Source organism: Podarcis bocagei (genome assembly GCF_964188305.1).
Source record: "Podarcis bocagei genome assembly, chromosome: 13".
Taxonomy (NCBI): Eukaryota; Metazoa; Chordata; class Lepidosauria; order Squamata; family Lacertidae; genus Podarcis; species Podarcis bocagei.
This window is the reverse complement of record NC_138138.1, coordinates 26457546-26518367: the sequence shown is the minus strand read 5'-3', so window position 1 is coordinate 26518367 and position 60822 is coordinate 26457546. Positions and strand designations below refer to the sequence as shown.

At 44.6% G+C, this 60822-nt stretch overlaps 2 protein-coding genes, 1 long non-coding RNA gene and 1 pseudogene across 4 annotated transcripts; 2 read left to right on the top strand and 2 right to left on the bottom strand.

The window, feature by feature from the left end:
- The first annotated feature begins 1251 nt into the window (after positions 1–1251).
- On the top strand, positions 1252–9303 carry LOC308571664 (tigger transposable element-derived protein 1 pseudogene; annotated as a pseudogene). The gene is made up of 3 exons (XR_014013390.1): positions 1252–1323; positions 1507–2966; positions 9286–9303. The product of XR_014013390.1 is annotated as a tigger transposable element-derived protein 1 pseudogene (transcript).
- Positions 9304–18146: 8843 nt separating this feature from the next.
- LOC308571662 (uncharacterized protein) lies at positions 18147–45245 on the bottom strand. The gene is made up of 16 exons (XM_081167310.1): positions 43591–45245; positions 39938–40733; positions 38823–38905; positions 38144–38300; positions 36760–36921; positions 36524–36649; positions 34539–34759; positions 32577–32711; positions 27861–27867; positions 24640–25167; positions 22726–22808; positions 21249–21405; positions 20410–20571; positions 20165–20290; positions 19444–19664; positions 18147–18708 (listed from the first exon to the last, which is right to left on the bottom strand). The coding sequence occupies exons 2-16, from the start codon at positions 40352–40354 to the stop codon at positions 18396–18398; spliced, it is 2898 nt and encodes a 965-aa protein (XP_081023436.1). The 5' UTR covers positions 40355–40733; positions 43591–45245; the 3' UTR covers positions 18147–18395.
- A 463-nt stretch (positions 45246–45708) lies between these two features.
- LOC308571493 lies at positions 45709–47195 on the top strand. The gene is made up of 2 exons (XR_014001489.1): positions 45709–45853; positions 45974–47195. It is a non-coding gene; the product is annotated as an uncharacterized lncRNA (long non-coding RNA).
- LOC308571130 (keratin, type I cytoskeletal 19-like) lies at positions 46914–56960 on the bottom strand. The gene is made up of 8 exons (XM_081166546.1): positions 56305–56960; positions 52916–52998; positions 52485–52641; positions 51598–51759; positions 51030–51155; positions 50472–50692; positions 48971–48993; positions 46914–47303 (listed from the first exon to the last, which is right to left on the bottom strand). The coding sequence occupies exons 1-8, from the start codon at positions 56878–56880 to the stop codon at positions 47167–47169; spliced, it is 1485 nt and encodes a 494-aa protein (XP_081022672.1). The 5' UTR covers positions 56881–56960; the 3' UTR covers positions 46914–47166.
- Positions 56961–60822: the final 3862 nt, after the last annotated feature.

The window sequence follows — 60822 nt, the reverse complement described above, 5'->3', positions numbered from 1 at the left end:
AGCAACTGTTAGCACGTGGTTTGGTAGCCTTTTATCAGACTTTGCTCACTTTTGAAGATTTTCCAAAACTTTTCCAGAACTTTTCCAGAACTTCTCTTTCATCCATTTGGTAAGTTAAACTTTTATAACTTTTTTGGGGGGTTTTGGATTTTGGGTTGGGGTGTTTGGGATTCAAGGACTTGGTGTTGGGAAGGGGTTTGCGATAATCTGGGGGCTTGTGGGCCTTTTTTGGGAATTTTTATGATTTTCTGTGACCATTGTGCCAGGTTGTTTATTTTTGAAAATTTTTCTGAGTTTGAATTTCTGAGTGCTGGCTGGCTAGGGGAACAGTGGGGGAGGTTTCTGCAGAAATCTGGGACCATTTGGGTTTTTTTTGGAATTTTTATGATTTTCTGTGACCATTGTGCCAGGTTGTTTATTTTTGAAAATTTTTCTGAGTTTGAATTTCTGAGTGCTGGCTGGCTGGGGGAACAGTGGGGGAGGTTTCTGCAGAAATCTGGGACCATTTGTGGTTTTTTTGGAATTTTTATGATTTTCTGTGACCATTGGGCATGGCTGTTTATTTTCAAATTTTTTTTTTCTGAGTTTGAATTTCTGAGTGCTGGCTGGCTGGGGGAACAGTGGGGGAGGTTTCTGCAGAAATCTGGGACCATTTGTGGTTTTTTTGGAATTTTTATGATTTTCTGTGACCATTGGGCATGGCTGTTTATTTTCAAATTTTTTTTTCTGAGTTTGAATTTCTGAGTGCTGGCTGGCTGGGGGAACAGTGGGGGAGGTTTCTGCAGAAATCTGGGACCATTTGGGGTTTTTTTTGGAATTTTTATGATTTTCTGTGACCACTAGGCATGGCTGTTTATTTTCAAATTTTTTTTTCTGAGTTTGAATTTCTGAGTGCTGGCTGGCTGGGGGAACAGTGGGGGAGGTTTCTGCAGAAATCTGGGGGCTTGTGGGGTTTTTTTGGAATTTTTATGATTTTCTGTGACCATTGGGCCAGGTTGTTTTTTTTTGAAAATTTTTCTGAGTTTGAATTTCTGAGTGCTGGCCATGTTGTTATTTTTTGAAATTTTTTTTTGTCTGGGTGGGGAAGCAGTTGGGGAGGGGTTTGCAGCAGTAGGGAAGGGGCTGGGGGAGCAGTTGAGGAGGGGTTTGCAATTTCTGTGTTGTGGGTGGGTTGGTGCGTGTCTGTGGGAGCAGTTGAGGTTTTTGAAGACATTGGTGATTTTTGAAGCTTTTCCTAAACTTTTTTTGCAGCCATTTGAGGTTCCTGAGGACTTCGGTGGTTGATTGTTGAAGCTTTTCCAGAACTTCTCTTTCATCCATTTGGTAAGCTCAACTTTTAAAACTTTTTTGGGGGTTTTGGGATTTTGGATTTGGGGTTGGGGTGCTTGGGATTCAAGGCCTTGGTTCTGGGTTTTAATTTCTGTGTGGTGGGTGGCTGGGTGCTTTTGTATTTTTTGGGTTTGAAGCACATCACTGATTTTTTTTTCTGTTTCTGAGTTTACAAAGGTAGGACCTGTGCTGCCATGGGACCCAAGAAGACTGCTGCTGCGGTGGCCGGCGAGAGGAAGAAGGAGAAGGTGACGCTGGAAATGAAGAAGGACATCATTCGGAAGCACGACGGCGGAATGCGTGTGACGGACATCGCCAGGGAGTACGGCAGGAACCCTTCGACCATCGGGACCATCCTGAAGATGAGGGAGAAGATCATGGCGACTGATGCAGCCAAGGGAGTCACCAGGATTGTGAAGAACCGCCCAGCTGTCCTGGAGGAGGTCGAGAAGTTGCTGCTCATCTGGATAGAAGAGAAGCAGCGTGCAGGGGACACAGTGTCTGAGGCCGTCATTTGTGAGAAGGCCAAGGCCTTGCACGCAGACCTCGTCCGGGAACAGCCAGGAACCTCAGCCGAGCCAGAAGTCTTCAAGGCTAGCAGAGGTTGGTTTGACCGGTTCAAGACAAGATCTGGCATCCACAGCGTGGTCAGGCATGGAGAGGCTGCCAGTTCTGATGTTCCTGCGGCTGAAGACTTTGCAGCGGAGTTCCTGGAGCTTGTGAAGACGGAGGGCTACGTTCCGCAGCAGGTCTTCAACTGCGACGAGACCGGGCTGTTTTGGAAGAGGATGCCCAAAAGGACTTTCATCACTCAGGAGGAGTCCAGGCTGCCTGGCCACAAGCCCATGAAGGACCGTCTGACCCTGCTCTTCTGTGCCAACGCAAGCGGCGACCTGAAGATCAAGCCCCTGCTGGTGTACCACTCGGAGAACCCACGGGCCTTCAAGAGACACAAGATCGACAAGGAGCGGCTGAGTGTCATGTGGCGATCCAACAGCAAGGCTTGGGTCACACGTGTGCTGTTTGTGGACTGGGTCAATCTTGCTTTTGGCCCTGCTGTCAAGCAGTACCTGCTGGACAACGACCTGCCGCTGAAGGCTTTGCTTCTGATGGACAATGCTCCTGCCCATCCTAAAGGCCTTGAGGTGGACTTGTTGGAGGAGTTCAGCTTCATCAACATCATGTTCCTGCCGCCTAACACCACGCCACTGCTCCAGCCAATGGATCAGCATGTCATCGCCAATTTCAAAAAACTCTACACCAAGGAGCTTTTCAGGCGATGCTTTGAGGTGACTGACTGCACCACCATCACCCTGCGGGAATTCTGGAAGGACCACTTCGACATCGTCACCTGCTTGAAGATGGTCAACACGGCCTGGAAAGGGATCAGCCAGAGAAATTTGAATTGCGCTTGGCGCAGCCTGTGGCCGGACTGTGTGGCACCAAGTGACTCTGATGCACCAGAGTCAACAGTGGTGCAGGACATTGTTGCCTTGGGGAGGACCATGGGCCTGGAGGTCACGGAGGAGGACGTCTGCGAGCTGGTGGCGGGGCACGACGACGAGCTGACCACCGTGGAGCTGGTCGAACTGCAGGCAGAGGCTGCGCAGGAGCAGGCCTCACTGGAAGAGGAGGAAGCAACTGAGGAACGGCTGTCCTCCGAAAGACTGAGGGACATTTGCCAGAGGTGGAAGGAGGTGCAGACTTTTGCAGATCTACACCACCATGAGAAGCACGTGGCACATGACGCTGGGAACTTTTATGATACGAGGGTCATGTCGTATTTCAGGGACCTGCTGAAAAGGCGGATAAAGCAGCAGACTATGGACAGGTTCTTGACCAAGAAGCAAAGAGTGGAAGAGGAGCCTTCTTCAAGTGGTCCCCCAGAGTCTTAGAAAATGTAATGTACACTGTACTTTGTTGATTTTTAAATGTTTTTCTGTCATGTTTATAAAGTTAATTTATTTTCCCTTCAATTTTTGAACTGCTCTTTACAGTATGTGTGACTTTAAAGAGCAGTTAATAAACTGTTGTTGTACCAAATTTGGCTTTGTTTGGACTTTTTTTGACCATAGGAACGCATTAATTGATTTTCAATGCATTCCTATGGGATTTCGTGCTTCGCAAGACGAAAAATTCGCTAGACGACAAAAATTGCGGAACGAATTAATTTCGTCTTGCGGGGCACCACTGTAAAGCAAACAGATTACCAAAAAATCCTATGGGAAAGTAAAAACAAAGACAAAAACCCCAACAACACCCTTGTCTTCAATGCATTGTTTTCTGGGCAGATTACAAATACTTAATTTCTATGGGGAGAGAATAAAAAATGCTTGTGTTTTATACATAGTTTTATGGGCAAAACAACAACGGCCACCTACAACCACACTAGCAAAATTTAGAAATAGTCAGTTTCATTCTCTCTCTCTCTCTCTCTCTCTCTCTCTCTCTCTCACACACACACACACACACACACACACACACACACACACACACACGTTGCTGTGTGGAGTGCTGTTCTTCAAGGTTCTAGCCATCCATGCTGAGCTCCATGATACTCAATTTCATTCCTCCTGTTTTTCTATTCCCCCTCCTCCCACCAACAGCCATTAATCATTCTGTGCTCACTGAGCGTGCTCTATTGGAATGCTTTGGGTCTCTCTCCCTTTGGGCTTTCATTCTCCCTAAATATTGTTTTGTCTTCTGCAAACCCTGGAGTCCCCCCAAGACTGCTGCTACCTCCCGCTTTTGAGTGGCTGGGTGATACTATTTTGCCTACATAAGAATCCCTCCTCAGAGAATGGGTTGGCTGCTAGTACAGTGTTTGTGAATGTGGCTCCAGAGAACAACTGCAGGAAACAAACAGGTTTTTCTTGGTGCCTTGGGGCCACTTGACATATTACTGATCTGGAGTGATTGAGACATGCAGAGAGAGATAACAGGTTGAGGGTGGAACAGCACATTATGATAATTTCGGGACAGATGCCAAAATCTAGCAGCCTTGAGTCAAGTTCTGTATCTTCATTACTTGTAATAAAATGTACCTGGTCTTCCTGACATCATGACTTCTCATGTCATTGACTGTGATAACATGTGGTTCCATGCTTATTTTGGGACTGTGTGGCTTCTAGCAACTGGCCTGCAGAAGCATTCTGCTTCCAATGGTGGAGGGAGAACCAAGCCACCGCAACTAGGAGCCATGTTCCCATCAGACAGATAAATTGGTCTAACTGATGGAGGATCATATGGGGCAAAATTTGCTTGGGTACTAAGAGCCTTTTCCAAGGAAATAGGATCCTCCTTACAGAGGGTCCTGGTTGCGCACGGGCCCCGGGAATGACCCCGCAGGATTAAATTGTTAGGGGCGTAGCTAGCCCTGGCCCCCTCAGTCCAGGGATCGCGCCAGGCTGTTTTGGCCAATTGCATGAGGTGGCGTGATCCCTGGGCTCAATATAGGCAGCAGTGCGATGCAATTGGGGGCACTTGCTTCATGCTGCCAGACACCTGCCCTCCCTCCCTCTTATGTTAGGCAGTATTGCATTGGCCTTGCTTTGGATTGGGTCGCCTGTTTTGGAACAGGGGCTGGGTAGGAATTTTTCCATTTGGCATATTGGCTTTGGCCACTTGGTTTTTGCCTACCCCCTCAGCAATCATCACAACTTGTAACGATTTGGCGTTAGGCATTGGCTTTTGGAATGCAGGGGAGGGGAGGTGCGGCCATCACATGCCCCTCCAGGAATAGGGTATTCCGGTAAAGGAATCTGGGGGTCCTGGTTCTCATCCGAAGTCCGCTTGAGGGGCTAGGGCCATGCCAGGACCACAGGAACCCCGGGGTAAGCATCAGTCGGTCTTCATCGATGTTGCTCCCTTGTTTAGTGTTTACCCTTTCCGACTACCAGCCAGAGAGGTAGAGTCAGTTATAGTCTGCTGCCAATGCCTAAGCCAATACCGCCCATCCTTTTGTAATTAATAAAGTTGTGGCCAAAATTTACCCAATAACTTAAATTAAAATATGTGTGTGAAGTTCTTTCGGGGGGAGGTCTTGGGGCCTCGAAGCACAATTATTATACTGCATCGGGAGTTTATATAGTGACATTCGCTCTGTTTCCATTCTGCTGAAACTAATGTCATTAATTACAAGCAACGACCGTTTTAGGCATCCAATTATCATGTGTCCGTGCACACGCGCACTGCGTTAGCCCCAGAAGTGGCCGGAGAAAGGGGCATAATGGGGGTGGGATGAGGGTGGAGAAGTCTTATGTGCACTCTCCTGACATGTTGGGAACTCACCCCCTGCACAAAGTGGTCGTTGCCTCTACGTAATTAATTTCAGTGCATTTCAGTGGGAGGGAAATGCCAAAAACAACGCATAAAATGACGTAATTGTTTATACAGTATATCATTTGCAGGCTAAAACAACAATAGCAAATATTGCTCATAGTCTACCAATCGTACTTGCTTGTGTGGTTCTTGTTCTTGGCCTCGAGCAAACACACAGATTGTGGCAACTTCTGCTCCCATTACCGTTTCCAAAGGAATTCTGAAGCATACCTACTCATCGCCCTCGCCCTTATCGTTGGAACAGCTGAGTAGGAAATGTTTCTTAAGAGGCCTTCTTGACCTTTCCAATCACAACGACTGTGACAATTGACACTTAATAAGGCACTTGCCTTTCGGAAGCCTCCCTTCCTGTTTATAGTCTCACACTATCCCTTGGGCAGTTGTAGCAATTGCTTTCATGGGTGGTTATCAAAAAGGAAGAAACAAACAAAAGAATTTTAATGGGTTGCTTTTCCAGTTTCTTTTAATGAACTTGAGAGCAAGGTGAGTCAGTGTGGTGAAGTGGTTAGAGGACTGGGCTTAGAACAGACGGACCCAGGTTCCAAACCTTGTTTAGCCACAAGGCAATTCTTGGTGACCTTGGTCATGACACTAACTCCTATCCTAACCAACCTCGCAGGATTGTTGTGAAGATAAAGGATTTGTCACTCTGAGCTTGCTCAGGAAAGATGATTTACAACGACACATTTCTGGACCACATGTGAAATGCTGTTTTAATCTCCAGTCTTACATAATCATTTACTGACCTTGAAGACTTATATGAGTTTTATAAAGCTAGATGCAAGTACAGTGTTTGTGGAATGCATACTACTTGTAAAAGTTCATAGATTTTTAGATCATTAGCCAAGGAACTTTTTCAATTTAGCGTTGGTGGTGGGGCCACAATTCATATCTAATTCGTAACATTTGGCAAGAATTTGTAAGGTTCAGAGCAGATTCTTTGTTTGTTTGTTTGTTCATTGTGAATTTATTCCTTTAACCATTAATGTCTATAGTATCTGCATTTTTGTACTTTTTATCATTCTGCATATAAATATTCAACAGTCAAGAAATAACTTTTTTTAAAAAAACATATCCAGTTTTCTTCACTTTCTTCCTAAAATGAAGCTGTTCATTGCTTCAGTTCTGCCCTGCTCCAAAAATAGGAACACCCCGTTTCCATTAGAGCTTTCAGAAATGTCATGATGAGTTTGTTTGACAAGAAGTGCGTTAAGATTTCCCAAATGGGAACTTGATTTTCCCCTTCCTTTTTTTTTTAAAAAAATATCCAATATGGTTAAGAATAAAGCATTTTTACTCCTTCTATAAAGGTAGGGAGACAGAAGCTGATTGTGTTAATTTGAATTAGTTGCCCTTCGTACCCCAAGAGAACAACTTGATAACTCTTGAAGAGGGAAGAGGCATGTGTTTCATGATAAGGTGTTGTCTCTGTACAAGATAAACACAGATAAGCTTAAGGGAGGCTTTGAATCCTTCCCAGCAAGTCCAAACAACCTGCACAGTATATGAATGGAGATAATTCCATAATTACCCTAGAAAAAGAATGAAGTCATGAGAACATCTTATGGGCAGGTGACAGCCAAGGCAGGGGGGTGGGGTGGGGGAGAGGCTGTTAATGTGCTTGCCAGTAGGCACGGATATGAAGCAATTAGTAAAATAAAAACAAAAAAACAAAGGCCTGGTTTGCACTAACACAGATCCATGGCTTAGATCAGGGACTTATTTAGGGAGTGAGAAGAACCTAACAGGATCAAGCCAAAGGTCCATTCAATCTAGAATCCTGTCCTCATAGTGGCCAAACAGATACCCATGGGAAGCTCACAAACAGCAGCTGAGCACAGCACCCACCTGAGCTTCTGTTTACCTTGAGAGTAGGTCGGAAATGGCCTTCTTTGTGGTGGCACCTTTGATTGCGGAACATCCTGAGAACTGTATAGAATGAAGACCCTTTTATTGTTCAGTCTTTCAATTCCATTTGATCTGTTTTGCCCTTTTAATGTGTATTTTTTATTATGATGTTTATTTAGATTTTGCTGCTTTGAGTATATTTTAGTGTACATTCATCTCGGTTTATTGTGCGTTTGATGTTTTGTAACCTGCCCTGGGAATTTTCTGATCAAAGGGCAAGTTATAAAAATCAGGGATATAGAAGCCTGCTGTGCCCCTCCCCCCAAATGTTGTGGGACTCCCATAAGTCCCAGCCAGTAGGGCCCATAATCTGGGATGGTGAAAAGTAGAATCCAGCAACATTTTGGGGTGGGGTGGTGGGTGGTGGTACAGATTCCCTGTCCCTTGTAGAAATCCTCGCAATAAATAAAATAACAACCATATTGTTAAGTTGCGGGCGAACATATCAGATGACACAGCGATTCTTCAAATAGCTCTTCTTTATTCTGAGGCCAGAACTGAACTGAGGAACTCAGTCAGCCTGCTTACATAGAGCTCCACTAGAATGCAACAGTAACCATTTTCTGTAGCTAGCCAGTCACTGAACATCACTTTCGATCCTTCATTTGCATACAAACTATCCAATCACTGAACTTCACTTTCGATCCTTCATTTGCATAGCTATCTACAGTATCCCCTGCTGGCCCAGGGTGAGAACTTCAGTACATAACACCTATAATAAATAGGATAGCCAGAAGAGGATGTTCTGTATCAAAATTAGAATATCATCAACACAAATTCTCTTTCACTTCAGCACACCAGGTGTTTCCACACTTATTTGCAATCAAGGAAAAGGCTTACCAAGAATTATTCTCTGCCTTTGACTCCAATACAGTTTGATGTGTTTCCAGCCTCTCTCAATGTTATCCACACACCGCACCCTGCATAGCTCCTGTAACTGCCTTGCTTATACCTCTGCCTTGGAATTTGAGAGCGTTTACGATATTTAGCTTGCACAATCCTGTCAGACACAATTAAATGACAGGGAGCCTTAGACTTCTTTTCCATTCAGGTTTAATGATTAATTAGTAGAAACAATGCAGCAAATGCTAGGTTACAGGGTTGTTGTTTTTTTTCAGACGGAACACTGAAAGTTCTGGCACCTCACAGGTGGGCGCCATTGCCATTATAAGAGAACAAGGGAGGCGTTCATGGTGAGTACTGGCACCTCTTTTTCTAGATAAATAGCACTGCTAGGTTAGCCTCCCCTGGTACAGACTAAGCCAATCTTTGAGATTTCTGAGGGGATCCTTGTAGTCATTTCATGACCAGAAGATTGCCCCTTGGTGACCATGTGGAAAAAGGTCCTCTCAGCAATAGAGTAGTACCCACCTTTTGGAATGCTCTTCCTCAGGTAATTCATGAGGTGGCAGCATCAATGTCCTTAAAACACCCATTTAAGACTTTTGTGTTTACCTAAGAGTTCCTGGACAGTGAACCTCAGTTTTTATGTTTGTACACTGCTAATTTTGAACTGTGATGCACACCTGTGCGGATTTTTTTTGTCACCCTCCCCCCCATTGAAATTATTAAAAGAGGGTAAAATTAGATAATTACAGTTGCAAGTGTTATTTTCTTGTTTATTTACTTAACATTGTGAGCATAAGCACTTAAAACGCACCCCCAACTTTGTTCTCACACCCCACCTCTCCCCCTGTGCGTTCCAAGGTTTGGGTCCTGAGTTGAGGGAGCTTTCGCTTCTCTCCTCCCCTCCCCCTCCCCTTGTTTGCTTGCCTGCCTCCTTCCCATCCTCCTTCCTGCCCTCTCCCTGCCTGTCTCCTCCAGCAGCCCAGGAACGTGGAGCAACGGCGCGCCGCCTGTCCACGACTCCCAAGCCTCCCCCGAGCTGTCAAAACGAAGAGGGAAGGGGGAAAGGCCACTGGCAAAGTGGCGCAGCTCCCCCTTCCCCCAACGGCTCGGGGTAGGCTTGGAAGTCGCGGGCGGGCATGTCGCCCCCCTCAGTGAATGTCGCCCCCCTCAGCGATGACACCCAGGGCGGTCTGCCCCCACTGTACCCCCTTCCTATGCCTCTGCCCTCCCAAATTTGCCCCAAAGGGTTGAGAGAAACCCCAGAGAAGTGTTTTTTTTTTGGGGGGGTGATGTCTGGGATTATGCAGGGAGGAGAAGGGGAGGAGCAATGTTATTGTGTGAGTGAAAGTCATCCTACTTGTGCAATGACTTCGTGAGATACAACCCTCTGCCTTCTTTTTTTCAAAAATGTATTTTTTTGGAACTTTTAGAGACTTTTATTTTTTTGCCCAAGACCTTTTGTGTAATATTCGTGTACGTATTTGCAGCCTCTGACCCCTCTCCCATGACTACTCTCCTCCACTCTCTGGCTGCCATTCCTCTACAGCTGCTAGCCGTGTTGGCCTGCTCTGCCTCTATGGTCAGAGGCAGCAGTGCTTCTGAATACCACTTGCTGGAAACTACAGTGAGGGGAGAGTGCTGGAGACCTACTTTGGGGCTTCTCATGGGCATGTGATTGGCCTCCATGAGAACAGGAACCTGGACTAGATGGGCCATTGGCCAGATCCTGCAGGCTCCACTTATGTTATGTTAAGGGAATGTGACCCACCTCTCCATTCCAGTAGCTGAAGGCCTCCGGTGAAAAGAGGTGAAACCACACATTGTGTGTCAAATGAAAACAAACCACCCTGAAAGTTGCCTGCACAAAACAACCACCACCAACAACCACCACCATTGTGTAAGAAGGTTGGTTGCTTCTCCTGGCTGCTGGTGTTACACAAATGGGCCGTGCCGTTGTGCAATTTCTATTCATGCAGCTAAAGGTAAGCATCGCTCCTAACGTTTCCAGCTCTCGTCCAAATATGTAAAGGGCTTAACTGTATACAGAATTGTTCAGGAACACCGGAGAGCCAGTGAGTGATTCCATTGTCCTACCTGCCACGGGTTTGAAAAGCACCCAGCGAACTGTGGAACTGTTTTGTCTTAATGGTTTCTCCTCCACCTCCGCCCTTCAGCAAAAGGAGAAGCCAGCTAAACACAAACAGTTTGAAGGGTGGCTGTCAACATCTCAGGTCCGCCTTGGCCATCAGACAAATGCATGTTGCTGATAAAGGCAGTGGCACCTCACGGAGGCGGTGTCTATGAATGGTTATTAGCCACAAACACTATGTTCTCACTTCTACCAACGTTACTGTATGTTTGTGAAACATGGACCACTTATAAATGCCACCTCCAACTCCTTGAAAGATTCCATCAACAGTGTCTCTGAAAAATTTTACACATCACCTGGGAAGACCAGCGAACTAATGTTAGTGTACTGGAAGAAGCAAAGATCACCAGTATTGAAGCAATAATTCTTCAACTTCAACTTCATTGGACTGGTCATGTTGTGCGGATGCCTGATTATCATCTTCCAAAGCAACTACTCTATTCCGAACTTAAAAATGGAAAGCGTAATGCTGGTGGTCAACAAAAGAGGTTCAAAAGCTCTTTCAGTGTAAATCTTTAAAGAAATGTAGTATAAACGCTGACAACTGGGAAACATTGGCCTGCAAGTGCTCCAGTTGGAGAACAGCCTTTACCAAAGATGCCATGGGTTTCAAAGACTCTCGAACTCAGGACGAAAGGGAGAAATGTGCTAAGAGAAAGGCACGCCTGGCAAACCCTCACCGTGATCATTTTCCACCTAGAAACCTATGTCCCCACTGTGGAAGGACATGTGGATCCAGAATTGGCCTCCACAGTCACTTATGGACTCACTTTTAAAACCATGTTTATGGAAGACAATCTTACTCGGCTATGAGTGATCGCCAAAGCATTAGCCACAAAGGCTGTGTTCTCACTTCTCAGCTGAAGAGGAGTATGAATGATTTGAATACTGATTGTTTGGAATCACAAGTAGGCTGTTGTACTTGGGTCTTGCTTGTTGGTTCCCCACAGGCATCTGATTGGCCAACATGAGAAAAGGATTTTGGACTAGATGGGCCACCAGGCTGATCCAGCAGAGCTCTTTGTTATGTTCTCATCCAGCAGCAATTCCACACAAGAGAGACCTCTTAGCACAAAGTGTGGCCCATCCCCTGGCATTGAAGACAAAAGGGCATCCTATTGATGCCAAGCTCTGGATTAGATTGCAAGCTATGCTGGTCATTAAAGTGATTGATTGATTGATTGATTGATTGATTGATTGATTGCAGCCCGCAGTTAATTCTCACAGTGTCTGCACTGGTGCAAATCCAGGAATTCTAGCTAGAGATATATATTTTAATTTCATTTTCATTTATTCTATTTCTATGCTGCTTTTGACTTGCATGAGTCACATACAGTGAATAACAACATAGTAGAACGTTGCAATTACAGCACAAACCATATAAAATAATTAACAAATCATCCATAAAAAAACCACCTCTATAAAACACTGCTAACAAAACAGCTTTGAAAACAGGCTAAACAGTACAACCACAAGAAAAGTCATATTCTAAAAATTCACAAAGCATTGCAGCACTCCTGATCCCCCAAATATATTAACATCATTAACAAACTAACAACCAAAAGCAAAGTAAGCACTCATAGTCTCCCACTCAATTCATTAAAATACACATAAATGTGTGTGCGCGTGCGCTTATTAGAATGTCTGGTGAATTTCCTGGGTTGCCAATTACACATTGCCAAAAAAAGAGGCACATTTTTCCTCAACTGCAATGAAATTAAGGGGAAAAGGCTTAAGGGAACATTGTCTCCAATGCAGCAATTTGGTTTCTTTCATCACTAGGCACGGCTTTGACTTCTGTATCAGGATGTGGCCTCATTCAGGTTTGCTCTACTTCCTGCTAGAGACCTGTTCCTTTCCAGATTCTTCTCAACTTTGTGGAACCAGTCATCCTTGCTGGTGTGGTCCAGTTTCTCAATTTCCTGGAATGTCTCAGAATCCAAATCAGACATCTACTCTATCCTGTTTATCTACACCAGCTGGAAGCTGTTCTGACGCTTTGTAGTTGCTGGTCCAGCAAAGCTTTTCCCTGTGTGCATGAAACATTCAGGGGTTCTCTGAACTGGCTTTTGAGAGATATTTAAGTTGTTCAGGCTTCCTTTACTTGTTCTGTTAGTCCCTAGTTACCACTGGTATCTGCTAGAATTGTTGCTGTTCTGTCCAGCTTGGCTCAGACACTTAAACATGAACTTTCCTCCCACGAGAATAACTTTGTCCCTCTGCCCTTTAGGCAGTGTTGGGAAGTTCAGAGCAAGTGGACAACATTTCACAATGTTTATATCCCACAGGATTGCATTTAAACCCCCTAAGCAATTTACAAGAAATTTTAAGAAGATCAGTACACAGTTAAGAACAATTGAAACATTCAGAAATAATTAAAATTAACAGTATAAAGGAGATTTTAGCACTTCAACATCTATGTGACTGGATAGGTTTGCCTAAACAAAAATGTTTTAAGCAGGTGCTGGAAAAGACTGCGGCAAAGATGACCGACTGATGTGAACAGTTCCCAAGTGTAAGTGCCACCATATTAAAAGATGGCTTTATTGTGACACGGCTGGTGTGGCACCTGTGCAGTGCCAGTTCTGCATGTGGAAGAGGCTGAGGTTACCCATCTCCAGTGCCAGATTTACCTATAAGCGAAACAAGCTATAGCTTAGGGTCCAACTCTCTTGGGGCCCCCCAAAAAAAATTAAAGGAAAAAACCTGGATGTACATTTCCAAAACATAAGATAAAAAACAAATAAAATAAAACCTACATACAGCAACAGTGTTTTGTGTTGTGTAAGCTCCTATGATGTAAATAATGGGCCCCACCTGCTAGCCTGCTCCCTAAAATACCACTGGTTTGCGCATTTCTATATATGGGGTGCCTACATTCTGCATGGACTGGTTGCGTGTCAACATGTGCAAATGGCTTTAGATACCTATTTGGTCCATAAATTACCATATAGCATAAATTAAACACAAAAAACAGTGACAATTTGTTGTTGACAAAGGACAGCTGGACATATAAAGGGCCCCATTACCTTCAGTAGCTTAGGGCCTCATCAAACCTAAATCCGGCCCTGGCCATCTCCGAGTTATTCTGTGCCGACTTTCCTCCATGCTGCCGTGAGCATAGCAGCCATGAGCGACTGATGCTGCTCTCCCTTAGATCATGTCCAGACTTCCTGATTATTTATAATTCATTCTGTTTCGTTTGCACAAAGCTTGGGACTGAAGTTAGGTGATGTTGGCTGGGTTCTGATTCATTCTGATTCGTTGGGGAGACATTGCATAATGTTGTGCCCATCCAATTTTACTCTGCCTGTTCCCAGGAATTTCCCTTCCACTTTCCTAACAGCAAAAAGGCAAGTTCTGGGGAGGTTCTTGTCACGTAAGAACACCAAATCAACTATAGCAATGACAAGCTGAATTTGCCTGCAGCAGATAGAATCACCCACAAAAAGGATAACAGTCCAAAGATTGGCTTTCATCACATGACACATTGCAAGTGCGACTCCTGCATATTTATAGGCACTCAGTTTACTTTGGACATGAAAAAACCTAGAGAAATCCTTTGTGAATTCTTAGAGGATGACTTTTCTTTTGGTTGTACTGTTTAGTCCATTTTTTCAAGTAGTGTTTTTATAGAAGGTGGTTGTTTTTACTCATGCACACCCTTTTGCATGCAATTTCCCCAAACACAATACAGTTTGTACGCTGTGTTCACTATTATTTCATTTCCCCCCTGCATATTCCCCCCTAATAAATACATTTTTAAAAAATACTGTTTGCTTAGCAAACTGCATTGCAAAATTCAGAGAACTGCAAATTTTGAAGGACATCTGTCTTCTGGTTCTCATCTTGTTCTGGAAAGTGCAGAGTTGATAGATTCACCTATAAATAGGAGCCAAATCAAATTCCCCCCCATCCCTAGTGACCAGATGGAAAAGGGGGGAAGCCTGTGGTGGTTTCTTCAAGGAACCCATGACTGCTTGTTAAATCAAAGCTGCTTTAAAAACCTTGAATTCCAGCCTTGGGCAAGAGAATCCCTAGGTTGGATTTCTCATTCAGTTGTCACAATTAGCAGTGGGGTATCCTGTCCCCCCCCCCCAGCTACCCATTCATGGCCCTGACAGCCGTGTCTTCCAGGTGATGGAACCAAATACATGGTTCTCCTACCACCTAGCACAAGCTCCATAGCCCTTTTGCTCCCCCTTGTGGTTACATGTCAGTACTGGATGCTGTCTGGGGGAATTTATTCGTGGAATCCTTATTTTCCTTTGCTACTCCCTCATTCCAAGATATTGTTTCTTTCTGTGGCCGTGTGCATCGGATTACAAAGCAACCTACAAGTCAAACGTGGGTGGGAGGTGATTTGGCTGCAATCGTGCCCGTCATTTTACTGATGCAGCCATGGAAAGCATTGGTTTGGGGACCTTTTGGAGGCAAAGGAAACGGGAACTGCATTCACAGAGTCATAGAAGTGTAGAGTTGGAAGGGACCACGAGGGTCATCTAGTCCAACCCCCTGCAATGCAGGAATCTTTTTGCCCAACATGGGGCTTGTGTTCAACTGGTCCTGAGTCTCGTGTTCAACTGACTGAGCTCTCTCTCTCTCTCTCTCTCTCTCTCTCTCTCTCTCTCTCTCTCTCTCTCTCTGTGTGTGTGTGTGCGTGTGTGTGTGTGTGTGAGAGAGAGAGAGAGAGAGAGAGAGAATGAGAGAGAGAGAGAGAGAGAGAGGGAGGAAAGTCAGGTTAGGAAGAAAGATTATATAACATATTTATTTATAATAAAATTTATATCCCAGCAAAACAGGCAGAAAGGAGAAGTGATCTATAGCAGGGATGGGGAATTTGTGGTCCTTCAGGTGTTGCTGATCTTCAGCACCCCTCATCCCCGACCATTGGTCATGCCAGCCAGGGCTGCTGGGCATTGAGAATCCTGCAATTTCTACAGGGCCACAAGTTCCACATCCCTGATTTTCAGGTATAGATGGAGAGGTTTTGCAACACAATCCTATGCATGCCTACTCAGAAATCAGCTGCCTATCTTCAGCGAGGCTCACTCCATACTTCCCTTGGAGCAAATGCACTGAAGGTATGCATAGGCTTATTGCAGAGCAGATGGGAATTGGATTGCGCGTTTAGTTGTGTGTTTCAACATTTTGGTTTTATGGCAACCTACTCGGTATATTTTAAGGCATAGATTAGCCATAACATTGTGGAAACCGCAGTGCGCTGATGAGATATGAATTAAAGTATATATTCTAAAGTATATATTAACTTGGAGGTAGGCTGTATGAAGTGTGTATTGTTTTGTAGTGATTTGTTGGGTCTCTGGACCGTAATAAAGATTGATGATGATGATGAATTAAAGTAAACACCACTGAGGTTTTTAGGTTATAGGGCATATGAAGTCTCGTGAGGCACATTTAAGATTTCTAAGAATGATCTTGCCAGGTTGTATCAACGATCCATCTATTCCAAGACACTCGGTTATATATCATTATTTTGTGTGTTCTAGGCAGAGGTCTTGGTTCAAGTTCAAGCATTGAATCAGACCCTCCTGCAGTTGTAAGTGTACCTATTATCCTGCAGCCAAAAGTAGTATGATTTTTAATGAGACTTCAGGACACTGGGTGGATCTACACACAGGGAAATAATTGCTATAAATAAGTCAGAAATTAAATTGTTATAATGAAAGGTGGGGAACCCAATGCTATGTAAAATTGCAAAGATTTTTTTGCTCTCCAGCGCCATCTGGTGTTGCATGTTTACAACACATTCAAAGCACGGTTTTTTAAAACTAATGTGGCTGAGTCCACTGATTCCAGTAGAACTCTAGGGACCCTGAATTTTTCTTTAAAGTTTAGTAAGACCACAACACAGATGAGTGCTGCTGTGTCTGCATTGTGACAGGAACGGTAGTTTCATGGATCTGGTTATGTTTACTCTAGTCCGCAAATGCACATGCTAGGAGCGAGCCCCACTGGATTCAGTATGACTTGCTTCTAATTAGGTTAGGATTGTGCTGCCTGGCCTTTAACAAGGCTCTCTGTTGTAGAAACCGTAGGTGTTGTTGACTTTTCACTTTTAACACCGGGGAGGAATTATGATGCTGCGATAAAGCTGTAGTGTCTGCTACCCACCAACATTGCAAACAATAATTGAGGTGGTGGTAGTCACCCAGCCCTTTCTCCACACCCCTGGGCTGCTATTCCTCTTCCCAATTCCTTCTCAAAGAGGGGTTGTTTCTGTGAGTGGATGGGAAAGAGATCAATTATCTTCTTCAGGATGTGAATTCTGCAGAAATCCTGGAGTGAAAGGGCCCAACTAAAAGACAACCTAACTCTAGATTTCTTTTTTTTAAAAAAAATGAATTAGTTTGCTGGGGATTTGGAAGGCTAAAATGCCATCCATGTTGTAGCACTTGCTGGTTTTCTTTCTCCTAGTTTGTAACTGGAGCAGCGCACCTGATTGCTTCGGTTGAAGAACCCAGAGTGCTTCAGGAAAATCTCTTCTGACAACCCCAGGTGGCAGCAACACCTAAGGTTAAATACTCTTCATTGCAAGAGGTTAAAACGGATGAGTGTAATAACTACTTTGCCTTGAATGATCCAAAGAAGCCATGATCAATCTCCTACCTACCCAGAGACCCACTAGGATTTTCATTAAGGTTGGAAATACCCTCAAATAGCTATCTATTTCTTGCGAGAGACAATTCATATGTTCCAGGTCCTGGAAACACCTTTGTTCACAATCCTCATCAAAATGCTATGATATACCCCCTCATTTAATCTTAATTAAGAAGTCCACATTTGTGTGTGTGTGTGTGAATATAATGGGATATTCTGTAGAAATGGTAAATCCAAATTAAATGGGAAGATGAGATGGGGTGGCATTTTGATAAGGACAACTTTGTGTGGATTCTGCGTGAAACATGCGTTAATGAACAGCACTGAGGCGACAATGAACTCTGGAAGCATCTCTTGTTCAGCCAACCCAGGACTGACCCAAGACATTTTGCTGCCTGGAACAGGAAATGGTGCTTCCCTAGAGGCAGAAAATCCCACAAGCAACTCCCTTCCTCCCAGCAAATAAAAGAATTGCAATAATTATTTCACGATCAGTGTGCTGCCTTTCATGACTCCTACAATTAATGGCCCGCGACAGCCACCTCATCCTACCTCAGAGTGGTCCTGTTAGGCCTTTTATCTGGCCCCCAGAACTCTCCCCAGGCCACCCACCCACCACAGGGTACACCCTTCATTGGTCCTCCTTCATATCCAAGAGTTTTCGCTTTGCTGAAATGTGTCATTGAACTCTGACAATGCCTCGTGTTTGTCTGGATAGAGGACAGAGGGGTGTTTGAATGTGTGTACTAACTATCCTACTGAACAAAGGTAAAATGTACCTTTGTTGTTCCACCGGCTTTTGCCTCTGGTCCCTTCCATCCCTGAAAAGTGTCACCACTTCTGCCCCTGGAGAACCTAATCTCCTTCTGGAAACTCTTGGTCCTGTGTCATAAGCAATCATCTGCTTAGAAAAACATACAGCAGATGCCACATTTTTTGTATGCCAGAAAACAAACGTTTATTAAGAAGTCACCCGAGGATCTTCCGTGCATCCCGGAAAGCGTGAAAGCAGCAGGGAAGGGAGGAACCATGCTACCAGAGCCACCTTGTAGGCAGAATGTGCCTAACTTTTTAAGCAAGGTTCCTAGAGGAGTTTTCTAAGCATAGGATAGGAGTACATAAATTCCCCCTCCCCTCTAGGTTCAGGTCCTTGTCTGTTCCATGTTGCCTATGGATTTGGTCCGCAGGCGCTGAGATTTCACATGCGGCAGATCTTAGTGTTGATCCGTGGGCCTGGTGGTCCTGGTGGGCATGGGCCGCAAGGGGGCGGGCACATTGGACCACGTGGGCCACAGGGAGGAGGGCCACAGGGTGGAGGGCCACATGAGACAAACTTTGGCCCACAGGGGTTGACACATGAGGGAGCCAGGTTAGGCTCCACCACGGGCACACATGGCTTGCAGGTTGGTGGGCAGACGGGGGCACAAACTGGCTCTGGCACACAAACTGGCCGGCAGACAGATGATCGAATGGCAGTCGTGCACTCTGGATCACAGGGGCGATTGGGCAGCCTGGAAAAGAAGAACACATCCATGGTTAGACAAGAAGAGTGTGTCTCTGGAGAAGGCTAGCTTCCCAACGTGAGATGGAGAGAGCAAATGTTAAGGAGCTAAAGCAAAGGGTCTTGTGTTCTTGGAGCTGTGGATGCTTTCACAGCGACAGCTTGGTGTGAGTTAGTGTTATTCCTCAAAAGGGCCAGGAAGTGAGCTGTAACCTCAAGATGCAAAAATGCCCATCTGTTGATTTAAACTGGGTGTTTCCAAATAGCTGCTCTTAGGACCACAGCAAAGGTAAGTTGTTAAAACCGTGTTTATGGAAGACAATCTTACTCGGCTATGAGTGATCACCAAAGAAGAAGAAGTTTCAGGTACAAGTTCCAGGATGTATGGTGCTTGTGGATCCACTCAACTTGTCTATCCTCTGCTGGGGGGGAATAGCTCAGTGGTGTCTACACTGACTAACAGAAGTCCTCTAGGATTTCAGATTTGGGTCTCTCTGATACCTACCTAGAAATGCCAGCTGTTGCAGCTGGGACTGCATTCATTGTTCCATCCACTTTTGTCTCTGGCATGTGGCCCTTGGAAGGTGGACCCGAAGGGAAGGTCCACCTTGGGATCAGAAGGCTCTCTCTGTCTCCCCCCACCCCACTTTATTGGATCACAGCTGAGTTGAGGTTAACATGCCTAAAGCCAAATCAATCCAGAAGAGGCCATTCTGGCATCGACTACTGCCCTCATCTTACTTACTTGCAGTCTTCTCCTTCCAACATGTTGCGGTAGGTGGCGATCTCACAGTCCAGACGGGCTTTTTCGTCCAGGAGGGTCTTGTACTCACAGTTCTGGCGCTCAATGTCACAGCGGATTTCGGCCAGCTGGGCCTCCACGTTGCTGATCAGGCACTGGAGCTGGGAGAGTTGGGTGCAGTAGCGGGATTCTGTTTCTTGCAAAGTGCCCTCCAGAGCCCCTTTCTGAGAGACGGAGAAGAAGGCAAGGGAGAGAGAGAGAGAGAGAAATTCATCAGGGCATGTTCTGCTCACACAGCTAAACGAACACAATGGTGCCATAATGCAAGGGTAGCCAACCTGACATCCTCCAAATATTGTTGGACCACAACTCCCATCATCCCTGGCCCTTGGCCTTGCTGTCTGGGGTAGATGGGAGTTGGAGTCCAATAACATCTGGAGGGCACTGGCAGGGACTGGCAAAATGCTGATGCGTGTGCACGGGGGGAAGAGAGTCTGGAGTCTGACTTGGGAGACGGGGGCAGTGGTTTGTGGGGACCTCTACCAGCCTGGATGCAAGTGTCAGAGGAAGGGGAAGCTTCAGAGTTAGAGGGAAGAGCAGATAATGGGTTGGAAGGAGAGAGGGGAAAGGCATGACAGGAGTACGATTCACAAGATAGTGTGAACATGCAAATAGTACTGTTGAACAACGTACCCGACACTGAGCATTCTGGATTCCTACTCACCATGCTCTGCTGAGCCTGTAGGTCAATCTCCAGTGCTTGAACACAACGTCTTGTCTCAATGATTTCTGTCTGGCAGCACTGCAGCTGTTCTCCACTGGAGAGCACCTCCCTGTTGAGCTCTTCCATCTGGTGAATGTTTTAAAAAAGCCCAGAAATTAGAAGGTCACGGGAGTTCTGCCATGAAAGATGGCCAGTGAGACACCTGATTGGGATGGAATTGGCCACCAAGGAGGAGGGGGACCTACCTGTGTACAATACCAGTCCTCAACTTCCCGGCGATTCTTTTCAAGATCAGCCTCATACTGGCAACGCATCTCGTCCAGGACCTTGTTGAGGTTGCAAGATGGGGCAGCATCCACCTCCACATTGATGCGGTCACCGAGCTGGGAGCGAAGGGCACAGGACTCCTGCAGGAGGGGACAAAGAGGAAGGCAAGGGGAGTATATCTGGAGCCATTTATCACCATTTGCATATCACTTATTCAAAGGGACTGCTGAATATAATTTGGTTGGCTCTTTGATGGTAGACTGGTATTGCAAACTGGTTTCCTGCTTAGAACTTGGATCCTTATGGAATTTTGATTTGGGGAGATTCAGTGGAAGGGGAACACAGATGGCCATAGTTTGGACTGGATGGAAATTTACTCTAGTGGTTGGTGACCCTTAGGGATTTTGCCCTTTACCCATTGTGTATTGGTTGGTTGCATAAGTTGTCCAAAACTCTGCATGTATTTATCCTGGAATGCCCTTATCTCTGTTGGTGGTCTAGATTGTGAAGACCGATCTCAAGGTGGACTGGGTGGGTAGATGTCCCTGGTTTTTTATGTGAACTGGACTAGACCAGGGGTAGCCAATGTGGTACCTTCTGGATGTTGCTGGACTACAACTCTCATCATCCCTGCCCACTGGCCATGTTTACTGGGTCTGATGGGAGTTGTAGTCCAGCAACATCCAGAGGACCTCATGTTGACTACCCATGGACTAGAAGATGATCCCAGTGCACTTCCAGCTCCAAAGATCTATGCTCCTTCACCCATGGTTCAGCACCTGTTCTGGGCTTGGTAGAAGAGATGTTTGGGGCATACCTCCTCGTGGTTTTTCTTCAGGCACATCATCTCCTCAGTCAAGGACTCGAGCTGAGCTTCCAGGTCAGCCCTGCATAGGGTGAGGTCATCCAGCACTCTCCGAAGGCCATTGATGTCAGCCTCATCCCTCTGACGCAGACTCAGCTCATAATCATACCTTCAGGGGGAGGAAAGACAGATTATTGCAGCATAGCTGAGAGGGCAGAATGTTAAACCTGGACCAAGGACTGCTGAGTACCAATCCAAGCTCCAGTGGGCAACAGTTCTCGCTTTCTGCTGCGACTCTAAGCTCATCCAGAGCACAGCAAGCCACTGGGATTGCTTCTGCTCAGCAGCGCCTGGGTGGAGACAATCCCCACTGGGAGTGGGACTTGCAGTAAACACCAAAAGCAAGTCCTATTTTCAGCAGGAATCTTTGCAGCCCCAGCTTGGGACCAAGCCCTAGCTTCAATGATTCTTCCTTTCCAGTCCCAAATTTAAATTAAAGTCAATCTGTAAAGGAGAAAAAGAAGAATGATGAGCACACAATTGTGCTCTTGATTCCTCCTCTGAAGTTTGACACCTGGTGATTGATGGGTTGGCTGCCCTATCCAGCTGACAAAGATGGCCCTTGGAGGGTGGGCCAGATCTGGGTCCATCTCTGCTTTGAGTAGGTGCCACACACCTCAAGGAGACCTACCTCTAAGCAGACATGGATAACTGCCCTAAGCTTTTGTATTCTAGGTGGCAGGGTGATCAACAAATGTGTGTCTGCATGTCCATGCCTTTTCTGGTGCATGTTTATGGGGCATAGCTGTCAACTTACCCCTTTTCTTGCAAAGAATCCTATTCGGAATAAGGGAATTTCCCTTAAAAAAAGGGAAACGTTAACAGCTATGTTATGGGGCTGCTAAAATGTGAGTGATTTTGTATGTGTCTTTTCTGAAATCAAGGAGTGTGATACTATGTGTGCATTCTCTGTGTTTTTGTGGGGGACGGACAGTTGGACAATTATTCTTAGGGCCTTAAACCTGTTGTAAACCAATGAATGATTTCAGGCTTACGTTGATATGTTCCTGGTACAAAAATGTACAACCAGTTGTCAGAGGACTTCCAAATGGAATTTTAATCTGAGTTCCACTGAACTTCCCCCTTTAATGTGGAAGCTTGCCTTCTTGGCGCTGCAGGCTATCTCTTAGCAAAACAGTCCTCATTTTAGAACTGCCTGGGTCTTTGTAGAAGAGACATCAACACTTCCCAATAATAATTTAGCTTGAAAGTGGTGATCTGGCAACCCTTAGTACTATCAGCAGCCACTGTTTTCAGCCTGGTTTCCCTACAAAACTGCTATCAGTGAGCCCCTGTTCTCTTCCTGGGAAGCATAGTAACACAGGCTGGTTTGAATGATACCATGGGTGGGTGGGGGGAGCATGACAACATACAGGATGAGAGTGGTTGGCTAGCTTTGATCCACCCCTCCGCCAAAAAAATATCTTACTTGGTGCAATAGTCATCAGAAGCCATTTTGAGATTGTCAATATCCAGGCAGAGTCTTGCATTGTCAGCCTTAGTACAGCAAATCTGGAAAGAAACCCCCCAGAGATATTTCATTTTAATCCAGCCAGATGGATTAGGTGGGAGCAGATGGAGAGCATCACCAAAGGATAGCTCCTGCTGGATCATTGAGCCCAGCATCCTGTACCTGAAGTGACCAACCAGATATCTATAGAAAGCTCACAAGCAGAACCTGAATGCAACAATGCCCTCTCCACTTGTGGTTCCCAGCCACCAGCATTCAGAGGTCTGCTGCCTCCAACAAAAGAGAGAGAACATAGTCATCATCATGGCTAGTTAGGCACTGAGAGCTGCCTTCTCCCTGAATTTGTGCAATCCCGTTTTAAAGACACCCAGGTTGATGGGCATCACTACACCATGAGAACAAATTCCATATTGCAATGTGTGACTTTCTTTTGCCTTAAGGCAGGCATAGGCAAACTCGGCCCACCAGATGTTTTGAGACTACAGTTCCCATCATCCCTGACCACTGGTCCTGTTAGTTAGGGATGATGGGAATTGTATTCCCAAAACATCTGGAGGGCAGAGTTTGCCTATGCTTGCCTTAAGGGCATGGGAGCAGACACCTGAAGGGGGCAAGAAATGAGTCTTTATTTCCCATCATTTCCTTCCTTTCCTTTCCTGGGAAATGATATATAATGAATTGAAAAGGATGTTCAAAATAACGTTTGTGAAAAACAATCCAGAAGCTTTTCTTTGGGGAATTATAGGGACAGAACTACCTAAACTGTATAGGAACTTATTTATGTATGCAACTACAGTGGCAAGAATATTACTTGCCCCAAAATGGAAAGAAGCAGAAGTCCCAGCAAAGGAAGAATGGATACAAAAACTTATGGAATATGCAGAAATGGCAAAATTTACCAGAAGAATAAGAAATCAAGATAACAAAGTATATATAAAAGAATGGAAATTTGTTTATTGAATATTTACAGCCAAATTGTAAACAGATAAGAACATTGGCAGGATTATGGTAATAACCTGCAGTTTTATGAGAGTATATATTTAAAGTAGATGAGTAAATGAGCAAATTAAGTTAATTTGGATATGCAGAGGATATTGGAAAAAAATTAAGGAACTGCAGAAAGTGGGGGGGGGGAGGAAGTCAAGTTTTGAAATGTGAAAATGATTGTAAAATTAGTGAAATGTATAAACCTGAAAAGTATAAATAAAATGTTAAAAAAGGAATCTTCAGCTACCCCTTTAAAGGTTGCATCAAAGGGCAGATCTGAAGCAAGGATGGAATGACTCTCACCCTTTCCTTGTAATGATAATTCCATCTGGCTGGGTTTCCCCAGCCACTCTGGGCGGCTCCCAACAGAATATTAAAAATACAATAAAGCATCAAACATTAAAAACTTCCCTAAACAGGACTGCCTTCAGATGTCTTGTAAAAGTCAGATGGTTGCTTATTGCCTTGACATCTAATGGGAGGGTGTTCTACAGGGCGGGCGCCACTACTGAGAAGGCCCTCTGCCTGGTTCCCTGTAGCTTCACTTTTTGCAGTGAGGGAACCACCAGAAGGCCCTCAGAGCTGGACCTCAGTGTTTGAGCTAAACGATGGGGGTGGAGACACTCCTTCAGGTATACTGGGCTGAGGTTACTTAGGGCTTTAAAGGCCAGCACCAACACTTTGAATTGTGCTGGGAGCCAATGGAGGTCTTTCAGGACCGGTGTTATGTGGCCTCGGCAGCTGCTCCCAGTCACCAGTCTTACTGCCGCACTCTAAAACCACTCTAAAACCAAATAAATCCAGAAGACTCCATAAATAACCAAAGTTTCCATGGAACTGGATAATCGTGGAAGACCCCCCTGCCCCCCATGAGCCATTCCTTACCTGTTGCTGGAGCTCGTCAATGTTGCAGTAAAAAGGTTTGAAGTCGGTGCACACGTAAGCATTTTCGCACTCGTACCAGTCTCGGATCTTGCACTCCAGGTCAGCGTTCTCCTGTTCCAGGCAGCGCACCCTTTCCAGATAGTTCCCCAGGCGGCTGTTCAGGAACTCCATGGTTTCCTTCTCATTGCAGTTGAGGATCCCTTCACTGTGGCCGACAGGGTAGCAGTTCAGAGGGCGAGCAGGAGGAGGGATGCAGGGTGGAGGAACACAAGAGGAGCCCATGCTAGGAGGTGGAAGGCGAGTAGATGTCATGTGGCCCCCACTTCGGCAGCTGTTGTGGAGAGACGAGGCCGTATGGCCTGGAGGGGGCAGGCAGACGCTGGATCGGCGAGGAGGAAGGCAAGGCCCGGGCCGGCAGTTAACTGAGGCAGCGCTGTTTGGGTGGCAGTTTGTCGAGACCCGGCAAGGGCCCCTGAGAGACCCGCAAGTGCGAGTGGCAGTGGTGGCAGCCATGGTTGAAAGGAGCAGCTAGATGGAGGAAATGAGTGAAGGGACCCACGAAACCCAAGTCTGACAGATGATCTCCTTCCTAGAGCTTTTTTATACCATGAGCACTGGGGTGTTAGCTCCTTTACGAGGCTTTCTCCTTGTTAATATTTGTGGAGATTCCTGCCTGGCTTCTCATTAGCCTGCTCGTTACTTGCTTGAAAGGCATTTCTTGGCTTATAAATTTGCCCTTCCGCCTCACACTTCACTTGCAGATTCAGGACTCTGCTTGATGGCTGAGTCCCTGGAATGACAGTTTTTATGGGACGCCACCAAAGCGGTCTGTCAGCATCAAACACCAGCCTTCAGTCCCTGGGCGTTGGTCATTTGAGCAGAATTATGGGCTTGGTGTTTCGCAGTGGGATTGCCCCTTTCCCTCCTTCTGCCCTACTTTGACCAACTGAAAAGCCAAGTCAGGATCTCTGGTAGACAGCAGTCATGAACCTGAGGCCTTCTGGAAATTCTACTCCAGATATCTCCTGCTCTGCCCTCATAACTGGTGAAAGGACACCCAGGTAGCTTCTTCTGCCAGATGTGCGCAGTCTTTACAGCAGAAGAGACTCGCAGATCCTATACTGAGTCCACCAGCCTTATCTGCTCTCCTAGTCTGCTTCCTGCCTTATTGAACAGGATGTTCAGCCATGGAACAGATCTGCTGGGAATGCAGTTATTGCATCCCATACTGTGGATCGTGCATTCAGCAAGGGATTGACATGGAGGACCTCCAATGTCTCTTTTGGCTCTCTGTATCTGTGATATGACTTTTCTCTGGGTCAGAATGCATGGTGTGTAGACAACGGCAGGGCAATCTGTTGCGGTGAGAAGACTGAAATTGAAGCCAACATTTTACATGCAATTCTGACCACTTCCCCCTGAATATTGGAAGTAATTTGCATTCTATTAAGTACATAATGCAAATGAATGAACTAATGAAATTAAAAAAGCCTTTTAAGTGCAGATTGCTATCCCAGTCTGTATATGTACTGGATTTGAAAGTTAGGTTTTTAGGTTTTTCTCCAATGTGTGTGTGTGTGTGTGTATGCATAATAGCATCTTTTGTGTGCTTTTACATATGGCATTGTTTGTTATTCTTGATGTTTTTGCTGTAAAATTGCTTTTAGATATTTTATGGGGAGCAATTCATCAATGGAATCAAATGAATATTTAAATAAATATTATTTTGCTTATTAATTTCTCTACACTGTTATTCAGGAAGAAGGAAAACAGCAACAGGCTGTGGACCAGGTAGACTGTTTCCTCCAGTTTTGCTTCAGGGGAATTATTCTCTGCTTGTAAAAGTTGAGCTTTGGCCTTTTTTCACTTGCTCTTTCCTACTTTAAGGGGACACTAGTCTTGCTCACAATTTATTTATTGACCCTGCCAAGGTCCCCCTCAAAATGTTTTAGTGCAAACTCAGTGAAGGTGCTTCCAGACTGTCACTATTTGGTGGGTGGGATTTAGCAGCCTAGGGGCAAATCCATATTGCTTGACTTAAGTGGAATGGGCATTCTTATAAAAGAAATCAAACTTTTTACAGTAAGGAAAGTGATGGATTTATGTGGGATAACAATTGCATGTTGCAGCATCATACAACTTCAGAACAAACACTTAGTAAACAATTGATATTGTATAATCTCCCTGCAAACTTTGTGCCAACGAATCAGGGTGAATGCTCAGCGTCTGGAAGTGACCCAAGTCTCTAATTAAAGATCTCTAGGTAGTTCGCAAGCAGAAGTGTGGAAAGGGGCAATTACAGTATGACATTAAAGTAAAATGTGGGGTGAGAAACATCAAAGTAAAATCTTGCTGAACTTTTTTTTTTTTTTACTATTGACTTAAGATTCCAAGACATCAAGCAAGATGGAGTATTAGCAGAATGGAGACCAAGAGCTCTGTATGACAGCAGCTCTTAGTGCTCCAGTTTGCAGATATAATTCTATCCAACTACAGTGGTACCTCGGGTTACATACGCTTCAGGTTGCATACGCTTCAGGTTACAGACTCCGCTAACCCAGAAATAGTGCTTCAGGTTAAGAACTTTGCTTCAGGATGAGAACAGAAATCGTGCTCCGGCAGCATGGCAGCAGCAGGAGGCCCCATTAGCTAAAGTGGTGCTTCAGGTTAAGAACAGTTTGAGGTTAAGAACGGACCTCCGGAACAAATTAAGTACTTAACCCGAGGTACCACTGTATAACGAAAGAGAAATTCTATGCATTTTCTATGCATTCTATGTATTTTCACTCCCATTTCCTGCTAGAATAGCCATTGTATGACTCAGAATGACAGACGTTCTGCTGGAGAAGAAATTTGGCTGGATCTACACACAGGAAAAACACACACACTATAAATAAGTCATAAATTAAATCATTATAACAAAAAAACCCACTATGTAAAATTGCATAGACAAAGTTTTTTTTGCTCTACAGCATCATCTGGTGCTGCATCTTTACAATGGAGTTACAACAATATAACTGACTGAGTGTAGCTGAGTCCTTTGTGCCCAGAAATTGCAGCACATATTTTTTAAATGCATCAAAAGCCATATGCACTGAACTGATATTCCCCATGCCTACCCCACACATCTGTACAGGCTAGTTAAATTTATTTAATGGTAAGGAAAAGAAATGCGAGCACATGTTGCAATGCATTCCCCCATTCATTAATGCTTCACATACCACAGATCTGGAAGTAGGGGGTGCAGAAGACATAAGCCAGAGCGGGGATGATACATGAAAACGTTACAAGTAGCAATTATTCAGTATAGCACTGGTGAAAACAGCAGGGACTGAGGTTGGTGTGTGCACTGGCTTCCTGTATCGGTTGCCATCTGTGAGTCAGGAAGACGGGCTCTTCTCAAACAGGGATCCTTCCTGGCATCTCTACCACCAGCTGCTGCAGAAAACTGCCTTGGTGTGTTAAGACTTGATCCAGGCTAAGTTACACCACATTCACACCATACATTTAAAACACGGCGATACCACTTTAAAGAGCCATGGCTTTCCTCAAAGAATTCTGGGAGCTCTAGTTTGTTAAGGGCATTCAGAGTTGTTAGGAGGCCCCCATTCCTCTCACAGAACCTTTACAATTTGCAGAGTTTCCTGGGATGAGGGACTGATTGTTAAACCACTCTTGGAACTGTAGCTCCTCCTAACCACTCTTAGCACCCTTAACAAACTACAGATCCCAGAATTCTTTGGGGCAAGCCATGACTGTTCAAAGTGGTATAATGATGTTTTAAAAGTACGGTGTTAACGTGGCCTTAGTTGCATTTATGAATCAGCAGGAGTGAAGTTGTGACTATCTGGTCCCATTGATTTACAGCGCAAGTCTGTTCAGGTCTACTTAAAAGTAAATCCCTTTACATTTAAATTGAGATAGTACCAATCTGTCAATTTTGGTTTATCTCAGTTTCCAAGGTTTCCCCAGTCTTAAATTTCTACCTCAGTTTGCAATTTAAAAGCAAAACAAAAGCTCCACAACACATTTTCTCAGAATGGATGCGTCTGTACACATTTCTGCAAAGTGATTTCCCTTAAAATAACACATTTTGCACGCCATTTTCAACAATATGTGCATGTTTATGGACACTACCCCAGTATATATGCATTTTCTGTATATGTTACCTGACTGAAAAACTGCATTGCAAAATTCAGAAGGGTGAATTTGAAGGGTGGCTGTGTTTTTGGTCCTTGTACTGTTTCAGAAAGCACAAATCAGGTCAGTTGTCTTTAAATGAGAATCAAATTAAATATCTCCCCTACCTGTAATGTCAATGAGGCTTCCTCCCTGATAAGTTAGGGCTGCAGCATTAGTTTGGACACAGCCCCTTATGAGGAGGCTGTCTTCTTCACATGTTGTGCTTGGCTCCACCCCCAATTTCTTTGTCATGCCTTGGTCTACAAAAGAGCAAGAGGCTGCTTGAAGCTCACGCTAATTTCTCTGCGTTACAGCTCCCCCCAGAGCCTCTCTTTCTTTCTGGTGACTGAAAGCGGCTGCCAAGACCACATAACACTGGTCTTGAAAGACCTACATTGGGGATGATACATGGAAACGTTACAAATAGCAATTATTCAGTATAGCACTGGTGAAAACAGCAGGGGACTGAGGTTGGTGTGTGCACTGGCTTCCTGTATCGGTTGCCATCTGTGAGTCAGGAAGACGGGCTCTTCTTAAACAGGGATCCTTCCTACATTGGCTCCCAGTACATTTCCGAGCACAATTCAAAGTGTTGGTGCTGACTATTAAAGCCCTAAACGGCCTCGGCCCAGTATACCTGAAGGAGCGTCTCCACCCCCATCGTTCAACCTGGACACTGAGGTCCAGCGCCAAGGGCCTTCTAGCGGTTCCCTCACTGTGAGAAGCGAAGTTACAGGGAACCAGGCAGAGGGCCTTCTTGGTAGTGGTGCCCACCCTGTGGAATGCCTTCCCATCAGATGTCAAAGAAATAAACAACTATATGACATTTAGAAGACATCTGAAGGCAGCCCTGTTTAGGGAAGTTTTTAATGACTGATGTTTTAATGTATTTTTAATCTTTTGTTGGAAGCCGCCCAGAGTGGCTGGGGAAACCCAGCCAGATGTGAGTGGTATACATAATAAATTATTATTATGTCTCATCGTCACTGTTTTGCTCAGCCCTTCTCATTCTCGAACCCTGAATTATCTTTTGTGGGCAGATTCTTAGGAAAGGATCTCTGCTCATTTGGTCTCAGATGAACCATTCCGCAGTCTTCTGTACTAGGTGGCTTTCTTAGCAAGGCTTGGTACACCCAAGCCACCCAGATATCTGTCCTCGGTCTTGCTACATCTCAATACACCCCACTGCCAGATCCAGACAAGACTGTCTGCAATCAATTGTTGACTAACTAGAAATAGCTTTCACAAGGCAGAGCAGGTGCGACCTGGGAATATGTCCCTGTCATGGATGAGCCTCTGTCCCTGGCTTGATTTGTGCTTGATTCTTCATAATTTGGACAATTGGTATCAATCAAGAGGCGCCCCTAGGGAATATCCATGGGCTGCAATCAATCAGCTGCCGAAAGGACTGGGATTGGAGCTTTGAAGGTATCTGAATGTGAGTTTTTTGGAACTTGAGAATCCTTACAACAGTTGGAAAAGGAAGGGGGAGGACAAGGTGCTTTGTGGTTTCATATGGTTTTCAAATGGTCTCCCTTCTTCTTGTTGTCCCCTGCAAAATGAAAAAGACGTGTGTAGCTGCTGTTATGCTATTCTGTTTGTTACCTCGGAAAAGAGGGGGGAGGCTTTTGATTTATGCTCAACAAGGAATTTAACAAGGTTTTACTATGCCCTTGCCCCTTGACCAAGGCTGAATGGACTTTATTTAAAATTATTCCTGGACTGGACCAGGAGTGCTGTTGGTGCAGTGAAAAAAGAATGAATGGCTGCCAGACAGATCTGGTAAAGAGGCTGAAATTGAGACAAGATCTTGTTTTTAACTGTGTGCCAAGGAAGAACTCCAGAGCAGAATTTTAATGGCAGAGACTGGAAATGCACTCTGTGAGTTATTTATGGCCGCAGCTCATACACTAGTCAGTAAACAGTGGAAGGAATGGAATACGACCTTGTACCATCCAGATAAACATTGCAAATAACTGAACAATGGAAGATAGTAATTAACTCTAACAGCACACCAGGTCTGGAACAACAATGTATATGAAGGACTACACACGTGAAACAGATTACTTATTTTTAAGATGTAACGGAGGTGCTGTTTGTAAGCTGAAAAAAATGGCCAGTTGGAAGAATGTTTAACGGCTAGTGAAGGTTGTCAGCTGAACTCTAAATAAGAAATGATGTGGCAATGTGAGGAAATGAAGATGATCATATGTTCAGAACAGGAGTGGGAAACTTGATTTTAAGGAATTGCATTAAATTAAATTAATTTGGTTTGGTTTGTAATAATTTGGAAAATTTATAAAAAATAATTTGGGAAAGGAATGTCTTTCACAGCCTTCCCTTTGGTTTCATCTGTACATTTATAGACGGGGAAATTGCTGGACAGCATTTTGCATATAGACAATGTGTTCTTGCATTAGTACTTGGAATTTCATGGATACCAATGTTAACAGAAGTAGTTCATCGTTTGGGGGCTACAGGGAACCAGGCAGAGGGCGTCTCGGTAGTGGCCCCTGCCCTGTGGAACACCCTCCCATCAGATGTCAAAGAAACAACTATCTGACATTTAGAAGACATCTGAAGGCAGCCCTGTTTAGGGAAGTTTTTAATGTCTGACATTTTAATGTATTTTTAATCTTTTTTTGGAAGCCTCCCAGAGTGGCTGGGGAAACCCAGACAGATGGGCGTGGTACAAATATTATTATTGTTATTTTGTTTGGAGCTTGAATGTCCCAAGTTAGTGGAAGTATGTCAGTGAGCATCACATTCCAATGGATGAGAGCAACTCAGGATTGTTAAATTCGTTTATTTTAGTGTTGTGGAAGATGTAGGGCTATGCCTGAGCAAGTTTTTCTTTTAGGGGAAGAGCCTGAAGAACTGCTTCAGATAGAGGTGGCAAGAGGTGAAGTACTGGGGCTTCTTGGCAAATTAAAAGTAACAAGTCATCAGGCATCCACCTGAGAATTTCCAGCCATGGTACTATGATAGTCTCAGATAGGCATTTCATTTCTCTTCTAGCCTATACAGTGGTACCTCGGGTTACAGACGCTTCAGGTTACAGACCTCGCTTACCCAGAAATAGTACCTCGGGTTAAGAACTTTGCTTCAGGAGGAGAACAGAAATCGTGTGGCAGCAGCGCGGCGGCAGTGGGAGGCCCCATTAGCTAAAGTAGTACCTCAGGTTAAGTACAGTTTCAGGTTAAGAACAGACCTCCAGAACTAATTAAGTTCTTAACCCAAGGTACCACTGTACCTACAAGGCCAGAAAGAGGGTGTCATACCCCTTGCCTCAGGGGCCCAGTATTGGCCTGGGGAAGACTCTGGTTCAGATGATAGATAGCCATGGTCAAGATCGCACTATTAAGTCTTTGTCCTTGATGCTATAACTGGCACACATCCGTTTGTCAGATAAAGTCAAATAACCAGAACCAGTAGCTACTAAGCAAGATATGATAGAGGCTAGCACAAATGAAAGACAACATAAGCCAACATTTCTCCATGCGATAGGAGGAAGACAAACAAAGGTTTATTGAAAATGCTGATATTTCATCCCAGTGGCTGAATCACTGTTGAAGTGAAGCGACTCTTTGATTTGAAAAGTTAACATAGGCACCAAAGTACTGAGGCACGATCAAGAAAGCAGAATATTAGCCCTGAAAATATGTGCAGTGGCATAACAGAATGAAGATTTCTCCCTTCTGCCTGGACGGATTGGCTTCGTTTTTGATGTATTGTTGCCTTAGAGGGTGAGGTGCTGGACTTGTTCCCGAGACGATATGATCTTCCCATCTTTAATCTCCTCTGTGATGGTGCGAATCTTTTTGGTGATCTGGGGGGCCGGAGCACAGACTGGAGGGGGACATTCTGGCACACACGGAGCCCTAGGGAGCCTGAGGTTGCCAAGAGATTAGGGGTGAAAATGGGAAGGCGAAATTTGGCACAACATGATTAATCCCGTAAAGCTGCCCCTTGTCCTCCCACCCCTGAAAATTTCCCCCATCTTTTCCCAAATAGGAGCAATGGTGGTGCCCCTTAATTTCTGAGTCCACACACAGAATAAAAAGGAAGACACTGCTTCCTGTTGCTGCTGAGTTAACTAAGGTCACAACTTTATTGAGTAGAGGAGATCTGCAAGCAATTCTGTCAGACTACAATTTGCATTCTGGGTCTTGTTGGACTACAACTCCCATGAACCCTGGTCCCTGACTATCTTGCCTGGGTCTTGGAATCCAACTACATTTCTAGGGCTCACATAATGCTTTAAGTCCCAGGTGTTCATGAAGGCAAAATGGCAGCCAGGATGCCAGCACCATTGCTGTCACTGCCACTTGCAACAATGGCAATAATAACAAAGAAAAGAGGCTGTGCTACTGCTGCAGGTAATGGCCACCCCCACCTTTTTTAAAAAAAAAAGTTGCCAAATTTCTCCAGGAGGAGAAGTTCTGCAGCACATTCTCAACCTGGTCAGCATTTTGTATCTTCCACAATGCATTAGCCTTGTGGCATTCTGGGGCACTGGGTGGGTAAGTGTGTGGAAGGTGGCCACCATGAAAATGGTGGACAATAGATGGAGAAAATTCTGGAAAGTGGTCTTCTTTTTCTGAGGTTCTAAGAAAAAAACCAACAACTCAAGAAGTCCTGAGAAATTAGAATGCCTCAGATCTTTTTCCTAAGTGGGAACCCCACATTCACTTTGAAATGACACTATAGTTGACATCTTCAGGTGGCAATTTTGATTGATGGTCCAGTGCCGAGGGCCTTCTGGTGGTTCCCTCACTGCGAGAAGCCAAGTTACCGGGAACCAGGCAGAGGGCCTTCTCGGTAGTGGCACCTGCCCTGTGGAACGCACTCCCACCAGATGTCAAAGAGAACAACAACTATCTGACATTTAGAAGACATCTGAAGGCAGCCCTGTTTGGGGAAACTTTTAATGTTTGATGCATTACTGTATTTTAATATTTTGTTGGAAGCCGCCCAGAGTGACTGGGGAAGCCCAGCCAGATGGGCGGGGTATAAATTATTATTATTATTATTATTATTATTATTATTATTATTATTAAACACAAAGGCCCAGTATTGCAATCCTGTGGCTGGGCTGTACCATTTCAGACTGCAGGCACGGCCCTACAGAACTGAATGGAATGCTTCTCAATACAAATCACACAGCTGCCCAGAGTGGCTGGGGCAACCCAGTTGGGCTGGGTACAAATGATGATGATGATGATGATGATGATGATTACTACTACTATTGGTAGTTTTCTATTTGTAGGAAACTTGTTATTTGTTTGTTGGAACAGTCCATCCTCCCACCTGAAATTGTACAGTCCACACACAGATTTAACACCTCAGTGGGAACTTTATAACTTTTAGACCTCACTTTGTCTAATGCTTGATAATAACTAACTAGCTAACTAATTTATTTATTTATACATACATACATACATACATACATACATACATACATCACCCATCTGGCTGGGTTGCCCCAGCCGCTCTGGGCAGCTTCCAACAGACATAAAAAACATAATAAAACATCAAATATTAATAATAACAATCTGATCCAATGCAAAAAAGGCACAATAACTTTAAAATAAACTACCCATATCAAAATAACGCTATACTCGATAATTCATTAGAATCTAATAGTAAACAGTAAAAAGAACAACAACCCTAAAATGGAGTTGTACAAATGCAGTGCCCGTTTGAATTATACATACTTGCAATCTTCTCCTTCCAGCAGACGTCGGTATGTTGTGATCTCTGATTCTAGGCGTGTCTTGACATCCAGGAGAATCTTGTACTCGTGGCTTTGGCGCTCCATGTCGCACCGGAGGTCTCCTAGCTGACCTTCTATGTTGCTGATCAGGCACTGGAGCTGGGCCAGCTGGGTGCTATAGCGGGCCTCCGTTTCTTGCAGGGTGCACTCCAGAGCATTTTTCTGAGAGGGGAATAAGAGAGATAATTATGAATGGAGAGCAGGAGGATTTCTCTTCTTTATGCACAGTCAACTGATCTCATGTTTCTAGGCCTCCCCAGGTAATAAGTTTCAAAGAATCATAGGCTTTGAAGAGGCTACGATCCAGTGATGGAAGAAATACACAACATGAAGGATAACTGTGTTATAATCCACATTTTTGTTCTGGTTGGTTTGCTTTAAAATGTGGACATAACAAAATCTTTGAGCGTCTTTATTACCATTTCAGACTATTCAATGTGGACATAGATAGTGATGTTCACTAACTCAGGAATCTTTTTTTAAGGGACTAGATAAGGAATGGACAGACTCATTAAAGCCCACTCCATCCCAGTTCTCAGTGAGAACTAAGATGGTACCATCCCATTTCCAGGTGGATTTTTAAAGCAAAATTCTGTCCAGAAACACACATTTAAAATAAATATTAAAGCAACTCACAAGGTGGTCAGAGGTTGCAGCTGCCACTGTTTCCCCCTCTCTTCAGATTTGACCTTTTATATGGTGGATCAAGTGGTCCACAACCCAAGAAGCTCATATTGCAAACTTTTCTTACACACCAAGCAAGCCCCCCTGGGAGTGATAGGACTTGATGATGTTCCATTTGCTCCCAGGGGGAATAGTACAGGGTTTTCCCCGAGGCCAACTCCAAATAGAATCCACTGGATTGTGGATTCTGAAGTGGACCATTGATCCCATGTAGGTCATGGTCTGCCATTGAGTTAGTCCACAAGGAAATCTGAGAAGGGCAGAGTCCTTCTCCATCCCTATGCACCTATTATATTCTTAGGTTGTTTTGTCAGTAGACAAAAGTGCTGAATTGGTTTAGATGTTCTCAAAACAGGTTGGAAGTCCTTATGTATTTCACTATAACAAGAAAAACTGAGAAGCACTCCAGTGCAGGTAGTGAGAAAGAGATCTGGAGCTGGACAGAGTTAAGAAGAAAGTTAATGAGATGTGTTTGGATCTATAGTAAAAGTTGTGGGGTGCATCATCACTGAAGCAGTCAAGTACAACAATTTCCTGTTGCCTAGAGTGGAAACACATGGGAATGTGGCCCCAGACAGGGAGGACTTCCTGTCATACCTGTTCTGGAGCCTCTTCCCCTTGTGTGCGAACAGGTAGATGGCCGTGACCCTCCCTTTTCCCATTTTTCCCTTTCGGACTCCTCTTCTGGCTCTTAGCCAGCACATGGTTCATCCTTACAGAGGATGGAAGCCACAAAGCAGAAAGTCTGAGGCCTAGCTCAGACTTCTTTTCTCTACAAATGTAACTGTAACCACAAGATAAAGCCTGCCTTCAGATTACTGCTGTGAACTGAATGTAAGCAAGCTTTACTCTTACTTTTAAAGAAGACTGTCGTGTTATTATTATTTTAAGAGGGAGATAAAGGGGAAATTTACCAGGAACAATCCAGACTGGATAAGCCAGACTGGATTGCTTAATTTAAATGATTCTAATGAATCTATCAACTTGCTTCCAGCAATCTGCAAGGGAATGTGCTCTGCTGCTTGCTCACCAGCATGAGAGAGGAGGGATAACATTTAATCAATATATCCTCCCCTACCTTCCTCAACATTCCCACAAAATTCATGTCAGGTTATTTTTCAATAAAACTATTTATGTAGACAAGGCATGGAATGTTGTTCCTGGAGGTAGCAGAAGGTCATCTGGACTGCATAAGGCAAGAGCCTCTGACCCCCACCCCCAAATATTATCCTCTTGACTCACCATGTTTTGTTGGGCATCCAGGTCAATCTCAAGGGCTTGGACAGTGTGCCTCAGCTCAATGATCTCTGACTGGCAGGTCTGCAGCTCTTCACCACTGGAGATCACCTGCTGGTTCAGCTCCTCCATCTAAAACAAGCAGGAAGGTAAAAAGAAGAAGACAGAGAGGGCATGCACCTCCATTTTAAGGTCAACCACTGGTCCTACATTACCACTTAGAGACTTTTCAGGATACCCACCTTAGAAGTGAACCAAGTCTCAACGTCTCTGCGGTTTTTTTCAGCCAGGCTCTCATACTGACTCCGTATCTCATCCAGGATTTTGTTCAGGTCGCACGACGGGGCAGCATCCACCTCCACGTTAACTCTGGCCCCAAGCTTTGAGCGCAGTCCGTTTGCTTCCTGGAGGATGAGAAGGCCCATGTTGCATAATGCACATTTCTGGGTGGTCATTGTTTGATGTGGACCTCTATAGCAAGGAGTGAGTAAGGGACACTGTACCTCCACAGAGGGTTTGATTTAAAGCAGCACATGAGAGAGGCTAACTCCTCTTTACGCATGCTGTTTTTCTCCTGCTACAGCACCTGCCACACTACTTTTCTCTATCCATTCTAACTAACATGCACCTGGGAATTCTGATTTGTGTCGGGTGGAAGGAGAAGCTGTAGACACCTGGAAGTGTTCAGTATCCCCTGCCAACTACCTCTCCTCCTCCTCCCATTGCCTACTAGAGGAATTGTGATCAGAGTATAGGTATAGGTAAAGGTAAAGGGACCCCTGACCATTAGGTCCAGTCGTGACCGACTCTGGGGTTGTGGCGCTCATCTCGCTTTATTGCTGAGGGAGCTGGTGTACAGCTTCCGGGTCATGTGGCCAGCATGACTAAGCCGCTTCTGGTGAACCAGAGCAGCACACGGAAACACCGTTTACCTTCCCACTGGAGCGGTACCTATTTATCTACTTGCACTTTGACGTGCTTTCAAACTGCTAGATGGGCAGGAGCAGGGACCGAGCAACGGGAGCTCACCCCGTCACAGGGATTCAAACCGTCAACCTTCTGATCGGCAAGTCCTAGGCTCTGTGGTTTAACCCACAGTGCCACACGCATCCCTCAGAGTACCCAGACCCATGTTTGCCACAAGTAGGGTGGCCTGGTGAAAAAGAGGATCTCCTGCCCCATTAATGATGGGGTAGAAGAGGGAATTTCAGCAGGTGTAGCTTGTTGGACTCTGGAAAATCAGAAGAGGAAAAACTCAGGGAGAGTTTTATAAACGTGGAGCAGGTGAGGGCAGCTTAATCTCTCAATGTGCCCTCAATGCTTCATTTCTGGTCATCTGCTGCTATTATAGAGATATTATCAGTTGATCCTCAGCAACAGGGGTAGCCAATTTGTTGCCTTCCAGATATTTTGGGTTGTTGCTCCCATTATCCCTGACTATTTGCTAAACGGGATGGGTTATGTAGCACAAGAAGACCCAGACAGTGCCATGTTGGCCACCCTTCTCAATACCACGATGGCACACCTATGAAAGAAGACCCTCTTTTGCATGTGGAATGTGACTGTGTCTACAACAACACAAGGTGGCATTTTGTCACCTTTTCCCCAGCGAAGGTTTGCTACTACCTCCTCATGGTTCTTCCTGAGACAAATGAGTTCCTCCTTAAGGGATTCAAGCTGAGCTTCCAGGTCAGACCGGCATAAAGTCAATTCATCCAGGATTCGGCGCAGCCCATTGATGTCGGCCTCAACACTCTGGCGAAGAGCCAGCTCTGTCTCGTACCTTTGGAACAGTAAATGTTAAAAACAACAAGCACAAGGTTATTTTCTATTTCAGCATGGAAAATAATAAGCAAGGAGTCGTCATTTGTGGGGAAGGTATGAGGGTCCCTTCCCAGGTTTATAATTTATTTATTTTATTTGACTCTAGCATAGACTACATTTTAAAAAATGAAATTGCAGGAGAAGATGTGGGCTTTCTATTATTTTCAATCACAAGAGTCTTCTATAGTTCCAATATTTAATATTTATACATTTATATTTTGGTGGAATTGCTGCAAATGAGTTATGATTACTTAGTATGCTTTTACTTTATTGGGATTTTTTTCTACAGCTTTTAAGCTTTTATATTAACTTTGTAAATGCATAAGTTATATTCCTATTAGGAAGCAGTATAATAGGGAGATATTTCATTAAACTGTAACATCCACAATGCAGTAAGGCTGGTATAAAAACACCAGAAGCCCAAGAAAATTTGAAGTCACCTCTCTGCTGCAAGTTCTTGCTCTGAATAAGATGGACTTACTTGGTCCTGAAGTCGTCAGCAGCTAGGCGAGCATTGTCAATTTCCAAGACCAGCCTGGCATTGTCTGTCTTGGCGCACAAGATCTGGAGAACAAATTGCGGAGCTGTGAATTGCTTTTAAAGTTGCGAAGAAAGCAGGGGGCTACAAAGTTAGGGGGAGAAAATCAGAGTGACTTCTCCAGAAGGGCTGGCCCTGGAACATTATTAAAACTAGCAATAGACAAGTGGAGTTCTTACGAATGCTGTTTTTTTAAAAAACTACCAACCTCTCCCCACACCCCAGATTTGGCCAACCAAAATGAACAGGTGGCTGGGGCAGGTTATAATGTTTGAGGCTTTTTAGCTTAGATAAACAGTAAGGTGGGAGCATGAGAGAGGTGTGTAACATGGCATAAAGGACGTGGATAGGATGATACTTTCCTCAGCATCTTATAATCCTAGAGCTCCAGGCCATTCAATGGATGGTGTAAGAAATAGAACAGACAAAACAAAGGACCTTTTCCTGCACAGACAGGACATAGCTGAACCAAGCAACTTGCTACCATAAGATGTAAGAATGGGAGTGCCAATTTGGATGGCTTTAAAAGAGGATTAGGGACGCGGGTGGCGCTGTGGGTTAGGCCACAGAGCCTGGGACTTGCCAATCAGAAGGTCGGCGGTTCAAATCCCCATGACGGGGTAAGCTCCCGTTGCTTGGTTCCTGCTCCTGCCCATCTAGCAGTTCGAAAGCACCTCAAAGTGCAAGTAGATAAATAGGTACCGCTCCAGTGGGAAGGTAAACAGCGTTTCCGTGCGCTGCTCTGGTTCACCAGAAGCAGCTTAGTCATGCTGGCCACATGACCCGGAAGCTGTATGCTGGCTCCCTCAGCCAATAAAGCGAGATGAGCGCCGCAACCACAGAGTCGGCCACGACTGGACCTAATGGTCAGGGGTCCCTTTACCTAAAAGGGGATTAGACAACATTGTGGAGAATAAGGCTGTTCCTAATTAATACAGGTGGTGGAATGGGTCAGTGCATCTGGCTGCTAACCAAAAGGTTAGTGGTTCGAGCCCACCCAGGGATGGCTGTGGGCAGGATTCCTGCACTGCATGCAAAATATTCACAACAACCGTTACCTGGTGCTGGAGCTCCTCAATGATCTTGTAATACGATTGAAAGTCGGTGCAGATGTAGGGGACTTGACATTCATACCACTCCCGGATCTTGCATTCCAGGTTGGCGTTTTCCTGCTCCAGGCAGCGCACTCTCTCCAGGTAACTGGCCAGGCGGTCGTTCAAGCACTGCATCAGCTCCTTTTCATTGCAACTCAGGATCCCTTCATCGTGCCAGCCGTAGCTTCCAAGAAACCCAGGCCCAGGTGAGCAAATGCTCCCAGCTCCCAGCTTCATGGAAGAGGTGGAGATGCTCCTGCTACCAAAGGCCAGGCTTGGTGCTCTGCATGAGCCGGTGGAATGGACAGAAGACATCCGAGTTAGACCCCCACCCTTGACAGACCCAGAAGATATGGTCTGAGCATAGTACTTGGAAGCCATGGCACCAGCTGGGAAGCCAAAACCTGGGTCACTTGAGCAGATCTGCGCAGCTTAGATAGCCTCAAATTTGCAAGGAACTGAAGCTGTCATTCCCCACTAGTGGGTTTTTATACTACACATCTTGGGTGTTGCCAAGCCGGTTTCTCTTGGGAAAGTTTGTGCCAGCTTTCCTCTCTGCATCTCACAGCCTGTGGTTTAACTGCCCATCAGGAGGCATCTTCCCTATAAAAAAAAAACCAAACAGCTTAGATAAGTCAGGACTCATCATTAGCAATTCCTCACCATTTACAATGTTCATTTTATAGCATCATCAAAGAGATCTTTCATCACCATTAAGCAGCAGTCGTCATTAATGGAGCGTGGGGATCCCAGGTAGCAACTGGTGTGAGAGAAGTTACACTTTTGGGTGTCTTTCTGGATTCTTACAATGACAGTTCAGTTGTAAACATGTCTACTAAAAATAATAATAAAATGTCCCATTCAACTCAGTGACTTACTTCCTAATGAATGCGGCCTGAAGAATTAGAGATTCTCCCAACAGCTTCTCCCTGCAATAAGACCACAACGGGTACCTTTCTATCAACCCCGCCCTCCCCTGTTCATAGAAGGATGTGGACTGGTATTGTGGAGGTATGGCAACATGGAAACACTCATCGTTGAGAAGTGATCCACAATGGGCCATCACAATGATCCACAATGGATCACAACAGGAACATCTACTTCTGATATAAGACATTCAGAGATTCAACAATTAAACGGTGTACAACGTTTAAAAATAAATGAAATAAACTGATACTGAAGACTTGTGAACTTGAACAGTTGCCTTCTTTAAGACCAGGCATAGGCAAACTCCAGCCTTCCAGTTGTTTGGGACTACAATTCTCATCATCCCTTACCACTGGTCCTGTTAGCTAGGGATGATGGGAATTGTAGTTCCAAACATCTGGAGGGCTGAAGTTTGCCTATGCCTGTTTAAGACCATGAGAAAACAAGAAGAACCCCATTGGATCAGCCAAAGGACCATCTTGTCCACATCCTGTTCTCATAATGGTCATCCAGATGCTTATGCAAGACCTAGGTGCAACAACATTCTCCCCACCTGTGATTCACAGCAACCAGCATTCAGAGGCATACACCCTCCAACAGTGAAGGGAGAACATAGCCATCATGACTAGTAGCCATTGCTAACTTTGTCCTCCATGGTTTTGTCTAATCCAAGATGGTGGCCATCATTCTGTTTTGCAGGAGCAAATCCCACAGTTTAACTGCGCTGGGTGGAGAAGCATTTTCTTTGAGTCTACCCTGAATCTTCCAACATTCAGCTTCACTGTATGTCTCCAAGTTCTGGGAGAAAAAAAGTCTGTCTATCCAATTTCTCCATACTACACACAATCTTATACACTACTTGACTTTATCTACACTAAAAAAGCCCTGAATCTTGTAATCTTTCATTCAATTTGTCTCACATTTAAGGGCGAATCTGCCTAATCCAGGGGTCAGCAACCTTTTCCAGCCATGGGCCGATCCACCTTCCCTCAGACCATGTGGTGGTCTGGACTATATTTTGAAGGGGGGGGGATGAACGAATTCCTATGCCCACAAATTAACCAGAGATACATTTTAAATAAAACCACACATTCTACTCATGTAAAAACACCAGGCAGGCCCCACAAATAACCCAGAGATGCATTTTAAATAAAAGGGCTCATTCTACTCATGTAAAAACATGCTGATTCTCGGACCGTCCACGGGCCAGATTGAGAAGGTGATTGGGCTGCATCTGGCCCATGGGCCTTAGGTTGCCCACCCCTGGCCTAATCCATGCATTCCAGAACAAGATGCAAACCAAAATGCAAGCATCCTTTGATATCTGCACTTCGCCGAATTTTGCAATACCACATAATGTGTAAAAAAATGTACACACTACTGCATAATTGTGCACATACAAATAAGCAAAGATACATTATTTTAGAGGAAACTGCTTTGCAACAAGGTGTATGTTGAGGAAAGTTGCGTACAAAAATGTGTATATTATGAAAAATTCACACTATAACGTGGATGAATTTTCATTAGCATTCTTTTCATTAAATTTCAAACTGATGATGAAATGAGCTTAAGATTGGAAAAATCAGCAACGAAGAGAAACCAAACTGGACATCTTTGCCCATCCCTACTTGCAAGTCTAATAAATACAAAAAGGGTGTGGGAAAAGGCAGACAATTGATGCTGGCAAAACTGGCCTTTGTAGAAATGTTTTATATGCTTCTCCTGTTAAAGATTTCAGAAGTGTCTTAAATCTTTATAAGCTTCTCTCTTGAACTGCAGAGGTGCACCTGTTTGACAGGTGGGGTGTTTATATACCTTTTAATAGCTTAACAGTATAAGCCTAGCACTGTCTACTCGGGAGTAAGTCCCATTGGTTTCCGTGTGGGGCATACTCCCAGATAAGTGAGCTTAGAATGGTGTTCTAAAGCATAATATATCACTTTATTTCACAATATTACTCATCAAAAATTTACATTAGCCAAGCAGGCAATCTTTATTTAAGAGAATGAAGGGGTGCTGGTCTGTATTCACCTAACTTCTATTCAGAGTAAACTAATTGAAATTAGTGACTCTGAGTTAGTAATGATAATTAACTTCAGTGGGTCTTTTCTGAGTAGGGATAGCATTGGGTACAACCCACAAATTTCACATTTAAAAAGAGAGATGTACAGAAATTAATGGAAGAACAGAAATTAATGCTCTAGCAAATTAGCATGTTTAGATTCCTGTCTCCCAGCCAGCTGTCAGATTATGTTCCTTACAAACAGATCAGTCTATTTATCAGCCACCATAAATCTGTTCAGTCCCATTTCCACATTATTTTTTTAATAATAATAATAATAATAATAATAATAATAATAATAATAATAATAATGAATTTTATTTATATCCCGCCCTCCCCAGCCGAAGCCGGGCTCAGGGCGGCTAACAACAATCAAATAATCAGTCAAATAATCACACAATCTAAAAATATTTCATTATAAAAATTAATTAAATCAAATTGATTAAAGAAAATGCTTTAAAATTGTACTTAAATTTTGCTTATATACTTATTTGCACCCACCCCCTCGAAATACATTTATGTGTATTTCATTCAATGATACACAATTTTAAATGGAATTTTATGCCTTTTTGAGCTGAAAACAGCAACGGAAAATATGGAGAATTGCAAAAAATCAAAGGATAACTACCTTCCAACCTGCACATTGGTCCATGGCCTACAGATAAGGTCACTTTGAATCTGAATCCGCAAAGAGATAATTCCTCAAGCAGCTCTTGTTCTTTGTCTCCTTCATGTTCACTGTTCTCACCTTGTCCATTGGCTTTATTCTCTTCTGTGCCTCAAGCTGAAATTTATCTTCTGGACTGTATAAACTTATTGATGCACTTTCCTTTACAAACCAGGAGAGCTCAACACCATATTCAACATGAGATCTTTTTAATGCACTTTGTTGCTCAGCAGTTTGGCCACTTTTTGTGACTGCATCATATTGAGCAGCTGGGAGCATTTTAATCAACATTCGATCCAAATGCAAGCCCAAATTTGTGGAGTTTTTTTTTAACAAAAAAGGGAAAAAAGATCTGTTCTTAGTGAAGAGTCTGGACACATCACTTAGTTCCCAAACTAGGGACCCACTGAGCATTTCTATGGGTTGATTACAAAAACGTCAAACAGCAGTCTTAAATAATAGAAACCCATGTTGTCCTCTAATTGCATCCATAGAATGGTTTATCACCAGTTTGGCTGTATTCCAAATATCCACGTCATCCGCATCTGTAAGAACAACATCATCCAGCAATAATTTTGTTGCCGCCTTGATTATTGCAGCCATTCACAACATCTTCGAGTGACAACCCACCAGTTTACTTGAAAAATAGGGTACCACATTTTCATAGAAAGAAAGGCAACTATATCCTGGTTCAGAGAAGCAAGAGGAATTCACCCATAATTTGCCATCCATTGTGTTTAGGTTCTGCCAGCACACTTTGCTCTTCAACTCCATTGTTGTCGTTCCCCCCAAAAGGTCTCAATTTTCCTTTACCGACATCAGCTCTGTGTTTTCATTGTCAGTCGTCTTCCTCTTAAGACACCTTGAGAGAATATGCTCCTTTCCCCCTCAACTCTCTTGTCCTCGACATTCATTTGTTGTCCCTCCTGCTATTAAGTGTCATTTGAATTGGTGGCTGTATAATTTAGATGTGATTTTTTATGACATTCCCCATAAAGGGCGATATGCATTGGGTCGTGTGTGCTGACTCAGGAGTAGCAGCTGAGCTGATGCGGGTAATTTTTACAAGTGATAATGATGAGCCTCTGAAAGCCCCTTGTTTTGTCTTACCTGGCTGCTGGAATGCAGATTGGATAACATACTATTATTTTTTATTAGCTTGCCAACACTCATATTTAATACCTGAGAATGCGCCGAGCTTCCATGAACAGGCGCTGAATCATTAAGATTTTGTAATAATGTCCTTATAAAAGATTGAAGGATGCAATCCCTTATTTCAGTTCATATCTGGAGCTTGTCATTTTCATTTGTTTTATCTGAGCAGTCAGCTGCTATTAACTCCTTGAACTGGGCCTTACCTGGGTTGTGTCTAAAAGTGAAGCATTGCCATCATCGCTCCACACTCAAAACCTAGGTTTGCATATCTGTTATCTTTTGCTTATTTCTTATACTGTTGGTTTCTTGGTGACTCTTCCATCAGCAACGATTCCAAGGCAGCATAAATCAGCCAAGAAAACAAATATTATGCATGCCCACATTTGAGAGACAGTGCGGTGTAGTGGTTAGCGTCAGACTAGGACCAGGGTTTGAAATGATGTTGTCCTTCAGCTTCAGCGTCCAGCACTGCCACCTAAGGGCTGCTGTAGAATTGCACCAATCGTTTATTATAATAAGGAGCAGGTACAGTGGTACCTTGGAAGCCGAATGGAATGTTCAGAAACCAAGGCGCAGCTTCCGATTGGCTGCAGGAAATTCCTGCAGCCAATCAGAAGCCGCAGAAGCTGCGCCGGACGTTCGGGTTCCAAAAGAACGTTCGCAAACCAGAGCACTCACTTCCGGGTTTGCAGCATTTAGGAGCTTAAACATTCAAGTGCCAAGGCGTTTGGCTTCCAAGGAATGACTGTATTTGGTAGACAGCCTTTATGTTGCTCTGGCTTTTCAGCTAGCCTGGATAATAATAATAATAATAATAATAATAATAATAATAATAATAATAATAATAATAATATCAGCCATGTGGCACAGCCATTGCTGTGATTCAGAATTACACAGAGGCATGACAGTGAAAAGGCTGCTAACCTGTTCAAGGTTCTTTGACGCACCCCATTGTTCAAACTGACTTTCCCATTTTATAGACCTTGTTTTTCTCCAAGATTTTTGTGTGCTGTTTTCTTTGCTTTTCATAAAACAAATAAGAGCACCCCTCACCTGCTTTACAGCGGGAGTTGTCTTTTATAAACTGGATTCTAGGATCATGGCCAAGAAGTAGAGTTGGCTTACTTCCCCCGCCCCCTCTTTGAGACAGGGGTGGGGAATGTGCAGCCCTAAGCCACATTTCATACAGTGGTGGGAGCCCCATAGAGACAGGAGGAGAGTTGGGCAGGGGACCCAACCTGGATAGAGCAATTGAAAGGCGGTGAGGCACTTAAAATTTTAATTTCAGACCATTGGCAATGGTGAAAACATGGAGTGGATGGAGCAATGGATGGGAAGGACCCTCTGGAAACAATCAGTTCATGCCTCTGGGGCAAGATTAATCTATCCCTTCCCCCAGCATCTCATGGGGCGAGGAGGAAATGGCAGAGGGAAGAGAGAAGGGATTGGCGGAAAGAGGAAGAGAAGTGATGGCAGGCCACTCACTTTTGGCTCCACCCATCTCCAGAAAGATTTCCCTTGAGGGAATGTGGCCATTACAGTACAACCCCCCCCTGCTTCAATAAACCATCTATTAAATCTGATTTAATCAGGGGGTTATAATCACTATATTAAAAAAACCTCAAATGGTTATTACAAGAGATCCTAGGTCGATGAAGGGGGCATCAAAGTCAGTTCAGCTGTAGGAAATATGCAATTTGTGTTCCATGAATGCAAGGTGTTGAATTTCTTGGGGTTCAAATTTCAGTATGAAAGGGGGAGTTGGGTGGGACCCAGTGTGCTGTAGTAGCTAGAGCGCTGGACTTGGACCCAAGAGGCTGAGAGTTCAAATCCCCACTGGCCCTTGAAGCTCACTGGGCGATCTTGGGTCAATGTCACTGCCTCTTAGCCTAACCCGCCTCACAGGGTTGTTGTGAGGATTAATTGAGGAAGGGGAGAACCATGTACACCCCCATGATCTCCTTGGAGGAAAAGGTGGGATATAAATGCAATAAAATAATAAGTGACTTCCCCTCCATCCTTTTTTTGTGGTGTGTGTGTGTGTGTGGATGATGTCAACAGAGGCGGCTGGCCCCAATTGCAAAACCCAGTTGCTTCATGGAGCTACCAATAAACACCCCGACACGTGATTATTTGCAAAAAGAGCTTGAGGCACCCTCTTTATTGAGAGCGTTACAAAAACGTGCATCTGTCATGATGATGACGAGGAAGGCAAAGCCGGTGAGGGGATGCCGTTAAGAAAGTGGCCAAGCCGAGGCACACTTGAGTAAAGCAAGGAGGGGTGCATGCGTTTCTCGCAGTGAGCTGTGGGCGTCTTGCGGGCAGGTTTCTCCCCATAGGTGAGCACAGCTTTCGGAACCGGAGCGTCGTTCCTCAGGAGATTCAGAAGTTGCTGGTGGAGTGCTTTTTGCTGGTTGTGATGGTGGTGCTGCTGCCATAGTTGCCGCTGCCACCGCCACTGCCGCTGCCGCCACCGCTGCTGCTACTGTGGTAGCTGATGCTACCTCCACCATGGGATCCTGAGAGAAAGAGTGGAAGAACGTATTAATGAAGGACATCGTGAGACCCCTGCGTTGCATACAACCTCAAATCCTCACTGGTTTCTAATTCCATAAACAGCGTGCCATGGTGACCATTTTAAGTCAGACAGTAATCTTCCTTCTCTGATTGTCTACCCTATGCATGTCTACTTGGAAGTAAAGCCCACTACGTTTAATAGGACTAACTCCCAGGTAAGTATGTACAGGATTGCAGGTTTTTCTTATATCCCCCACACCCCCAAAATCTTCAAACCAGGAGGAAATGTCTGGATCCCCGTGAGGAGGGACTGGCTGTGAAACTACTCTGCAAATGGGGAATAGGGCGTCTCCTAACGACTCTCAGGACCCTGAACAAACTACAACTCCCAGAATTCTTGGGATCGGGAGCCATGGTGTGTTAAAGTGGTGTCATAGTGCTTTAAATGTATAGTGTGAATGTGGTTTAGATTACCTCCCAGATCTTCTTCAGTTTTTTGCTTCCAAGATTGTGTATACCAGCATTCCTCAACCTTGTGCCTTCCAGATGTTGTTGGACTCCAACTCCCACCAGTCCAAGCCAGCATGACCAATGATCGGGAATGATGGGAGCCGGAGTCCAGTTATGCCCAGAGGGACACAGTTTCCCCATCCCTGTTAGAATAACTCAAATGACTCTGACAGTGTAGTTAGGGGCTGAGAAAATGGGTGGGTGAAGGAGTACAGACTGCTGTTTTTTTGCTTGTGTAACCTAGAACTCTCAGTCTCAAGAAACGAGGGTTTTACCCAGTTGCAAGTGCCTAACAAAGTTTTAAGGGGAAGTGATGTGCATCTGTGTGCTTGAAAGGTCTCTAGGTACTGTATAGAGAAGCTTTTTGGAGAAACAAGCTAGAAGAAGCATTACAACTTTGAGACAAACTGCATATCATGCCAATGCAAGATTTCCTTCTAAGGCAAAATGCAACTTGGGTGGAAGGCAATTTTTGCTGTGACTGCAGAACTGGGGTGGAAAATTCAGTCCCCATTCCCCGTGCATGTCAGTGTCCTGACATACATATTCAATAGCAGCACCCATGCTTAACATATTGTGCAGTTTTGCTCCAGGACTGGGGTGGGGAAACTGTGGCTCTCCAAAGGCTGTGGAATTCAGCACACATCAGCCTCAACCAGGAGGGTCAATGGCAAAGGATGATGGGAGTTGTAGTCCAGCAACATTTGGAGGGTCACTGGTTCCTCACCTCTGCCTTAGACCAAACCAATGCTGCTCACATGGACTGATAAGAAATCCTCCACTATCTCAGCCAGAGATATTTCCCATCCCAAACCTTGAGATCCTTTCACTCAAGGGTAGACACCCTTCAGATGTTGCTGGACCACAACTCCCACCATCCTTGACCATAGGCTGGGACTGATGGGATTTGTAGTCCAACAACATCTTGAGGGCACTATTTTGGCTGCTCCTGCTTTAACTGAAGGCTGAACATTTGAACCTGTGATCTTCTATATACAATGCATATATCTGACTATGGTTCTGCAGCTCCCTCTTGGGGCGTGTAGTATCATTAGCCTTCCAGCAACAAAGACCAGCACTGCAAGTCATCTTCTGCAGCAAAAGAACCCACCCGGGCTCACTTCACAAATATATTTTATATGGCAGTGGGAATCCTTACCTTCCTTTGACCATCCTGTCATCCTGTAAAGAAGGAGGAAAAGAAAGGGCAATTAGTAGACGATTAGGAGCAATAGTAGTTGCCCTGGGGAATCTGTGTCCCCAGATGTGTCAGAAACAGCAGGACAAAAGATGCTTTGAGATATAGGAGGGCACCTTCTGATATGGCTGGCCATTGGGATTGCTGACCCCATGGAATAATGGATTTATTATAATGTGGGTAGTTAACAGAGAATGCAAAATGAATTGTAATGCACAATATTGCCCTTTCCCAAATTATGAAACTATTCCCTGGGAAAGAAGACATCAGCAAGGTCACAGCAGAGACATCAGGACAGGAAGAGCTGAAAATACCCACTCTCAGTGTTGAGATATCACAGGACACCACATCCCCAAAGTAAATCTAAAGTCAGACAAAGCTGAAAACTTTTTATGGTCATTGTTTTCAGTGAGGTAAAATAAGGTTTCTCCCTAACCCTCCCACTGGACAGAGAAGTGATGGAGCAATAGACAAATTCGCAGAGGAGAGGGCGATTGACAGCTGCTATCCACGGTGTGCCTCCATGGTTGGAGACTGTCATGCTTCTGAGCACCACTTGCTGGAAGCCACAGGAGAGAAGAGGGTTCTCATGCTTGGCTCTTGCTCGCAGGCTTCCCACAGGCATCTGATTGGCCACAGTGCAAACAAGTTGCTGGATTAGATGGGCCATTTGCCTGCTCCACCAGGGCTTGAGTTCTTAGGATGCAATGGGTGTCACTTCTAGTATCGCTATTGATAGAAATAGGCAACCTACACCTTTAGAATAACAGACATGGGGGCAGGCCCCACTGTCCACGGAGTAAGCAGCAGAAACAGAAAACAGGTCAGAAAAGCAGGCACACCATTTTTCAATGTCTTAGGGATGACCTAGAATTTGCACACCTCTTCCCATTCTAAAAATGAAATTGACATCAGTCTCAGCACTGGTGTTTCTAAGAGGGGGGCCAATAAAATCAGGGCCATTTTTATGCATCGCCTGGCCTTTGGCTTGGAGCCAATTTGATTCCCTCCCCCTCTTTCTTTTTTCTTTTCCTTTCTCCTCCTGCAATGAGGCTACATTTTAATATTTTAATGTTTCAATATTTTAATGTTGTATTTTAATTTTGTTTTTAAGTTGTATTCATTCAACTTGTTTTTATTATTGCTTGTTAGCCGCCCTGAGCCCGGCCTTGGCTGGGGAGGGTGGGGTCTAAATAAAAATTATTATTATTATTATGATTATTAAAAAGAAATCTGATTTGTCACTAACTGGATACTCCAAAAGTTGCCACTGGCTCTCTAAGAGAACATCTATAAGATACACTTGATTTCAAGCATTTCTTTCTCATAATCATGCTTTACATTTGTATGGGGGAGGACCTTAAACACTGTTTTAGATGCACACCTAAAAACATCACATATGATGAAGCCTTTGGGAGATCTCTCCCCTTTGGTGGCTTATTCTGATTGCCCAGTTACGTACTTGGAGTCCTGGCCCTCCAACAGGTTGCGGTAGGTGGCGATCTCCTGTTCCAACCGTGTCTTGATGTCCATGAGCATCTTGTATTCTTGGTTCTGGCGCTCCATGTCGCTCCTCAACTCGGCCAAGTGCTCTTCCACACCAGAGATCTGGTTCTGGATTTGGGCCAGCTGAGCGCAATACCGTCCTTCTGTCTCTGCCAAGCTGGTTTCCAAGCCAGCTTTCTAATGAGGGAGAAAAAGCAGAAGATCCAGAAATCTACAAACACTGCAAACCGCAAACCTCTGTCAGAATGCTGATGACCAACGCTCTATCTGTCGGTGTTTCTAGATCTCATGAAAGTTTGAGTATCGCCGATTACTGATACTTGCAGGAAGTAACGGTGAGGGTAGCTCTCACTACCTACTTCCGTTGGGAATGTCTGTGCCGTTAAGACGTCTGGTTGGCCATGTTGGATAGACAAAATATGCCAACTAGCTATGCCATTGGAGTGACCCCAGCGTGGCAATTCGTAGGCCCTTTATCTGTCAGTCAACTTCATTCAAGGAAGTTGCCACATACCATGCTAAGCTGTGACTGCAACTCAATCTCCAGGCTCTGTATCGTGCGCCTCAGTTCCGAAACCTCGCTCTTGCCGCTCTGTATCTGCTCCGTGTGGGTGGCCACTTCGCGGTTCAGTTCGTCAGTCTGAAAGAAGGAGGGTGAAAAAGTTTCATGCTGGGAATCTTTACAATGAAAAGGGAAAAAATCATGCTATAAGTAATACATACGCCAGACTGACAGTGCAAACCTATGAATGTCACACTGTGTTGAATGGGACTTCATCCCAGTTAAGGAGGTATAGTAGGGATGAGGAACCAGGGGCCCTCTAAATATTGATGGAATCCAACTCCCATCACCCCCAGCCAACATGGTCAATGGTCAGAGATGGAACTGTGTTAATACACATTTTCCTTTTTTTAGAGGGGGGCCCTGAAAACCAACTCTCAGAAGGGTTTTTAGCAGAGTCCTCATTAAACTACAGTTCCTGAGATTCTTTGGAGGGGCTCAAGACCCTGAAAGTGATCTGTTGAACTAGGCAATATGCTTTCGGTAAAGCGACCCCAGTCCCTAGGAGAGAAGACCCTACCTTCGAGAAGAACCAGGCTTCCGCATCTCTGCGATTCTTGTCCGCCAGTTGTTCATACTGCTCTCTCATCTCAGTTAAAGCTTTGGTGAGGTCGATTCCGGGCGCGGCGTCCATCTCGACGTTGACGGTTCCCGTCAGTTGAGTGTTGTACTCTTTCATTAGCTTGGTAGGGCAAGAAGGGAGAGGACATAGGTGAGGATTCCCCCAGTAGGCAACGGGTTGCACCTTTCAGCATTTTGCAATAAGTCGTGATGTACTTGGAAGCCTTGCTGTGTAGAATGGCCTTCGTGAGATCAACAGCAAATGGCAACATGCAACAGGGCTGCGCACATTTCTGCTAAAAATGTGCAGAAAAATGGTTGGTACCCAACCATTGTTTCTATTGGTCAAGAAGGCCTGGCTTTCTTGCTTCCTGAAGGGGGAAAGTAATTGTGGCCCTTTGTATTTGCCGCTCAGGGAAGGTTTTTAGGGAAGGAGTAACCTGCCATGTGTGCAAGAGAGAAGGTGGGTGAGGGATTGTAAGCTTGTTGCAACCCCTCCCTCTGATCCACGACATTGATGCTGCACCCCAAGATGCATTCTGGCGCCATTTTGAAAGAGGCACTCTGTGCTCTCTTGCCAGTAGCTTTGTCAGGAATGGTCAGCTCATATGGTAAGTTTCATAATTTTTTTTTGGGGGGGGGTTGCCGTTGGTGAGCCCCTGCTTTGCCACTTGTGGGCCCCTGTTTATGAACTTCTGTAGGGATTATTGTCTTATGTAATTCATGCAACTTTTGTGTATGACGCTCACATTGAAAGGCAGACCCAACACCTCTTAATGGATGCCCCCAAACTGAATTGTAAAGTTGGCTGCAGTTTCCCTGCCCCTTTCTTTTTCCTTCACTCACCTCCTCGTGGTTCTTGTTGAGGTAAGCCAGATCTTCCTTCAACCCTTCGATCTGCATCTCCAGATCAGATTTGGACAGAGTCAGCTCATCCAAGACTCTGCGCAGACCATTGATGTCAGCCTCAACGCTCTGGCGGAGGTGCAGCTCATTCTCATATCTGCCGGTTTCAAAAAAGAAAAAGGAAAAAGTCAGCAATGGGTGATAAACATTCTCCAACAAAGTCTGCCACCTGTATTGCTTGAGGTGTATTTCTTGAGGTCTTCCTCCCTCCCTCCCCTTCTGGTTTTCTTTCAGCTGATATTTTAAATACACCCTCCACCAAAACTTTCTGTCCCTCACTTCCTTTCCTTTTTCCTTCATTCCTCTCTCACTTCCATTCCCCCAGTGAGAGACCTCGAATAGCGGAAAAACAGAATAGTGAAGTAACTTACTTCAGCCTGAAGTCATCAGCAGCCAGCCTGGCATTGTCAATCTCCAAGACAATCCTTGAATTGTCAACTGTGGCATGATGGATCTATACCAAAGGGACAGAGAAGAGAGGAGGGCCCATGAATGTTAGCAAACATTTTTCATCATCTGAGGATGCAATGGTTGTTCAAGTGGAGAATTGTCAGGGACTTAATTAGTGGGTGATCTGTACAGGTCATGACATCAACATTAGTGATTGTGAATTTGCATCTAGAGGGCAGTAGATATTCTAGACTGACATTAGTCAACATGGTGCCCTTCAGATGTTGTTGGACTCCAACTTCCATCAGCCCCGGTCAGCTTGGCCAATGGTCAAGCATGATGGGAGTTGTAGTCCAACCACATCTGGAGATCACCAGCTTGGGGAAGGCTGTTCTGGATGACTAAATTTGAAATTAATTCATACAAACTTCTTCAGCTGCCTAGGATTTTTCTGAGGAAAAACTAGTTAACCTAATTTCTTTCCTGGCTTGTCTAAGCATCCTCCCATCTGGCATAGTGTGATCTGTTCCTTCTTTTTTTTTACATTATGTTTTTCCCCCTCAGAGAATTATAGTCTGGGACCCAACTGAGGCTTTGTTCCAACCTTTGCAATAAAGGATGTTCCACCCAAACAGTTGTCTGTCATCTTTTTCTTGGCAAACATCCAAGGGCAGTTTTATGTATTTCAGTAGAAGATGAGCCATCCGAATTAAAGTAGCAGACCCATTCCTGTACAGGTGAGCCCTTGACTGAATAAGTTTAGGTGCAGTTAATCTATAATGCAGTATAATTGACTGGCAGACTTCTTAATATTTCATTAAAATAAAATTATTATGACTTCCAGCCATATATCTAAGGGTATGGAGAATATGCAGCCCTTAGAATGGGATTGTAGCTTCTGGCATGGGGGGTAATGACTCCCCAAGGACTCTTTGAAATAGTCTAGGATGACATGGAATTCTACCTTAAATGATGCAAGAGCAGCGTTTAGAAGCTGTTCCTCCTGAAATGTAGTCGTATGAAATGCAAACTTTTTTCAAAAAATGGGTTTATATATTGCTTTAAAAGGTACACTGCTACATCTTTCATAAATGCAAAATTAATTATGGCTGTGATCCAGTGGATCTGGTCCATTGGATCTGGACCTGTAAGAACTGAGTTCAGACTCTGCTCAAGCCAGTCTGGACTTCAAGATCTAACAAAAGTATTCCATGCCCCTTGAAATCAATAGGAACTCCAGATGTTGTAGATTGTAACTTTCACCATCCATGACCATTGGCCATGGTGGCTGTAGCTGATAGAAGCAGACCACAACATTTGGAGGGCACCACATTAGCTGTTCCCAGGCTGGGCATTTATTGTGCAATTAAGTTCCACTGACTTCTGTTTTGCTGGACTTGATGCCCTTGGTATATTAATCTTAGCTCATCCAAGTCTAAAGGGAAACAAAATGATCTGCTCCACAGGATTGTTGGTGAGGATGAATGAGGGAGGAATAAGAAATGAGTTCACAGTGAAGCTCTAAACAGCAGTGTGCCTGCCCTCTTCTAATATTGGAGAGGGTTGTATTGGTCTTAACAGAGTTTCATAGGAAAATGATGGAGAACAGCAGAGACACCATTTCTCAGTGATAAGAAGTGGTGGATGACACAGTCAAGAGCATCAGTATTTTATATACGCGTGGGAAGGTTTCCAGTTTGGGGCCTGTTTGAATAGACACCACAAAAGCAAACATCAGTGGTCTGAATTGGGGGTGAGGATTCTGTGGTCCTTTGGTTGCTGTTTCCATTGGGCCATGCTGGCTGGGAGTGATGGAGAATGGAGTCCCTCAACATTTGGACAAAAGTGAATGACAGAAGGGAGACCTTCCTTCCAATGACATCCTAAAGCAGGAATAGCTCACCTAAAGCAGGGATAGCTCACCTCCTGCTCTTGAATTACAGCTTCCACCATCCCTGACCATGCTGACTGGGGTCGATGGAAGCTGGAGCCCAGCAACATCTCAACCGCCACAAGTTCCCCACCCCAGGACTAAATAGAGCCCCCTCGTTTTCCCATCATGGACCATTCCTTTAGTTTATTACTAATAAAGACCTAGTGAAGTGAATAATGCAATCAAGTTATCAGTTTATTAGCTCCAAGGAGCAATGGTGGACACAGACTAGAAGTTTAGGGTCAGTTGCCTGCTTCTGCATGCTCACCCACTGATGACTGCAACATCCCATGTTTACTTGCATGTGTAGTGAGGCATCACAGAGCAAATGTGTCAGAGTCTTCATTTCCCCTTAAACACAATGCTTCTCAGTGGGATTCGTTCATTAAGTGATTGGTTTGTCACTTGGCAATAAGGCATCAGGCTGCACTCAAACAAGTGCCAAACAGCCATACATTTCTATAACCTAGTCCCTCGGATTTTATGGGGCAGTAGCTGAGTGCCTTGGGACTTGTACACAGTTCCTTTCCTTCATTGCTATGTAACCACAACCACCCTCTGCACTATTCAGAATCAAAGGTAAAAGACTTGCAGGTCTGAGGGCTTAAGCCAACCCAAGGCATGGCATGAAACACACCCAGAGCCTAGGATGCAGATAGGGTGATGGGTAAATCCCAGGTTACAACAGTAAATTCATTGAATAGATTGGCCAGTACCATAACAGTCTCTACTCCTGTACTTTTAACATTAGTCTCATAGTCAGAAATTAAGGTGGTGAAGCTTTTCCTAACACAGAAGTGAAGTTTTCTCCATGACTTATCTTCTGGTTCAGTACTAAAGTTAGAAACTTCAGTAGTTTATTGCAGCAAAGCTATGCACATCAGAGTGAACGACTAGTCGCTGTTTGCTTTTCTGTCTCACAAACAGCCTAATTAAATTAGTCTGGGCTTGGTCCTAAACACTTTTAATTATGTCTCGCTATTTTTGTGATGTCCCTTAACTTCATTTTTTTCGAATCAGTTGCGTTTATCAGTTGTTATTATTATTATTATTATTATTATTATTATTATTATTATTATTATTATTTTAGCATAATAAAAACAATTACTTCCACAATCCAAATCAGGAATTGTACCATAGATTCCTGCCAAAAGATGGGTTGTAAGCATCATAGGAATGATGATGATATCTGATACATCGTGATTAAATTTGCCATTTTCTACAACAACAAAGTATTGGAAGCTTCAGAAAGCCATCTCTCATCCCTGGCATATCCTCCTCGTGAGGCTGTGGACTCTCCTTCCTTGGAGGTTTTTAAGCAGAGGTTGGGCGGGGCTCTGTCATGGATGCTTTAGCTGAGATTCCTGCACTGCACCGGGTTAAACTAGAGGACCCTCAGTGTCCCTTCCAACTCTACAATTCTATGAATGATCTTACCTTGTCACGGAGGTCCTCAATGATCTTGAAATAGTGGCTGTAGTCCCTGGATGGGCTGGTGGGAGCCTGCTTCATGTGCCATTCTCGGATCTTCACCTCCAGCTCAGTGTTGGCTTCCTCCAGAGCACGCACCTTGTCCAGGTAGTTGGCCAGGCGGTCGTTCAGGTTCTGCATGGTAATCTTCTCGTTCCCACTCAGGAGGCCTCCATCGCCGCCGCCGCCGCCACCCCCACCCAAAAAGTCCCCAAAGCCATAGCCGCCTCCACCTCCAGCACCAAAGCAACTTCCATAGCCTCCTCCAGCACCAAAGCCACCGCCGTAGCCAAGACCACCACCAGAAACCAAGGAAGTGCCATAGCCGCCTCCTAAACCTCCTCCCATCCCACCTCCTATCCCACCTCCATAACCACCTCCTACTCCAGAAGAGACATGCCTAACGGAGGAGGAAGACACACGGCCGCCACCTCCACCATGGATGCTGGATGATCCAAAGCGGCCAGAGGAGATGCGGCTGGATCCCATGCCACCACCCAGACCACCACCGTAGGAGGAAGAGGAGCTCTGATAGAAAGACATTGTGGCAGCAATGAATGGAAGTTCAGCTGTGAGACTGTTACTCGGCTTGGCTGAGCATGGAAAAAGCTGGCCTTGGCAGTGTCAGCCGGCTCCCTTTTATACTCCTCACAGGGCGTGTTCTGTCCCACAGCAGAATACACCCTGCTGAAACCACACCCTCAAAGGTGAGGCTCCGTGAAGATGATGTGCTGTCTTTGAAATGCAGCCACTTGTCCCTTGGTGGGCTGCCCCCTCTGTGTGTGTGTGTGTGTGTGTGTGTGTGGCGGCTTCTTAAAAACCCAGTTAAACAATGGAAGTTTCATTCAGGGCGCCTCACTGTTATTTTTAGGCAGTGCCAAGTGTGCAGATCACATTTCCCTTCTTTTTTTATTCATTTAACCGGGGGGGGGGGCAACACTGTCTGCAGCCATGCCTGGCCTCATCTCATATCGGGATTAATTTATTATAATCAAGCATAATAGCCACAGACGCACACAGCTTCTTTCAGGAATGCCTTTCACTTAAAACACTTTTCCCTCCCCAGAACGTTTAACAAGTAATTCACGATTCATTTACTTTGCTTCCTCGCCCCTTCCCATCTTAATTGCTGTCAGGATTGTGGAATAATAGAGTTGGAAGGGACCCCAAGGGACCCCAACCCCTTGCAATGCAGGAATCTCAGCTAAAGCATCCATGACAGGTGATCATCCAAGCTCTGCTTAAAAACCTCCAAGCCAGGAGAGACCTCCCCAAGGAGACCTTTCCACTGTCAAACAGCTCCTACCATCAGAAAGTTCTTCCTGATGTTTAGTCAGAATCTCCTTTCTTGCAACATTAAGCCATTGGTTCATGTCCTACCCTCCAGAGCAGGAGAAAACAAGCTTGTTCCCTCTTCCACGTGACAGCCCTTGAGATATTTGAAGATGGCCCTCATATCTCCTCTCAGTCTCCTCTGTTCAAGGCTAAGCTTCAACCTTTCCCCATAAGCCTTGGTTTCCAGACCCTTCGTTATCTTGGTTGCCCTCCTCTGCACACATTCCAGCTTGTCAACCACCTTCTTAAACTGTGGTGCTGAGATCTGGACACAGGACTTTGGAGATAACACCCTCTGCTCTGGAAATGCAAAACATAGTCTTTCAGGAATGCCCCATGGTAATGACTGGAGGTGGTGCAAGAGCCCATCATTTCTCTTCTAGGTAATCTTGTGTCTGAGAAGCTCCAAGAAGATAGTTTGCAATGAATTAGTTTGCTTGCCTCTTCCTCCTTCAGGGTTTGACAAACAAAATCAAATCTTTCGCCTGAGACAGATGAAAATTGCAAATGGGAAATGATAGAGGGCACATTTTAAAAGGCACTGAATACTTGAAGGGACAGAGGTTTTTTAAGAGACAGAGAAAGAGAAGTGCCACAAAGGTCACTTCCAGACGACCTGTTCTTCCTGATTTGTTTATGAAAAGCTTGTTGTGTGGTTATTTGGATGTTTATTGAAAAATCATTCTGCTTTCCTCGCAGGGAAGTTATTCCGCATTGCATCATGTGATTGTCACACTTTCCACTGTGTTTTCCCATCACTTTCCTTATTGCAAAGTCTGCTCTTTTGGGAAGTGAGTGGGGTTGTTCAAGAGCAGCAACTTTAATTGTGGAACTTGAATTTTCTGGAATGTGATTAGATCCCACCCAAAAACAGCAACCGATTGGAATCACTCTGTATATGCCCCCAGTGTTCCTTAGCCTTTTGCAAAAATGCACTTGCAATATACATTGTCCTTAAAAATGCATATATTTGTGAAAATAACATACAGATGTGCATTTTATTAGGGTAAACTGCTTTGAACCAGACAAAATTGCGTACAAAAAATGCGCACAGTAGAAGAAATAAACACTAAAATGCTGGTGGATTTTCATGGGACTTTGAATTCCTGCCCCCTGCAAACTGATGTGGGAATGTGGTGAAATAAAAACTGAAAAAATGAGAAACTGCAAGAAGTTGAAATTAACTGTTTAGCCCATCCCTATCCCAGAGTAAACATGCATGTGATAGAGCTGAAACATAACCTTTCAAAGTGCAATTAAAAAGCAACTGAAAGCATGTGCAGAGTATTCTCGCTTCATATCCGAATGATTTATTTGCCCATTTATTTTGCAACATTTGTATCCCACCGTTCCTCCAAGGCTCTCGAGGCAAGCATACATCATCTCTCCCAATCCCACAATTTCACCTCACGGGAACCCTGTAAGGCTGAGAGTTAGTGACTGACCCAAGGTCACCCAGTGGACTCCATGGCCAGGGGAGGATTGGAACCCAGGTCTTTTCAGTCTAACCACTACATTACTCTGGTTCTCACAACCAGTTGCCCACTTTTAGGATTCTTCAAATTTGGGTGTGCAGATGTGCCTTGAGCCTTGGTGTTTGTTTGTGTGTTTTTTTAAAAAAAATTCAAGTGTTCTCTTGTTGCAAAAGGATTGTATCCTGAGTAATAACAATAAAAAGGACTATTGTATTTGAGAGAGTGGGTGACAAAAATGAGGGATTTTTCATATTAGTCAAAGGTTGTTCTTGCTGACGGGGCGAAATCTCTTGCCACAAACGGTTGCTTAGTCTGAACCCTTTCATGGGCAGCTGCAGTCCCAGCCCAATAAGAAAAGATGGAATGTCTGTTTGCATCCTGGGAGTCGAAACTTCTGCTGAAACACTCCTGTTGACCCACACCTTAAGAATCTGCACAGGCTGGCACTGCTTTCTCAGTGCCGAAGAAAAAGCGTCTCCGAATGTCTCTGGAACAAGATGCTGAACCTCCAGGTTTGGAAAACATGTCTCAGAAGGCACTTGGCTTCTGGCCATGATTTATCAGCAGACATGCCAGGGAAATGATTGATAGTCGCTAGCATCTTGCCAGATCTATATATCACGAAGGATTCGGTATTTTAACAAGCAAGTTTCGACAAACCCTTGCTAATCGTGGAAAACATTTTTTTCCAGCAAGCTCATGTAATGTGACTGGGATTAAAAACTAAACTCAAGCTGATTATTATCCAGTGCATGGAAAATGGTGGTTGGGTGTTTTTTTGCCAGCCCACCTTGAAATGAGACACACATCAGAGCAAGGGGAGGGAGGGGTTGTAGGTGGTGGGCAAATTGACTGGTGGGCAAATGAAAACACTCTGCTTCCAGAGGCTCAGATTTCATAGAATCGTAGAACTGTAGAGTTGGAAGGGACCACAAGAATCATCTAGTCCAACCCCCTGCAATTCAGGAATCTTTTTGCCCAGCTTAAGGCAAGCATGAGATTAAGAGCCCTGTGCTCCAGATTTAGGGAAGGGTCATAGATCAGTGGTAGATCACCTGGCTTGCTTGCAACCCCCTCCTCCCCAAGTTCAATCCCTAATGTCTCCAAGTAAGGCTGGAAAGGACTCCAACTTGAAGTCCCGTAAAGCTGCTGTCAGCCAGAGTCAGCAACACTGAGCTAGATGGAGCAGTTGTCTAATTTGGTATAAGGCTGCTTCCTGTGCTCCTGTAGATCATCATCATCATCATCATCACAATCACAATCAGAGTCATAATCACAATCATAATTTATTTATACCACACCCATCTGGCTGGGATTCCCCAGCCACTTTGGGCAGCTCCCAATCGAATATTAAAAATGCAATACAGCATTAAATATTAAAAAGCTTCCCTAAAGAGGGCTGCCTTCAGATGTCTTTTAAAAGCAGGATAGATGCTTATTTCCTTGACATCTGATGGGAGGACATTCCACAGGCAGTTGCCACTACGGAGAAGGCCCTCTGCCCGGTTCCATGTAACCTCACATCTCGCAGTGAGGGAACCGCCAGAAGGCCCTCGGCGCTGGATCTCAATGTCCGGGCTGAACTATGGGGGTGGAGATAGGTATGTCTTTGATGGAGCACCAAGAAAGCTTCATCAGTGCAGTTATTTAGAGCCAAACTAAAAATGAAGCTAAG

What these genes read in the sequence shown, in the direction of transcription:
- LOC308571662 (XM_081167310.1), bottom strand. Translation starts at nt 40,354, where the DNA reads ATGGCTTCCAAGTACTATGCTCAGACCATATCTTCTGGGTCTGTCAAG. An exon ending in TTGAGGAGCTCCAGCACCAG is followed by an intron (nt 38,906 to 39,937) that starts GTAACGGTTGTT and finishes TTTGTTCTCCAG; the next exon opens with ATCTTGTGCGCCAAGACAGA. An exon ending in AGGACTGGTATTGTACACAG is followed by an intron (nt 20,291 to 20,409) that starts GTAGGTCCCCCT and finishes AACATTCACCAG; the next exon opens with ATGGAAGAGCTCAACAGGGA.
- LOC308571130 (XM_081166546.1), bottom strand. Translation starts at nt 56,880, where the DNA reads ATGTCTTTCTATCAGAGCTCCTCTTCCTCCTACGGTGGTGGTCTGGGT. An exon ending in TCAACAAGAACCACGAGGAG is followed by an intron (nt 51,760 to 52,484) that starts GTGAGTGAAGGA and finishes TGCCCTACCAAG; the next exon opens with CTAATGAAAGAGTACAACAC. An exon ending in TGCAGTCACAGCTTAGCATG is followed by an intron (nt 50,693 to 51,029) that starts GTATGTGGCAAC and finishes CTCCCTCATTAG; the next exon opens with AAAGCTGGCTTGGAAACCAG.